Source organism: Carettochelys insculpta, chromosome 29, assembly GCF_033958435.1.
Source record: "Carettochelys insculpta isolate YL-2023 chromosome 29, ASM3395843v1, whole genome shotgun sequence".
Taxonomy (NCBI): Eukaryota; Metazoa; Chordata; order Testudines; family Carettochelyidae; genus Carettochelys; species Carettochelys insculpta.
In genome coordinates, this window is record NC_134165.1 from 5,902,547 (window position 1) to 5,972,234 (window position 69,688).

Genomic DNA, 69,688 nt, shown 5'->3' on the forward strand with positions numbered 1-69,688 from the left:
TTCCAGATCGCTTGGAAGAGAAGAAACTCCATAGCTACAGCCATTGTTAGAAGGGAGGACACACCCATACAGCAAGGAACAAGACTGGAACTTGATGGTGCAAAGAAAGGCCTCAGCCATTTAGCCCTAAAATGCCAGATTCTCAAGGATGTTGCACAAAGGTTGTGGTATACCAAAAAGTAATGTAAACATACAATTGCTATGGGTTTGTTCTTGTTACTCATGCTGACTGGTGTAATCAATGGGGTGCTTCTACCAAAAGCTGTAGAATTGTACCCTGTCCTGAATATTTGGAAAGAACCGTGTAACATGTAGACATTGATGTAGAAGCATGATTGTATGTTGAAGAAGTTTGTAATTCTGAAATGTCATTGTTGGGCCCTGTAGCTAGTCTTGCAACCTCTCACATGAGAAGTAACATTCCAAACCTACTGTGTGATATGGAAGGGGAAACTGAGGCACACAACCATTTTGGTTGTATGGCTAAATGCCAAGCGTGGAAAGCATTTGTACCTTCATTTACTGGACAGTGACTGAATTCCAAACATTTGCTGGAACAGCTATATGGACTGCTGGGCAAACAGGGCAGGGGCCTGGACCGGAGAGGAACTGTTTGATCTGTTAATGCTGGAGCAGCTGTCTGAGCTCCGCCTGCCCGACGACAATGTGCCTGATCGACAGGAGGCTGAAGCAGGGAGACCAACCAACCCGAGGGAACCAAAGAGACTTGCCTGGCTGCATCACATGAAAGTGGCCAATGCCAAGCACTTGGTGTGGAGACTTCCCCTGCGGGATTATGACATGGAGATAGTACACACCAAAGGGAGCACCGAGGGTATAGCCAATGCCCTGTCATGTGGAGTGGGCCCTAAACTTCCCCAGGTCACTGGCTAAGTGACCCCACTCAGTTTGGTCTGGAATGGTGTAGCCAGACAGAACCCCCCCTTTTGCTCTGCTCCATCTTGCCTTGCCTAGGTGCTTCAGAGCACGAAAGGGTTAAAAGGAACAGCCCAGCCCTGGAATGCCCGAGAGTGAGAGCGCAGATGTGCTTATTTTAGCCACAGTCTTTGATGCTCCAGAGCAAAGCTGATAAGAACAATGAGCTAAAAGACAGCCGGGCCTCGGACTGCCCTTGGCTAATTACCATCAGTGGATTTGCCTGCACACTTGGTCCCAGACGGAGGAAAATCTCTGGCCCATTAAGAAACAAATGACTTCAACTGTCTCTACTTTGCAGGTGTGAACTAAGCCCTTGAACTCCCTGTGAGAACCAGCATCAGACAGTTTAATTCAACTGGCACTTTTTAAAACAAGGAAGAAGCGTACGTGACCCAATCGGTATGACAGAGGGGTCCGGCAGACCCCCTATTTGAGCTCCAATTATCTTTCCTGCCGCACAGGAGGGTTATGGTCTTCCGAGGTCCCAGGGGACGCCCATTTCCTCGAGAAAAAAAGGAAAAAAGACTTCTTCCCGAGGAATTGAGAGAAGACTGGCCAAGCCACGTTGGTAACGCAGGGGTGAGAATAAGACCTGCTAGGTATTTCACCTTTTGCTAGCTATTTGTAATCAAAGTATAAACCTTGTAACATCGCAATCACAAGAGCTTAACTCGTTAGATAAACAAAGTAACATTGTAACCACAAGAGCTTAACTTGTTAGTTAAATAAACAAAGTAATTGATTAAGTGGTAACCTGACTCCTCCTGTTACTGTGCAAACCGAACACAAAACAAAGAACCCAGCTGCTTTTCAGCAGCTCTAAGCCTGGTCACCGGTGAAATGTATTGAGAGCCAGCATTGAGTCGTGCTGCCTCCACGGAGCAGGCTCTTGGGGCGCCCGTCAGCCAATCCTGGCTGCCCGCTGCAAAGGGATTATATCCTAGCAGTTGAAGTCTCGGGTGTAGGAGGCTGTCAGTGCAACCTTGGGGCACCCGTCAGTCAACTCTGGCTGCCCACTGTGAAGGAACTCTGTTCTAGCAGTAAAAGACTAGGGTGTTTAGGACGCTGGGGTATCCGTCAGCCTGCCCAAGCTGCCCGCTGCAAAGGGGTTCTGCCTTAGCAGTTGAAATCTCGGACGAAAACAAGGGCATAGTTGGTATCTCACCTGACCATCGGCTAACAAATGGGGAAGAGATGTGATATAGTGGGGGATATGGGTGTGTATGTGTGTGTGGCCCACAGAGGGTGTGGGGCTCCTGCTGACAGTAACCTGGTGACCAGGTGACACCTCTGTACCGCAGACAAAGGGGGAGGTGGAGCCTGAGGGGGTTGAATTGGAACTGGGAGTTGGAAAGCAGTTAGTCTGGGCTGGGAGAGAGAGAGAGAGAAAGAGAGAGAGAGGGTAGGGGGCAAGGCCCTGGCTCCAGGGGCCTCCAGGGGCCCGTTGGGGCCTCCTCTCCCCAACATGAATTGGAATGACTGTCTCTGCCTGGTGCACTGACTTCTCCATACAGCGCTGTGCCCTGGTGGCTAATAAACCTGCTGTAGTCCTGCTGAGTGGGAGTCATTCCCCAGCCTGCGGACAGGGTGCAGCGCTTGGGGACCCAGGAACCCCATCACACAGGGCCATGCTGGGCAGCCAGTCCTGCTGGTACATTTCAGCCCATCCTGCTGCTTCCCTCTGCCCCGTAGCCACAGGTGGAATGTCCAGTGTAGGGACCCACAGAGCCAATGAGCTAAGGCAAGTCCAGAGCCGCAGCAGCACAGGAGGTGAGCTGGGCTGGCCACATGGATACAATTCCATTGGGGACTCAGAGCACACACACGGGGCCCTCCCACCTCCTGTGCTACCCTGGCTGCTCTGCTGGTTTTACTGTGCTTGTGCCAGCAAATTCATTTCTCCTCCAGCTTCATCCCAGAACTCCCCATTACCTCCTTTATCTCCTAGCTGCAGGTAGCAGCTGCCTAACCCAGGCTGTCCTGCCTTCCAGCAGCCCTCTTACAAAACTGGGAAATTTCCACATGGGGGGAGCCCAGCGCTGTCCAGCCCATTGGAGACAAAGTCTGTGTGGGTCTAATACCACCAGGTAATGGACTTCGGCCAGGGGAGTGTTTGTCCCTGGCCATGAACAGCTGGGAAGGTGTTGGACAAACAAGAGAAGTTGCAAAAAGACATTCTTTGTTAGGAACAGCCCTGGAGTTGCCCCACACTTCCCGGACAAGGGAGGCAACTGTCAAGCAGCCAATGGGAGTGAAGATTTCACCACCTCAGCTCCAGGTGGCTCCTATTTAACAGCTGGGTTGTGAACGGGGAAGCAGTGACCTGTAGGATTGCGCCAGTCGGTGAGTTTGTGCCAGTGGTCGGGCGGGAGGCTCCAGAGCCTGGGGCAGGTTGGGGACACTGCTCCCGCATGAGCCCGGCTCCCAGGGCCTGGGCCGTAAGCAGGGTGCCTGTGGTGTAACTTCCAACGGCACCATCTGGTTCCAAGCCTGGTGGGGAGGCTCTGAATCCAGGGCAAAGCGACTTCCTCTCCTTATAGCAAGGGATCAGCTGGAGGTAAAGTTCTGAAGAGCAGCTAAGGGACTTAGGAGCCAGCGTTCCATTCTCAAAAGTGACTTAGGTGCCTATGTGCGTCTTGAGGCACTTAAATGCCTTTGGCTATTTGGTCCTGAGGAGCCTTGGCTCACCGAAAGTCGGTGGGAGCAGGGGAGGCAGCAGCCTATGTGGGCACCTGGGCAAGGTGTTGTGGTTCCGGGGTGGGAGGGAACTGGCTCTGCACTGCTGGAAGAGGCGGGACCTTGCGTGAAAGGTGCGTGGCCAGGGCAGCCAGCCCTCCTGGCTGTCCAAAACCTGACCCTCAGTGGAAGGCGACGTGGACGGCAGGTTAGCTGGAATCAATCCATTACCCAAGGGAGGCTCCTGGGTGAAGTGTCGGCCGTGCAATGGACACGGCTTTACCCTTCTGGTTGCCAGGCGCTGGGAGCGAAACAGTCACAGGGCGGAGCAGAGCAACGCGACTATTTGTGGGGCTTTCGTTTTGTTTTGGGGAGGGGCCGGGGGGTCAGCTCGCTAGGGGTGTAAACCTTTACTGGGAACCCCTCCTGGGTGTGCGTGTGAACATGCAGCCCCCAGGCACTCGGTCCCCACTGGCATTGTGGAGGCAGAGCTGCTCTGCTGTCCCCTAGGATGGAGGTGCCATTCCAGCCCTCCCCAAAGCGCCCCCTTACCAACCTGCCTGCCTCCCCACCCCCCACCCACGGGTTCCCACACCCAACCCTTCCTCCCTCTTCCCTGCCATTACATTCCCCCACCCCCGTGTCCCTTCCAGCCCCGGCCTTCTCCTCCCCACATCCCCTGCACCCTCGGGCCCACCTGTCCCCCTCCCCTGAGCCTCACCCCCTTCCCTGGCACTGCGGCTTTCCCTCATGGCTGGGCCCCACTCCATGGGCGGTGGGTGAAGGCCCAGGTGGGAAAGGCAGGTTCCAGCCCTGCCCCTCCCACCTGAGGCCCCGCCCCTTCTAAGACCTCCCTCTCCCCCCACCCTATGGGGCCCAGCCCAGCCCCTCCCCAGGTTACTGCCCCCCATACCCTGACCATCCCCTGACCCCTCCCTTAGTGTCCCCTGCCCCAGAGGGCATCATGGCCCCACCCTTCCCTGCTGGGAAAAGCTCCAGGTAGCCTGAGAGCTGCACTGCCAGGACATGGCCCCAGCCCTCCCTGGGCGGCCAGAGAGCGTAGGCAGTTTTGAGAAGGCAATTTCCACCCCTGCACCCACTCCTCACCTGTGCTACGCACTGCCCTGGCCCCAATCCACTGCCGTGTGTGCATCTCGGCTCCAGCTGCCAGTTCCAGAGGGCTCCCTCCTGGGCTCTCATGCGTTGGCCGGGTCTCTGCCCTGCAGGTGGCTCAGCATCCCGCATGATGAAGGCTGCCGTGTTCCTGCTGTTCGCCCTCCTGGTGCCAGCGTATCACACTGGGGCTCAGTGCATCATTGACAGTGTGGTTGATCTGAAGGTGCAGGCAGCCATCAGCAACATAGGTAACTGTCTGTGGGACCATGCCCCAGTGTATGGGGCTCAGGGATGGGGCTCACAGCTGGGGGGCATAGAGCAGGATTTCTCTGCTGAAGGTGAAACTCTGCCCTGAGCCCTGCGACGGGGTGAGGACCCTGATTTCACAGCTCCTCATGCTGGAAGCTGCCCAAGATGCAGTTTTCCTTCCAAACTGGCTGATTCTTGCTCTGTGTTGTAACTGTCACTGCACCCCTCCACCCCCCCCGTCCCCTCCCCCGCCAACACAGGGTGTAAGGAGCCGGCTTGGGAGCTCACCGCAGCTTGGGCAGATCCATCTTCTGAGAGTTAGACAAAGAGTCCTGGGACCAAATAGCCCCCCCGGGAGGTGGGTATGTCCTAAAAAGCCACATGGGGGGGTGGAACCAGCCACATATAAGAGCCACATGATCTGTGCCCCAGGCTGTGACACTACTGAGCTCTAGGGCAGTGTTTCTTAAGCTTTTTGAGACCTAAGAACCCAAACAGTAATGGTTTTTGTGCAGAACACCAAAGAAAATTAAAAAAATAAATAAATAAAAAACAGCAACACAAACAGCAAAACTAAACTGAAGTAATTTAATTCGGTACCAGAGCAATGAAGAAGTAACATGGTGTCTGCTTTCACATAAAATCTGGCATAGCACAAAATATCTACCTGTGCTGCAGGTCATTACTAGTTGCTTCACTGCCTGTCTCACCCCTCTTCTGTGGAATGTAGTTTAAGAAATGCTGATCTAAGCTTGTGACTTTGGCTTGAACAAAGATTCTGGGGTCCCAGGTTCAATATCCTGCCAACCTGACTGGGTCAGCTGCCACTTCCAGCCAGCCTCAATCAGTGTGTAAGGGGGCAGATGGACTATTCCTCAGCCCAACACAAACCTGATGTTTCTCTAGTTCTACTGTAGTAGCTGCACCCTGGACTGCCCTCGTGTCAGGAGCTGCACTGAATGGGCTGAGGCCTCCCCTGCCCCGAAGGGATGGACCATTATCTCCATTACACACAGGGGAACTGAAGCCAGGGAAACTAAGTGACTCACAAAAGGTCACACTTGGAGTTAGTGGCTGAGGCAGGAATTAAACCTACATCACCTGTGGCCAAGCCTAGTACCTTAGCCACAGACCTGCTGGATTTTTCGGTGACCCAATGGGAGCCTCTGGTCCATGAATTGCCATCTCCACAGCTTGTGCTGCCGTCCTCCCAGGGCTGGGTGGGTTTATTTGGGGGCGCTGTGTCCATCTCTCTCAGGTGGCGGCTGGTGCATTCAATGGGACTGTGGGGGGCAGAAGGGGGGCGAGAGCCACTGAGCCAAACTGGAAACTCTGTATGGAATGGAAATCTCTTCAAGCTGGAGGCTGGGGGTGCAGCAGGACCCCAGTTCCAGCCCCGAGGGGTGTACCGGCCAGGGGAAGCAGCCAGGAGCTATTCCTGCTGTCTCCATCCCTGCCCTTTGCTCACAGCCTGGGGGGAGGTTTCGTGCTGCCAGGCAACAGGCATCAAACCCTATGTGATGGGGTTCTGGGGTCCCCCAAGCTCTGCACCCCATCCGCAGGCAGGAGAGTCTCTCACTCAGCAGTAAAACAGCAGGTTTATTAGCCGACAGGACACAGCATCATACAGAGGAGTCAGTACAGCCGGCAGAGACAGCCAGTCCAATTCATGTTGGGGAGAGGAGGCCCCGAGGGGCCCCCAGAGCCGGGGCCTTGCCCCCTCCTTTGTCTCTCTCTCTCCCTCAGCCCAGACTAACTGCTTCCAACTCCCAGTTCCAATTCAAACCCCTCAGGCTCCACCTCCTCCTTTGTCTGCAGTACAAAGGTGTTACCTGGTCATCAAGGTTACCCTCAGCAGGAGCCCCACACCCTCTGTGAGCCACTCACACACACACAGGTATCCCCCACTCCATCACATCTCTCCCCCCTTTCAGACCGAACTGAGCAGGGTCACTCAACTGGTGACCTGGGGAAGTTCGGGGCTCTCCCCTCGTGACAGGGCATCGGCTGTACCCTCAGTGCTCCCCTCGATGTGCACCACCTCCACGTCATAGTCCTGCTGGGGGAGGCTCCAACTCAGGAGCTTGGTATTGGCCCTTTTCATGTGATGCAGCCGGGCAAGTCCCTTTAGTTCCCTTGGGTTGGTTGGTCTCGCTGCTTCAGCCCCGGTCCGTCAGCCACGTTCTCAAGTCGGGCGGGCAGAGCCCATACAGATGCTGCAGCACCAACAGATTAAACAGGTTTTTTGTGGTCTGGGTCCTGCCCCATCTGACCACCACTCCATACAGCTGCTCCAGCCAATGTTTGGAATTCAGTTACAGTCCAGTAACGGAAGGTACAAATGCTTCCATCCTTGGCATTTAGCCAGACCACCACAATGGCTGTGTGCCTCAGTTTCCCCTTTCATGCCACACAATAGGTTTGGAATGTTTCTTCTCATGTCAGAGGTTGCAAGACTGGAATGCTCTTTTCTGGTGGATCCTTCTCCAGCCACCCCAGGCTGGTGAATCTTCCTCAGACAATGGGCTAGTTTCATCATTGGCACCTTTTCCAAACGCAGGCTCTGCTCTCTCCCCAGGCTGCTGCTGTTGTTTAACACAGACAGACAATGGGAGACACTTTCTCCTTTGTCCCAGCCCCCCCGGCTGGTCTCCACACACACACAGAAGGTGAAGCAGCTTCTCTTACAGACAACTTGCCATTCCCAGTGGATCAGCTGCTTTCCTGCACAGACACACAGGCACCTTCCTCGGCCCAGGCCTGGAAAACTCTTCGCAGGTCTGTCTTGGCCACTAGTAGATGATGGGTTGGAATTGCTCCTTCCCTCCTTGAGCTGTGGTAGGCCACTTGGTTCAGAGCTCCAGGCAGTCCAGGGTTCCCTGCCCCGATCCGGGCTCACCTCTGCAGGATTTTCCTTAACCCTCACCTCTGCCACTGCACATCCACGCTGCCTTGTCCAGCTTCTTTAATCTAGATTCGGTTTCCAGGTGCTGCCACTTCACAGCGGAGTTGCTGAGCGTGGTTGCAGGCTCTCAGGCTGATGCCCTCTGCACCCCACGATTCCTGGAAGAATCCCTTCAGTGTGCCAGGCTCCTTGTGGGTCACAAGCTCCCCGGGGTTAGGCCGTAGGCCCCTCTGCCCTCTGGGACCGACTCCAACAGACTCTCAGAGGAACCCCTTCTTCAGTGTGACACCCGCTATCAAGGACCATGAGCACACTGTCTTGGGAAGAACTCATTCAGCGTCAGCCTCCTTGTAGGTCACTTGTTTTCTGGGGGTTGGGCCCTCAGCCCCTCCACCTTCTGGGACCGACTCCAACAGATTCCCAGGAGTAACCCCTGCTCGGGTGTGACACCCCCTCTCGAGAACCACGACCGCAGTTGCTTGGGTTCGGCCGCAGGCCCCTCCGCCTTGGGGACTGCACCTCACTGCCCTTCAGCACACCTGGGTCTCGCAGGCCCCACTTCTTCCGGGGCCCCAGTCACTTACTGCTGGATGCTCCATCCTCGGGGTGCAGAACATCCCACTGCTGACACCAGTGTGATGGGGTTCTGGGGTCCCCCAAGCTCTGCACCCCATCCGCAGGCAGGAGAGTCTCTCACTCAGCAGTAAAACAGCAGGTTTATTAGCCGACAGGACACAGCATCATACAGAGGAGTCAGTACAGCCGGCAGAGACAGCCAGTCCAATTCATGTTGGGGAGAGGAGGCCCCGAGGGGCCCCCAGAGCCGGGGCCTTGCCCCCTCCTTTGTCTCTCTCTCTCCCTCAGCCCAGACTAACTGCTTCCAACTCCCAGTTCCAATTCAAACCCCTCAGGCTCCACCTCCTCCTTTGTCTGCAGTACAAAGGTGTTACCTGGTCATCAAGGTTACCCTCAGCAGGAGCCCCACACCCTCTGTGAGCCACTCACACACACACAGGTATCCCCCACTCCATCACACCCTAGACCTGCAGATTTCAGGCGAGGGGTCTCTATAGCCTCAGCTCCAGCCGTACGTAGCCCAACTACAGCTCGGGGGGATGAACCAGAGTGGGTTACACCCGGCCAGGGAACAGCTGGGACACAGGCAGCCTCTCTGCACATAGGGGGATGGGGTGGGGAGGACGCAGTCTTTCCTTTCACACGGCGATGCCTCTTGCCTTGCAGTGTCCGCTAACCTGGCCAAGGCCAAGCTGCTCTGCCAGGATGTTTCTGCACGTGGGGATCTTGTCACCTGCCCAGCAGGTAAGAGCGCTCTCCTGAGTGCCCACAGGCCCAGGGAGGGAGGGACCCCTGGTGCACAGAGCCCACACTGTCTGCTATCCTCTCTGGGGCGCTGGGGCAGGGATGGGCCACCAGCCTGCCTGGGCCTCCCTGCACGTGGGCTGCCCAGTGCTGGCACAATGGCGTGTGCACCACTCCTCAGTCCCTGGGGCACTGGCTGCTGAGGAGCTGGGACAAGGTCTGTGGGGCCTCCCTTGTCTGGTCACTGGCTCATCTGCATGAGACACAGGGACAAGTCCCAGAGCTGGGGAGGAGCAGAGATCAGGGCACTTTGCAGCCCCCCTGGCTCCCAGCCTGCCACCAGCTCTCCCCTAACCCTGCCCCTCCACCGTCTCCCCACAGGGTACAAGCCCACGGGCTGTGCCTGCGGCATGGGCTGCGGCTCCTGGGACATCCGCTCCGACTCCATCTGCCACTGCCAGTGCAGTGGCATGGACTGGACGGCCGCGCGCTGCTGCAGGGTAGGGCTGGAGTGACTCGTGACATAGCCTGGGTACCAGAGAGCCCTGCCTGGCCTGCTGCCCCTGCTGCCTCATCGCTCTGGGCCCTGACACAGCCCCATGCTGTGCCCCTCACACCCTGCAATCAATAAACTCAGATCTGGTCTGATGAGACTTCTCTGGATTTGTTCTTCCCCTTCCCGCCAGCACCCCAGTACCTGGGACCATGGGGCAGAACTCCACCGTCCTCCCATTTCACCCATGGAGACCTCTGTCCCAGGTCAGGTCCGGCTGCCCCTGCCAGTGTTCTGACAGAGAACCCCCAGTGCTGTGAGCTTCCCTGGCTCTCAGCAGCCTGCAGCGACCGTGTCTCGCCTGGTGCACTTCTGGGCACTGACTCGGTTACCCCTTCACAGAAATGGAGCTCCCCAGTCCGTCACGGTTGTCCCCCAGGCTCAGCTCTGATCCCCAAAATGGTCAGTAGGTAAAAGACCCCCCGTCTCCCAGAACTCCCCTAGGCCGTGGGCCGGCTGGGTCCCTGGCTGGGCCGTGTGACCAAGGGAGCGTGGAGCGCACAGGTTCCAACGGAGCCACGAGAGCCCAGTGGTCACTGGGATCTGTGTGAATTTGGGCAGTGGGGATCCTGCAGCAGCCGGGGGGAGGGGTGATCAGGTGCCCTTCCTCATTCGCTGGTGAAACTGAATAAAGTCCTGAATGAGATTGGCCTGGCCCTTTATATCCTTCCAGCTCTGCCATCACCCGCCTCAGCCTCCCCGGGCCTCCAGACCATCAGCGGGGGCCTGGATGTCCAGGCCAGCCCCTCCCCCGACAAAGCCCTGGGATCCAGGCCACGGCTTGGAGGTCTTGGGGAGAACAGGGAAAGTCGGTGGCAAGGGGAGGGAGGAGCCCAGCAGAGAGGGCAGCTGGGCCCCCTTCCAAAGGACATTTGCAGCCTGGGGCTGTGTGATGTTGTGGGGGATGAGCATGTGAATGTGAGTGGCTCACAGAGGGTGGGAGGCTCCTGCTGAGGGTAACCTGAGGACCAGGAGACACCTCTGAGCTGTAGACAAAGGGGGAGGTGGAGCCTGAGGGGTTTGAATTGGAACCGGGAGTTGGAAAGCAGTTCGTCTGGGCTGGGAGAGAGAGAGAGAGAGACAAAGGAAGGGGCAAGGCCCTGGCTCCAGTGGCCCTGCCGGGCCTCCTCTCTCCAACATGGATTGGACTGACTGTCTCTGCTGGCTGTACTGACTCCTCCGTGCCCTGCTGGCTAATAAACCTGCTGTTGTCCTGCTGAGTGAGACTCACTCCTGCCTGTGGACGGGGTGCAGAGCCTGGGAACCCCTGAACCACATCACAGGATGGTACAGGTCATTCATCCCCTCACACAGATTTCGCAGCGGGCTGATCCCTGCAGCTCTCCCCACTGGCTGCTCCCCCAGTGTCCCAGCCTGCACCGTGGGTGAGCCCAGCCCCACAGCCAGAGGCGACGTGTGGGGGGAGGGCATGGAGGGTCAAGTACCCCCAGGATCCCCCAGCCGGGCCGGGGTGGGAAAGGGGCTTAGTCCTTCTGGCCCTGTTGAGGGTCCCCCGGCATGTCAGCAGCTCTCTGTGAGAGCCAGGCAGGGAACAGAGCTCGTAGAGAGCCTGGCTGGGAGACAGTGGCAGCCTGCTCCCTGCCTGGCCTCCACTGTCAGGGATGGTGGTCTGGCACCACTGACTCCCATAGACCTACAGCTGATTTACATGGGCTGGGAATCTGGCCCCCCTGAATCCCACAGTGCTACAGCTGACTTACACCAGCTGTGGGTCTGATCCCGCTGATTTTCATGGCATTACAGCTGGTTTACATCCACTGGGATTCTAGCCCCATTGACTCCCATGGCGCTACAGCTGTTTTACACTGGTTGGGGATCTGGCCCCATTGATTCCCATAGCACTGCAGCTAACTTACACCTGATGGGGATGTTCTCATTGTTTCCCCTGACACCACAGCTGATTTACTCTGTCTTGAGACCTGGCCCCACTGACTCCCATAGCAGTACAGCTGATTTACACCAGTCGGGGATCTGTTGACACCGACTCCCAAAACACTACAACTGACTTACAACAGCTGGTGAGTTAGCCCTGTGTTTCTGCTCCAGACCCTGCAATAAGGGTGTGATTCACCAGACTGTTCCCATGATCCAACTCCCATGGCTGGGCAGTGGGGTGGGACCCACAAGCCCCAGAGCCTGTGGGCAGCTCTGGCTTCAGGGTCACTAGCTGAACTCAGTGGGGGCTGGCAGCACAGATAGGGCTGCATGGACGAGTTGGGAGAGTGGGGGCCTGGTTGGTGGTGAAGGTATCGCTGTGGGATTTCACCTCTGCCAGAAGTGTGCCTGAGCTCCGGGACCGCATGTTGGAGCCACACACATGGTGTTTCACAGGGTTCGACTCTGCCCTCACTCAGCTTTCCTGCCAGGCGTGGTCTCCAGCTCTTACACTGGCCAGAGCAGTTCCCTTCCTGTTTGGGACAGAAAATTTTACAGCTCCTGGCAGAGCAGAGACCGGGCTCTGCCCATGTGAGCCGGGCACCTGCCTCTGCATCCAGTGGGACAGGGCCTCCCAGCTTTTCGTGCCTGTGGCTGATGGATGGACGGGCTCCCAGTCTCCTTGCAGCGCATCTCTTCCTGGATCATGTCCTGTGTGGGAACGTGCTGCGACCTGGCTACGGTCGCCCACTGGCACATCCTGTGTGAGTTCAGGCCTCTCCACGGCCCTCCTGCTCACGTGCCTCTGCAGGCAATCTGTCGAGCTGCAACGTGGCCCTCTGGACGCACTTTCCTGTCGTACTGTGCTGTTGTGCAGCTGTCCAGGCGGGACGCAGCCTTGGGGGCCACTGTCCTGGAGTCCGCCAGGCGTGGACTCTGACCCCCTCCTGGGTTTGGCTTGTGAATCACTGAACTCAAGTAGATCTGAGCAAGCACTGGAAGAAGAAAAACAGCTCGGTACTGCTGTAACTTTTTCTGCAAGACGTGTTGCCCATATTATTTGATTTCCGCCCTCCTGCCCGACTGTGGGAGTAGCTGGCAAGAAGGAACTGAGGGGTGGGAAGGTCGGGAGGGTCATATATAGGGCTCAACACCAGCGCCACTGCAGGGGGCTCCCCAGCCGACCCAGCAGGTAGCAGACAGGCGAAGATTTCTGACAGTTGAGCACGCAGCACACACACCAAATTCGAAGAGATCTGAGCCAGCCCTCAAGAGCAGGCCAGAGCCTCTCAAGGCCTTCACAGGAACAAGCACAAAAGAGGCAGTAAAGTGCTTGAAACCAGATCACAGGATTATTGTGCTGAGATATCCTCTGCCCCCTATCACCCTAAGCAGAGCAGGGCAGGGGCATGCGGCAGATTCATCTTGTTTTCTCCCTTGCCATATCACTCTGTTCATCCCCTAACACCCTATGTATCACTCAGTCCATCCCTGTCACCCCCGTATCACGCTATCCATCTCCATTCAATCAAATCACCTGAGCATGGACTGAGGGCAAGGTATCGACTGGGGGGTGTCACCCTCAGCGGGAGCCAGAGCTGTTCTGAGGGCCAGGGGAAGTGGAGCGGTACTCAGAGGTATTTCTTTTGCAGCAAGAATGGCAGTAACTAGACACCCTCTGTCAGCCTGGTGGTGTCTTCCTGATTTGCAGTGTGACCTCTGAATGACCCCCGCCTCATCTTTCATTTCCCTGTCTTTGGGGACAGCGTGATCTAGTGGTTGGGATGCTGTGGATTTAGGGTATCTGCTGGGTGACCTTGTGCCAGTCACTTCCTAGCTCTCTGCCTCAGTTTCCCCTCCAGCCTTTTATCTCTTTAGAATGTGAACTCTCTGGGGCAGGGTCCGTCTGTCCGCACCAGGCTAGTGCAGGGCATTGCAGCAGCAGAGCTGAGGCTAGCTGCTACCTTGGCTTTGGCTATGACTCATGTAGTGAGGCCTGGTGAGCTAGGCAACGTGGAGTTGGGAGGATGGAGCTCAGGTCCATGGCTAGTGGCTCTGGCTCCCATCCTCAGCATCAGACTGACCCCAGATTGGGATTAGGAAGAAAGGTCCTTCCCGGTCAGATTGACGGGGAAGTGGGAGGTCCCTGTGAACGTACCCTGGGTCCCTGACAGAATTGTATCCTTATATCCAGCCAGCTCATCTCCTGTGCTGCTGTTGTTCCTGAGCTGCCTTAGCCCATTAGGGCCTATTTGCTTCTTCTCCAGATGTAGATGTGCAGGTAAAGGAGCCCCTGGTGGTATGGTTGATGTTAGGTCCTGTGATGATGTCCCTGATGAGACCGAGGCACAAATGGTGGTGGAGCTTTGTGACTTTGTCTTCACCCACAACTATTTCAGATTTGGGGACAAATTATACCTTCAAATCAGTGGCAATGCTATGGGCACCTGCGTGGCCCCACAGTCTGCCAACGCTTTTATGGCTGACCTGGAACAACGCTTTCTCACTTCTCGTCCCCTAGTGCCCCTCCTCTACCTGCCTATATTGATGACATCTTCATAAATTAAGGAGATTGTCCATAAATTAAGGAAATATGGATTGGATCCTTGGACTATAAGATGGATAGATAGCTGTCTTGATGGTCGGGCCCAACGGGTAGTGGTCAATGGCTCAATATCTGGATGGTGGTCTGTTTCAAGCGGAGTGCCGTAGGGTTCGGTTCTGGGGCCGGTGTTATTCAACATCTTTATTACTGACCTGGATGAGGGACAGGATTGCACCCTCAGCAAGTTTGCGGATGACACAAAACTAGTGGGAGAGGTAGATATGTTGGAGGGTAGAGAGAGAATCCAGAGCGACCTGGATAAATTGGAGGACTGGGCCAAAAGAAATCTGATGCGGTTCAATAAGGAGAAGTGTAGAGTCCTGAACCTGGGGCGGAAGAATCCCAAGCATTGTTACAGGCTGGGGACCGACTGGCTCAGCAGCAATATGATGGAAAGGGACCTAGGGGTAATGGTGGATGAAAGGCTGGAAATGATTCAACAGTGTGCCCTTGTAGCCAAGAAGGCTAACAGCATATTAGCGTGCATTAGGAGGAGCATTTCGAGCAGCTCTAGAGAAGTAGTTATTCCTCTTTCTTCGGCACTGGTGAGGCCACATCTGGAATATCGTGTCCAGTTTTGGGCCCCCCAGTATAAAAAGGATGTGGAGTTGCTGGAACAGGTTCAGCGAAGGGCAACAAAAATGATTAAGGGGCTGGAGCACAAGACCTATGAGGATAGGCTGAGGGATTTGGGCTTGTTTAGTTTACAGAAGAGAAGACTTAGAGGTGATTTAATAGCCACCTTCAACTTCCTGAAGGGGAGCTCTAAAAAGGAGGGTGAGAAACTGTTCTCAGTGGTGTCAGAAGGCAGAACAAGGAGTAATGGTCTGAAGTTGAAGAGGGAGAGGTGAAGGTTAGATATTAGGGAAAACTACTTCACCAGGCGCGTGGTGAAGCATTGGAATGCGTTGCCTGGAGAGGTGGTGGATTCTCCATCCCTCAAGGTTTTTAAGTTGCGGCTGGACAAGGTCCTGGCTGGGATGACTTAGTGGGGGTTGATGCTGCTTGAAGCAGGGGGCTGGACTAGATGACCTCCTGAGGTCCCTTCCAGCCCTGTTATTCTCTGATTCTGTGACCCATGGGAAGGAGGCTCTTTCGTGAACAGGGATTGCTGGAAAGAGATGGGATCCACCTAACAAAGAGAGGAAAGAACATCTTTGTGAGCAAGCTTGCAAATCTAGTGAGGAGAGCTTTAAACTAGTTGTGATGGGGTTCAGGGGTTCCCCAGGCTCTGCATCCCGTCCGCAGGCAGGAATGACTCTCACTCAGCAGGAGAACAGCAGCTTTATTAGTGACAGGGCACGGCATCTTACAGAGGAGTCAGTACAGCAATTATAAACAGCCAGTCCAATCCACAATGGGGAGAGGAGGCCCCAAGGGGCCTCTGGAGCCGGGGCCTTGCCCCTCCTTTGTCTCTCTCTCTCCCAGCCCAGACTCACTGCTTTCCAACTCCCAGCTCCAATTCAAACCCCTCAGGCTCCACCTCCCCCTTTGTCTGCAGCTCAGAGGTGTCTCCTGGTCCTCAGGTTACCCTCAGCAGGAGCCCCCCACCCTCTGTGAGCCACTCATGTATCCCCCACTCTATCACATCTCGCCTCCCTTCCAGACCAAACTGAGTGGGGTCACTCAGCCAGTGCCCTGGGGAAGTTCAGGGCCCTTCCCGCATGATTGGGCATCTTTTATACCCTGGTGCTCCCCTTGATGTGCACCACCTCCATTTCATAATCCTGCAGGGGGAGGCACCACGTCCGAAGCTTGGTACTGGTCCCTTTCATGTGATGTAGCCAAGCAAGTCCCTTTAGTTCCCTCAGGTTGGTTGATCTCCCTGCTTCAGCCCCCGGTCCATCAGCCACATTGTCAAGTCGGGCAGGCAGAGCCCGTACAGCTTCTGTAGCACCAGCAGATCAAACAGTTCTTCTCCGGTCTGGACCCTGCCCCATCTGCCCACCAGTCCATACAGCTGCTCCAGAAAATGTTTGGAATTCAGTTACAGTCCAATAAATGAAGGTACAAATGCTTTCCACCCTTAGCATTTAGCCATACCACCCAAATAGTTGTGTGCCTCAGTTTCTCCTTCCATACCACACAACCTGTGAGCTACACACATACACACACTTATGTCCCACTATATCGCATGAGGTTCATCGGGGGATGGTGACACAAGCTCTGAGGTAAGTGGGGAAGGAGTAAGGAACAATTAAGTAGGTTTCCTGGGTGAAGAGAAGAAAGTGGGCCAAAGAGTCACTTCTGTAAGGTGCTTGTATACAAATGCAGGAAGCTTGGGGAACAAAGGGAGAATTAGAGGCCCTGGCACAGTCAAAAGAGTATGAGGTGGTTGGAATAACGGAGATTTGGTGGGACAATTTGCATAACTGGAGCACGGTCATGGAAGGTTATAAACTGTTTAGGAAGGACAGACAGAGGTGCGCTGTATGTGAGGGAGCAGTATGATTGCTCAGAGTTCCAGTATAAGCAGGGAGAAAATCCAGTTGAGTGTCTTTGGGTTGAGCTTAGAAACAGAAACAACAGAGGTGATGTTGTAGTTGGTGTCTGCTACAGACTGCCAGATCAGGAAGATCAGGTAGATGAGGATTTCTTCAGACACCTAAGTGAAGCTTCCAAATCACAAGCCCTGGTTTTCATGTGAGACTTTAGTCATCCGGATATTTGTTGGGAGATCAATACAGCAGCACAATCCAGGAAGTTTTTGGAGAATGTTGGGGATAACTTCTTGGTACAAGTGTTGAAGAAACCAACCAAGGGCCGTGCACAGCTTGACCTGCTGCTCACAAACAGGGAAGAACTAGTAGAAGAAATAGATGTGGCTGGAAACCTGGGCTGCAGTGGCCATGAGATAGATTTCAGGATTCTGACAAAAGGAAGAAGGGTGAGCAGTAACATACAGACCCTTGATTTCAAAGGAGCAGACTTCGACTCCCTGAGACAATGGATGAGCAGGATCCCTTAGGAAATGAAGATGAAGGGGAAAAGAGTTCAAGAGAACTGGCAGTATTTTAAAGAAGCCTAACTGAAGCCAGAGAAATAAACCATCTCGCTGCATAGTAAGCAATGCAAACATGGTAGGCAACCAGCTTGGTTTAACAGGGAAATCCTTAGTCAGCTTAAACTCAAAAAGGATGCGTACAAGAAATGGAAACACGGACAGTTAACTAAAGAGGAGTATAAACATATGGCTGGAGAATGCCGGGGAGTAATCAGGAAAGCGAAAGCACAGTTAGAACTGCATCTGGCAAGGGATGTGAAGGGTAACAAGAAGGGTTTCTACAGGCATGTTAACAATAAACGGGTTACCAATGAAGGTGTGGGGCCATTACTGGCTGAGAGAGGTTACCTAGTGACGGATGATATAAGAAAAACCGAAGTACTCAATGCTGTTTTTGCCTCACTCTTTATGGACAAAGACAGGTCTCACACTATGGTGCTAGACAATGCAGTATGGAAAGGTGGAGGCAGCCATCTGTGGGGAAGGAATGAGTTAAGAGCTATCTAGAAAAACAAGATGTGCACAAGTCCATGGGTCTGGATTTAATGCACCCAAGGGTACCAAGGGAATGGGCAGACATCATTACCGAGCCTTTGACCATTATCTTTGAAGACTCTTGGAGATCAGGAGAGATCCCAGATAACTGGAAAAAGGCAAACAAAGTGCCCATCTTTAAAAAAGGAAAGAAGGACAATCCAGGGAACTATAGACCGGTCAGCCTTACCTCAATCCCTGGGAAAATAATGGAGGGAATCCTCAAGGAATCCATTGTGGAGCACTTGGAAGAGGGGAAAGTGATCAAAGTAAACAAAACGGATTCACCAAGGGCAAGTACTGCCTGACCAATCTCATCAGCTTCTTATGACAAGGTAACAGACTCTGTGGACATGGGAAAGTCAGTGAATGTGGTATACTTGACTTCAGCAAAGCTTTTGATATGGTCTCCTACAACATTCTTGCCCATAAGTTAAAGAATGATGGATTGGATCTATGGACTATAAGATGGATAGAAAGCTGTCTTGATGGTCGAGCCCAATGGGTAGTGGTCAATGGCTCGATATCTGGATGGCGGTCAGTTTTAAGCAGAGTGCATCAAGGCTCGGTTCTGGGGCTGGTGTTGTTCAACATCTTTATTACTGACCTGGATGAGGGACAGGGATTGCACCCTCAGCAAGTTTGTGGATGACACAAAACTAGTGGGAGAGGTAGATATGTTGGAGGGTAGAGGGAGGATCCAGAGTGACCTGGATAAATTGGAGGACTGGGCCAAAAGAAATTTAATGCAGCTCAACAAGGAGAAGTGAAGAGTCCCGCACTTGGGACAGAAGAATCCCAAGCATTGTTGTAGCCTAGGGACTGACTGGCTAAGCAGCAGTACAGCGGAAAGGTATCTAGGGATTACGGTGGATGAAAGGCTGGAAATGAGTCAACAGTGTGCCCTTGTAGCCAAGAAGGCTAACGGCATATTAGCATGCATTAGGAGGAGCATTTTGAGCAGATCCAGAGAAGTGGTTGTTCCCCTATATTTGGCGCTGGTGAGGCCACATATGGAATATTGTGTCCAGTTTTGGGCCCCCCAGTATAAAAAGGATGTGGATGTGCTGGAGCAGGTTTAGAGGAGGGCAACAATATGATTAAGGGGCTGGAGCACATGACCTGTGAGGAGAGGCTGAGGGATTTGGGCTTGTTTAGTTTGCAGAAGAGAAGAGTGAGGGGTGATTTAATATCAGCCTTCAACTTCCTGAAGGGGAGCTCTAAGGAGGATGATGAGAAACTGTTCTCAGTGGTGTTGGATGGCAGAACAAGGAGCCATGGTCTGAAGTTAAAGAGGGAGAGGTGTAGGTTGGATACTAGGAAAATCTGCTTCACCAGGAGGGTGGTGAAGCACTGGAATGCATTGCCTAGAGAGATGGTGGATTTTCCATCCCTAGTGGTTTTTAAGTCCTGCTGGGATGACTTAGTGGGGGTTGATCCTGCTTGAAGAGGAGGGCTGGACTAGATGACCTCCTGAGGTCCATTCCAGCCCTATGATTCTGTGAGTCAATGATTATATGCCTGCTATATTGACTCCTCTGTAAGATGCTGTGCCCTGTTAGCCAAAAAAGTCGCTGTTCTCCTGCTGAGTGAGAGTCACTCCTCCCTGCGGATGGGGTGCAGAGCTTGGGGACCCTGGAACCCCATTACACAGGGCCATGCTGGGCTGCCAGTCCTGCCAGTGCGTTTCAACCAATCTCCGCTGCTTCCCTCTGCCTCGTAGCCACAGGTATAATGTCCAGTGCAGGGACCCACAGAGCTAATGGGCAAAGGCAAGTCTGGAGCCGCAGCAGCATAGGAGATGAGCTGGGCTGGCCACACGGCTGCAATTCTGTTGTGAACCCAGGGTACAAGAACGGGACCCTCCCATCTCCTGTGCTACCATGGCTGCTCTGCTGGTTTTACTGTGCTTGTGCCAGCAAATTCATTTCTCCTCCAGCTTCAGCACAGAACTCCCCTTTACCTCCTTTATCTCCTAGCCGCAGGCGCCCGGTGCAAACCCAGGCTGTCCTGCCTTCCAGCAGTCCTCTTACAAAACCAGGAAATTCCCACATAGGGGGAGCACAGCTCTGTTTAGTCCATTGGAGACAAAGTCTGTGTGGGTCTAATGCCACCAGGTAATGGACTTCGGCCAGAGGAGTGTTTGTCCCTGGCCATGAACAGCTGGGAGGGGGTTGGACAAACAGAGAAGTTGCAAAAAGACATTCTTTGTTAGGAACAGCCCTGGAGTCGCCCCACACTTCCTGGACAAGGGAGGCAACTGTCAAGCAGCCAATGGGAGTGAAGATTTCACCACCTCAGCTCCAGGTGGCTCCTATTTAACAGATGGGTTGTGAACGGGGAAGCAGTGACCTGTATGATTGCGCCAGTCGGTGAGTTTGTGCCAGTGGTCGGGCAGGAGGCTCCAGAGCCTGGGGCAGGTTGGGGACACAGCTCCCGCATGAGCCCGGCTCCCAGGGCCTGGGCTGTAAGCAGGGTGCCTGTGGTGTAACTTCCAACGGCATCATCTGGTTCCAAGCCTGGTGGGGAGGCTCTGAATCCAGGGCAAAGCGACTTCCTCTCCATATAGCAAGGGATCAGCTGGAGGTAAAGTTCTGAAGAGCAGCTAAGGGACTTAGGAGCCAGTGCTCCACTCTCAAAAGTGACTTAGGTGCCTATGTGCGTCTTGAGGCACCTAAATGCTTTTGGCCATCAGACTGTGAGAAACCACGGCTCATTGAAAATCAGTGGGAGCAGGGGAGCCCGGAGCCTCTGTGTGCCCCTGGGCAAGGTGTCGGTGGGGCAGAGGGAGCTGGCTCTGCACTGCTGGAAGGTGCGGGGCCTTGGGTAGAAGGGGCATGGCCAGGGTAGCCAGCCCTCCTGGCTGTCCAAAGCAGGGCCCCCGCCCGCCAGCACTCAGAGCTGTAAGGAGCGTGCACAACGCTCCGGCAGTGATTAAAGGGCCTGGAGCTCTGGCCACAGTCACAGCAGCAGTGGTGGTGGCTGGAGGCCCCAGACCCCTATGAATATGGACCCCTGGGAACTGCGCCCTGAGGCCCCTACACCTGTCAGCACCTGACCTGGAGTCAGACTCCTGGATCACTTGACAGTGTGACCTGTCAAATGAATCAATGCAGAGGGGGTTTGAAACCCACTGGGGACTGGGCTAAGCCCAGTTTGCACCAGTTTAACATATGGATTCCTAAAAGCTGTTTTTCTGTAAGTGCTTTTATACCCTGAGAGCTGCATCCCCCCAGCGGGCGGGGGTCAGTGAGCTCAGCCTTCCTGGTTAACTCAGTGGAAGGCGACGTGGACGGCAGGTTAGCTGGAATCGATCCCTTACCCAAGGGAGGCTCCTGGGTGAAGTGTCGGCCGTGCAATGGACACGGCTTTACCCCGCTGGTTGCCAGGCGCTGGGAGCGAAAGAGCCGCAGGGCGGAGCAGAGCGACGCGACTATTTGTGGGGCTTTCATTTTGTTTTGGGGAGGGGCCGGGGGGTCAGCTTGCTAGGGGTGTAAACCTTTACTGGGAACCCCTCCTGGGTGTGCGTGTGAACATGCAGCCCCCAGGCACTCGGTCCCCACTGGCATTGTGGAGGCAGAGCTGCTCTGCTGTCCCCTAGGATGGAGGTGCCATTCCAGCCCTCCCCAAAGCGCCCCCTTACCAACCTGCCTGCCTCCCCACCCCCCACCCACGGGTCCCCACACCCAACCCTTCCTCCCTCTTCCCTGCCATTACATTCCCCCACCCCCGTGTCCCTTCCAGCCCCGGCCTTCTCCTCCCCACGTCCCCTGAACCCTCGGGCCCACCTGTCCCCCTCCCCTGAGCCTCACCCTCTTCCCTGGCACTGGGGCTTTCCCTCATGGCTGGGCCCCACTCCATGGGCAGTGGGTGAAGGCCCAGGTGGGGAAGGCAGGTCACAGCCCTGCCCCTCCCACTTGAGGCCCCGCCCCTTCCAAGACTTCCCCCTCCCCCCACCCTATGGAGCCCAGCCCAGCCCCTCCCCAGGTTACTGCCCCCATCCCCTGACCATCCTCTGACCCCTCCCTTAGTGTCCCCTGCCCCAGAGGGCAGCATGGCCCCGCCCTTCCCTGCTGGGAAAAGCTCCAGGTAGCCTGAGAGCTGCACTGCCAGGACATGGCCCCAGCCCTCCCTGGGCGGCCAGAGAGCGTAGGCAGTTTTGAGAAGGCAATTTCCACCCCTGCACCCACTCCTCACCTGTGCTACTCACTGCCCTGGCCCCAATCCACTGCCGTGTGTGCATCTCGGCTCCAGCTGCCAGTTCCAGAGGGCTCCCTCCTGGGCTCTCATGCGTTGGCCGGGTCTCTGCCCTGCAGGTGGCTCAGCATCCCACATGATGAAGGCTGCCGTGTTCCTGCTGTTCGCCCTCCTGGTGCCAGCGTATCACACTGGGGATCAGTGCATTGACAATTCGATTGATGCGAAGGTGCAGGCAGCCATTAGCAACATAGGTACCGTCTGTGGGACCTTGGGTGGCTGCCCCAGGGACGGGGCTCACAGCTGGGGGGCAGGGGCAGGATTTCACTGTGGAAGGCAAAGCTCTGACCTGAGCCCCGCGATGGGGCAAGGATGCTGCTTTCACAGCTCCTCATGCTGGGAGCTGCCCAAGCTGCAGTTTTCTTTCCAAACTGTCTGTGTCGTAACTGTCACTGCGTCCCCCACCCCCAATACAGGGTGTAAGGAGTTGGCTTGGGAGCAAACCACAGCTTGGGCAGATCCATCTTCTGCATTTTGGACAAGGACTCCTGGGGTGGAATAGTCCAACCAGGGGAATTTCCTGAAAAGTCACATGGGGGGTGAAACCAGCCACGTACAAGAGCAGCATGATCTGTACCCCAGGCTGTGACACTACCGAGCCCTAGGACAACGTTGCTTAAGCTTTTTTGAGACCAAAGAACCCAAACAGTAATATTTTTTGTGCAGAACACTGATGAAAATTTAAAAAAGAAAAATAAAACCCAGCAACACGTACAGCAAAACTAAACTGAAGTAATTTAATCCGGTGCCAGAGCAATGAAGAAGTAACATTGTATCTGGTTTAGCATGAAATCTGGAACAGCTCAAAATATATACCTGTGCTGCAGGGAGTTGCTACATGGCCATGGCATACCTGTGAGTGGTTCATGGCACCCCTGTGTTCTGTGGAAGGCAGTCTAAGAAATGCTGATCTAGGACTGGGGCTTTGACTTGAACAGCAGATTCTCGGGTCCCAGGTTCAATCCCCTGCCTACCAACCCGCCTGCATCAGCTGCCCCTTGCAGCTAGCTCCACTCTGTATATAAATGGGGTAAGAGGGGCAGCAAGACCCCTTGAGATTTTCTGCTGTTCTTCAGCCTGGCTTTGGGCCTAAGCCCACACAAACCTGATGTTTGTTTAGTCCTACTCTAGTAGCTGTGCCCTGGACCCCATCATGCCAGGAGCCGCACTGGATGGGCTGAGCCCCCCCCGAAAGAGACAGACTGTTATCCCCATTACACAGAGGGGAAGCGAAGCCCAGGGGGAATAAGTGACTCACAAAATGTCACACTGGGAGTTAGTGGCAGAGGCAGGAATTAAACTGACACCTCCTGTGAACCTGCCTGTAACTTAGCCACAGACCTGCTGGATTGTTCAGTGACCCCATGGGAGCCTCTGGTCCATGAATTGCCATCTCTGCAGCTTGTGTCACCGTTCAGTGGGGGGTTCTGTCCATCTCTCTCAGGTGGCGGCTGGTGCATTGAATGGGACTGTGGGGGCAGGGGGGCAAGAGCCACTGAGCCTAACTGGAAACTCTGTATAGAATGGAAATCTCTTCAAGCTGGAGGCTGGGGGTGCAGCAGGACCCCAGTTCCAGCCCCAAGGGGTGTACTGGCCAGGGGAAGCAGCCAGGAGCTATTTCTGCTGCCTCCATCCCTGCCCTTTGCTCACAGCCTGTGGGGAGGGTTGGTGCTGCCAGGCAACAGGCAACAAACCCAAGACTGCAGATTTCAAGCCAGGGGTCTCTATAGCCCCTGCTCCAGCCATATATAGCCCAGCCACCACTCAGGGGAGCTGAGCTAGGATGGGTTACACCTGGCCAGAAACAGCTGGGGCAGGGGCATCTTCCCTGCACCTAGGGGGTGGGGGTAGGGAGGAGGCAGCCTTTCCACTCCCACGGCCCTGCCTCTTGCCTTGCAGTGATCACTAACCTGGCCAAGGCCAAGCTGCTCTGCCAGGATGTTTCAGCAAGTGGGGATCTTGTCTCCTGCCCAGCAGGTAAGAGCGCTCTCCTGAGTGCCCACAGGCCCAGGGAGGGAGGGACCCCTGGGGCACAGAGCCCACCCCGTCTCCTATCCTTCCTGGGCCCGGGCCGCTTTTTATATAGGCTGCCCAGTGCTGGCACAATGGCGTGTGCACCACTCCCAAGTCCCTGGGGCACTGGCCGCTGCAGAGCTGGGACAAGGTCTGTGGGGCCTCCCTTGTCTGGTCACTGGCTCATCTGCATGAGACACAGGGACAAGTCCCAGAGCTGGGGAGGAGCAGAGATCAGGGCACTTTGCAGCCCCCCTGGCTCCCAGCCTGCCACCAGCTCTCCCCTAACCCTGCCCCTCCACCATCTCTCCACAGGGTACAAGCCCACGGGCTGTGCCTGTGGCATGGGCTGCGGCTCCTGGGACATCCGCTCCGACTCCATCTGCCACTGCCAGTGCGGTGGCATGGACTGGACAGCCGCGCGCTGCTGCAGGGTAGGGCTGGAGTGACTCGTGACATAGCCTGGGTACCAGAGAGCCCTGCCTGGCCTGCTGCCCCTGCTGCCTCATCGCTCTGAGCCCTGACACAGCCCCATGCTGTGCCCCTCACACCCTGCAATCAATAAACTCAGATCTGGTCTGATGAGACTTCTCTGGATCTGTTCTTCCCCTTCCTGCCAGCACTCTGGTACCTGGGGCACAGCTCCATCGGCCTTCTGTTTCACTCATGGAGACCTCTGTCCCAGGTCAGGTGGGGCTGCCCCTGCTGGCATCCTAACAGGGAACCCCCAGTGCTGTGAGCTTCCCTGGCTCTCAGCAGGCTGCAGCACCAATGTCTCACCTGGCACATTTTCGGGTACTGCCTCTATTACCCCTTCACAGAAATAACAAGAAGTCCTGTGGCACATTATAGACTAACACATAGTTTGGAGAGAAAGGACTTATTCATGATGACAACTGCACCCCTTTGTCAGCTGGTATTTTGGAGCGTATTTTGGAGCATAAGCTGTCATGGGCAAAGACCCGCATCATCAGATGCATGAGATGGGGAAGGGGTTCAGAGGAGGGTTTAAAGTGGAAGTCTCAGTCAAGGGGCAGGCCAGAGTTGACATGATCTGCTCAGTCACAGAGGATGTGGCCCATTATCAGTAGCTAATGTGGAGGTGTGAACATCAAGAGCGGAGAAACTGCTTTTGTAGTGGGCCAAACACTCCCAGTCTCTGTTCAGTCCTTGGTTGATGGAGTCAAATTTGCAAATGAATTGCAGCTCAAAGATTTCTCTCTCCATTTTATTTTTGAAATTTTTTGTTGTAGGGCTGCTACTTTTAAATCTGCTACTGAGTGTCCCAGGAGACTGAAGTGCTCTCCTACAGGTTTCTGTATGTCACTGTTCCTGATGTCTGATTTATGTCCATTTATTCTTTTACATAGCGACTGTCCAGTTTGGCTAATGTAAATTGCAGTGGGGCATTGCTGGCACATGACAGCATATATTATATTAGTAGATGTGCCGGTGAAAGAGCCCTGATGGTGCGGGTGATGTTAGGTCCTGTGACGATATCGCTGGTGTATATGTGAGCAGAGTTGGCAGTGAGGTTTGTTGGAGGGGCTGGTTCCAGGTTTAGAATTACTGTGATGTGGTCTAAAGTTGCTGGTGAGGATTTGTTTCAGGTTGGCAGACTGTCTGTAGGCGAGGATGGGTCTGCCTCCCAAGGTCTGTGAGAGTGAAGGCTCATTACCCAGGATGGGTTGTAGATCACGGATGATGCGCTGGAGAGGCTTTGGCTGGGGGCCATATGTGATGGCCAGTGATGTTCTCTTGTTTTCCGTGTTGGGTCTGTCTTGTAGAGGTGGCTTCTGGGTACAAGTCTGGCTCTGTCAATCTGTTTCTTCACTTACTTAGGTGGGTATTGTAGTTTCAGTAAAGAAATGGAGCTCCCGAGTCCCTCACGGTGGTCCCCCAGGCCCAGCTCTGATCCCCAAAATGGTCAGTAGATAAAAGACCTCATCTCCCACAACTCCCCTAGGCCGTGGGCCGGCTGGGTCCCTGGCTGGGGCCGTGTGACCAGGGGAGCGTGGAGCTCACAGGTTCCAACAGAGCCACGAGAGCCCAGCGGTCACTGGGATCTGTGTGAATTTGGGCAGTGGGGATCCTGCAGCAGCCGGGGGGAGGGGCGATTGGGGGGCCTTCCTCATTAGCTGGTGAAACTGAATAAAGTCCTGAATGAGATTGGCCTGGCCCTTTATATCCTTCCAGCTCTGCCGTCACCCGCCTCAGCCTCCCCGGGGCCCCAGACCACCAGCGGGGGCCTGGGTTGCCAGGCCAGCCCCTCCCCTGACAAAGCCCTGGGATCCAGGCCACGGCTTGGGGGCCTGGGGGAGAACAGGGAAAGTTGGTGGCAAGGGGAAGGAGGAGCCCAGCAGAGACGGCAGCTGGGCTCACTTCCAAAGGCCCTTTGCAGCCTGGGGATGGTACAGGCCATTCATCCCCTCACACAGATTTCACAGCGGGCCAATCCCTGCAGCTCTCTCAACTGGCTGCTCCCCCACTGCCCCAGCCCACACTGCGGGTGAGCCCAGCCCCACAGGCAGAGACGTGTCAGGGGAGGGCATGGAGGGTCAAGTACTGCCCAGAATCCCCCAGCCGGGCTGGGGTGGCAAAGGGGCTTAGTCCTTCTGGCCCTGCTGAGGGTCCCCCTGGCACGCCAGCAGCTCTCTGTGGGGGCCAGGCAGGGGGCCTGGCCTCCACTGTCAGGGACAGGGGTCTGGCCCCACTGACTCCCATAGACCTACAGACGATTGACACCTGCTGAGAATCTGTTCCCATTGACTCCCATGGCAACACAGCTGATTGACAGGTACTGGGAATCTGGCCCCTCTGAATCCCACAGTGCTACAGCTGACTTACGCCAGCTAAGGATCTGGTCCCACCGATTTTTATGGCATTACAGCTGGTTCACACCCACTGGGATTCTAGCCCCACTGGCTCCCGTGGCGCTACAGCTGATTTACTCTGTCTTGAGACCTGGCCCCACTGACTCCCATAGCAGTACAGCTGATTTACACCAGCCAGGGATCTGTTGTCACTGACTCCCAAAACGCTACAACTGACTTACAACAGCTGGTGAGTTAGCCCTGTGTTTCTGCTCCAGACCCTGCAATAAGGGTGTGATTCACCAGGCTGGTCCCCTGATCCAACTCCCATGGCTGGGCAGTGGGGTGGGACCCACAAGCCCCAGAGCCTGTGGGCAGCTCTGGCTTCAGGGTCACTAGCTGAACTCAGTGGGGGCTGGCAGCACAGATAGGGCTGCATGGACGAGTTGGGAGGGTGGGGGCCTGGTTGGTGGTGAAGGTATCGCTGTGGGATTTCACCTCTGCCAGAAGTGTGCCTGAGCTCCGGGACCGTATGTTGGAGCCACACACATGGTGTTTCACAGGGTTCGACTCTGCCCTCACTCAGCTTTCCTGCCAGACGTGGTCTCCAGCTCTTACACTGGCCAGAGCAGTTCCCTTCCTGTTTGGGACAGAAAATTTTACAGCTCCCGGCAGAGCAGAGACCGGGCTCTGCCCATGTGAGCCGGGCACCTGCCTCTGCATCCAGTGGGACAGGGCCTCCCAGCTCTTCGTGCCTGTGGCTGATGGATGGACGGGCTCCCAGTCTCCTTGCAGCGCATCTCTTCCTGGATCACGTCCTGTGTGGGAACGTGCTGCGACCTGGCTACGGTCGCCCACTGGCACATCCTGTGTGAGTTCAGGCCTCCTCCACGGCCCTCCTGCTCACGTGCCTCTGCAGGCAATCTGTCGAGCTGCAACGTGGCCATCTGGACGCACTTTCGTGTCGCACTGTGCTGTTGTGCAGCTGTCCAGGCGGGACGCAGCCTTGGGGGCCACTGTCCTGGAGTCCGCCAGGCGTGGACTCTGACCCCCTCCTGGGTTTGGCTTGTGAATCACTGAACTCGAGTAGATCTGAGCAAGCACTCAAAGATGAAAAAACAGCTCGGCACCGTTGTAACTGTTGCTCTGTGAGGTGTGTTGCCCATCTTATTCGATTCCCGCCTCCTGCCCGACTGTGGGAGTAGCTGGCAAGAAGGAACTGAGGGGAGGGAAGGTCGGGAGGGTCATATATAAGGCTCAGCACCAGAGCCACTGCAGGGGGCTCCCCAGCCCACCCAGGAACCAGGTTTGACAGTCGAGCACGCAGTGCACACCGAACTCAAGGAGATCTGAGCCAGCCCTCGGGAACAGGCCAGAGCCTCTCAAGGGCTTCACAGGAACAAGCACAAAATGCTTGCAAGCAGCTCACAGGACTGAGCAGGGCAGGGCGGGGGCATGTGGTGGATTCGTCTTTTTTTCTCTGAGTCTTAACTAACCACAAAGCCCATCGTCCATGTTATCCATCCCCAGCCAGCCAACATATCGCTCTAGCGCCCCTGACACCCCCTGTATCACTCGAGCCATCCCAATTCATGCCCCATATCACTCTCCATACCCCTTCACCCCCGTTACTCTAGCCATCCTCCCACCCCCCGATATTGTTCTTTCTATCCCCTTACATCCCCGTGTCTCTCTATCCATCCCCCACTTCCTCACATTGCTTTATCCAAACCCCATTCACCCCCAAATCTGTTTCAGTCTCCCAAAGCCGCTGTATCGCTCTATCCACACTTATTGATCTCCAGTATAGCTCTATTCCCCATTACCTCCATATTGTTCTATCCACTCCTCCACTGCCATATCACTCTGTACATCCCCTTACACCCTACGTATCACTCCATCCATCCCTGTTCACCCCCGTATCACGCAATCCATCCCCCTATGCTCCTCGTATCACACTACCTATCCCTGTTCAATCAAATCACTGGGCATGGAATGGGGGGCTCGGTACCGACTGGGGGTGTCACCCCAGCAGCACCAGGGCTGCTCCGGGAGCCCTGGGCAGTGGAGTGGCTGTGGCTGAAAGCCGAGGGCTGGTGGAGGGTAGGGAGGCAGAGGTGCCATGTAAGTGACTCTCCCACTGAGACAGGAAGTTACTGTGTGTTCCGCCTCCTGCCGGGTGCCAGGTTTTGGTCCCATCAGTGCCAGGCAGCGGGTGGGGGGTGATTGTTGCTGGGAGACGAAGGGACGAAAAGAGACCGGTGGGTTTTAATCCGGCAGCGCCCAGCCAGGCAGCAGGGCCTCTGCAATGCCAAGCTCCAGCACTGGGCTGGGGCAGCTGGAGGTCCCCACACAGCTGGCTAGCGGGAAGTACACACAGGTGCTGGAGCTAGAGGTGTGGGGGAGGGGAGGTGCTGCAGCAGTTCCCATTCTATCCCCCTTGGTTCCCTGGCTCTCAGCAGACTGCACATTGTCCTTCCAGCATCGCTGGCCAGAGGTGAGAGATGGGCCAGGTTTGGTGCAGCTGAGCACTAGAATAGGATCCATCCATCAGCCCTGCAGGCTGGCTGGCTGCAGCCTGGTGCCCAGAGACAGGAGACAGGGGGCAGGGAAGGGGTTGTCCCCTTTGGGCTGCTGGGGCAAGTCACTTTCCCTCTCGGAGCTGAGGCTGAAGCCCTGGGGTCCAGTACTCCCTAATGAAACAGGATTCTTAGTGATGAGCTGTTGAGAGCCCTAACAGGTGCCAAGGGCTCTGGAAGGACTTGTTGCTGTCTCTAATCAGTCCCACAGACGTGCTGGCTGGAGGATGGCTCCTTGGTAATGCCGGGCTCTTCAGTCAAGCAGATAAAGGTTTAACATGATTCAAGGGCTGGGAGCTGAAGCCTGACAAATCCAGCTGGGGAGTCAGGTGCATATCTGTGGAAGGGACAGGAATTAACTGATGGTGACTCCCCAGGGAGCTGGGGTGGACCCCGGACTGGCTAGTTTCCAGCAGAGCTGCCCCAGTTCAGGTCTCTGTTCCAGTTCTGAGGAAGTGGGTCTTACCCACAAGAGCTCATTACCTAATAAATTCATTTGTTAGTCTGTAAGGTGCTTGGGGCAGCTGGATATGAGTTCAAACAGGAGGGGATCTGGGGCATTCACCAGGGCAGCCTGAGGCAGCAGCACAGGTTGGGTCACCAGGACATGTTCTAGCCTCAGACCCTAGGGGTGTGTCTACACAGAAAACATTTCAAAATAAGGCATCTGACATTCTTGCGAACAGGGGTTGTGTTGTGTAGACGCTTGCAAAGTTATTTCAAAATGGCTGCTATTGCAAAATAGCTTTGTGAATGTCGACACGACCGCTGTTTCAAAGTAATGTCAAAATAGCGGATGCTTCATTTCGAACTTGATTAACTTCATTCCAGGAGAACTAGTGCCTCTTCTGAAACAGATATATTTTGGAATGGGACTGTGTCGACAAGGGATAGGGGCTATTTCAAAAAAGAGTTACTGCTGCATACCCTAGAATTTTGGAATAAGTTTTGATTATTTTGGGGCTTCCCTGCATCGTAGATGCCTTATTCCGGAATTGCTTATTTTGGAATAATAACTCCAGAATGAACTATTCTGGAATAGCTCTGTAGTGTAGACAGACCTTTGGAAGCCACATGGTCATTGCAGGGACTGAATGACTAGTGAGGTCTGCATTTGCCACTCCAGGGGGACTCACTCTGTGGCACAGGTGCTGCCTCTCTATGGGCGCTCCTGGGCTGCAGGTGAGGCTGGACAGCTTCTGGGCGGTGCTCTGCTGGCAGCAGCAGGATTGGGCCCAAAGTGAGAGGAAGGCAATTTTCCTGCATTTTCATTCTCCGTTATCCCCTCATTACTGTGATTTTCTCCCGTAATTGGCTCTGCAGCTCAAGACCAGGAGGAGACAGAATCACCTCCCAGGGCCAGACACTGGTAGTGGTAGTGCAGGTTCCTGGGGAATAGGGGCTGGTAGGTGTGGAATGGAACGAGTGTCCCTCTTGCGGGACCAAGGAGCCCCAGGCCAGACCCCTGCTGCCCCCACGGTGGGCAGCTTGGTGGGTCCGGCTAGACACAGAAGTTGACTTTGTGTAGCTGTTGTGAGACTGGATTTGGTTTAGCACCTATGTCCCCTGCTTTATGCTTGGCTTCCAGGGATCAGTTACCGTCAGTGAGTCCTGGGCTCAGACCCACCTGCTCAGGCAGCACATGGCCTGCAAGTGGACTAATAGAGCCCCTCTAGCTCTGCAAAGTTGGTAACACCCATTGGGGGTGGGAGCTAGTCCCAGGCCTGGGAGGACAGTGGTACATGAGCACACACCCCAATTCATACTAAAAGAGATGCACACCCATGACCACACAGGCAGGCACAGCCCCCACTTCATATTTACTCACTACCATGCACATATATACATAGACACACCTGCTCACACCTACATACACCCACTTGCACGCGCGCGCACACACGCACACACACACACAAATACACTACGCCCGTGGTTCCCAACAGGTCTCTGAAAAAAATCAAAGTTAAATAGAAATGATCATAGAAAACTTTTAAATAAATTGCAAAATTATAATCAATCATTATTTTTCAATTAAATACCTTCAACCACATTACAAATCGCTGTCCAAATCACTGTGGTTTCCTTTTTCATTGAATGAAGCTAGAATTGGCTTTGATGGGGGTCTGCGAACAGTTTGGGAGGGGGTGGGGAATGGAGGTTCACAAGTGGTTTGGAGGGGCTGATTGGGGGTCTGCCCTAGTGGAAAGCTTGGGAACCACTGCACTAGGCTGTTCCACATTAGTCCAACGCTGCTGAGCCGGCGCTGCTTCACCTCTCCAGTCACACCCTGCCCTGTGGTTTGCCAGGCTCCACAAGCCAAGCCAGGCTGGACCTGGTCAGAGCAGGGCTGGAGACCTGCCAGCAGACCATGGTGCTGGGTGCTGTCTACTGGCAATCAGAGCTGTGCCGGGAGGTGTTGTGCTGCAGGGGGAGGCTCAGTAGGGGGCGCTCTCCCTGAGCAATGAATGCTGCCTGAATTCCTGTCCCTGAGGGTGCTGTGCTGCAGGGAATGGGGCTGGGGGCTCAGAAGGGAGGGAGCACCTCATACCCCTCCCACGCTGCCCCCCAGAACACCCCTGTCCTCACTCCCTGCTGGAGCTGGTGCAGTACAATGCCTGGCTCTCCTCGCCCTCATTTGCTCTGCCGAAAGACCCCAGTCCATCCCCACAGCCCAATCTAGGGGTCAGTGACCAGGCACACCCTTCAATCCCAGCTACCAGGTCACTTGGCTGCTGCTGGGAGAGGAGGTATGTGTGTGTGTGTGGGGCCTATTCTCTCCCTTCTGCCCCCATGCCATGGCCCACAAGCTCTGCAGAGGCCTGGGTAGCAAATCACCCTTTCATAAGAGCCTTTATCTGCCAGCTCAGGGCTTGGCCTTTGTTTTCTCAGGAGTAGCTGGCTGCTGAGATGTGATTAGCCCCTCACAGCAGGAACAAAGCCTCCCAGACATGGGGAGGGGGGGCCCATTATCTCCTTCCCCTCGGCCCATTCAATAGCTGACGCAGCAGGGCCACATCAGCCTCCTTGGCCCATAATAGCCAGGGTAATTGAGTCTCTGCCCAGGCTGCGTCACTGCTCTCCAGCCCGCCCCAGGCCAGGCCGACTGCAGCTCTCGCTGGTGGCTCTGCTGGTTGGAGACCCTCCTGCCCAACTGTATGTCAGAGCTCCCCCCCCGCAACCCCCCCGAAGCCTCCCACAGGGCCTGACTGGCTCAGAGTGTCCCTTCTGCTGACTTTGGTCCAGGCCTGAGGCCTGTGTTAGGCTCATGCATTAGGCTTTCTCCTTCCACCACAGGGGGGTTGTCTCGCTTTGTCTCCTGAGAAACAGGATTAGCCTCCAATACCGGGAGCACCCACTGCAGCCAATCACAGCGCACGGCCTCTCTGGTCCCCAAGGAGTGGGGGTCTCATCATCTCCACCAGCGGTTCTCAGACCCCTTTAGGAAATAACTGTCTGTGGACACAGCTGAATTCCGGTCAATCAGTAAATGTGGCTACGGCCCTAATGTGAGCACTCCTTAGATACAGCAGACAACCCTTGAGAGCTACCGACATAAGAGGCTGTCAGAGAGGATTTTAAGTGAGCGGCCCTGGCACAGCAGATCAGAGGTGGTTACAGAATAGACTACAAGGAAGCCTGCGTGTGAAACCCTAACCATTATCAGGCTAAGCAGGGTTTGAATTAAGTCCGTTTTCTCACCCTACTGGACACTGTCGGCAGAATTCGGTTCCTGGTCCATCTAGCCAGGACCAGTCCTTCTTCTCTTGTGAAGGAGGCTTCCAAATGACCTTCCTTCTGGGCGTGGAGTGGGGGAAGAGAGTGAAGTGGTGATGTCCTCGGTCTTCGTTTCATACTTTCTTCCAGGTGCTGTAAAGCTCCTTGCTGTGTCCTGGTGATTGCAGCTCTCACCGAATACCTGCCCTAACCAGCTAGGTTGACATCACGGACCTTATGCTGTAGTCACCTTATGCTGACAGGAAAGAGTCCTCTGCTGGCATAATTAAACCATGCCCAACAAGCAGCAGCAGCTGTATCAGCAGGACACTGTCTCCGACTAACCTAGTGCTGCCCACACCATCTGTCAGTGAAACTTACGTTACACTCACATCTTGTAGAACTGAAGGGACCTCAGGAGGTCATTGAGTCCAGTCCCCTGCTCTCTTGGCAGGACCAAGCACCATCCCTTTTTTAAATTTTAAATCTATTTTGCCCCAGATCCCTAAATGGCCCCCTCAAGGACTGAGGCCAAAACCCTGGGTTTAGCAGGCCAATGCTACACTGGTCTGGGTGTGTTTTTTCACTCCTCTGGCTGATGAAAGTTTTACTCACCAAACTGTGAATGGAGGCAAAGCCTCTGGAGTTTTCCGTAGGCCACTGTGAGAGCAGATTTTCCTTAATGGGCCATCACCACATGGCTGCCTAGTCCTGATGGAAAGCTGGCTTACGGGTGTGGGTTTGCACCACTTGAAGGCTTGTGGTGGGTCAGTGTTTCCCCAGGGCTTGAATTAGGGGAGGAGTTTTAATTTACAGGGGAGGGGTGTCAGAGCCAATGACGGGTGAGACTGTGAGGGTGCAAGTGAGCTGCATGGTCAGTGAAAAGCAGTGCACAGTGCAACGCACACACAAAACATTAGGGTTTAAATGAGCTGTTACCGCTGAAGAGAGAGATGCCGGAGCAGGCATGGATGATTCTCTACTAATCTCCACTAAACGCACGGCAGCAGTCAAAATGCTAATGGGATGTTAAGAACCTTTAGAGAAGGGATGGGTTAGACATAAAATATCACAGAGCCCCTGTATAAATCCATGGTGCACCCACCTCTTAGATACTAGATATTAGAGGAGGTTTTGGAATTAATTGATAAGCTAAATAGTAACAAGTCTCCAGGACCAGACGGCATTCACCCAAGGGTTCTGAAAGAACTCAAATGTGAAATTGCGGAGTTATTAACAGTGGTTTGTAACCTATCCTTTAAATCCACTTTGGTACCAAATGACTGGAAGACGGCCAATATAACACCAATAGTTAAAAAAGGCTCTAGAGGAGATCCTGGCAATTATAGACCGATAAGTTTAACATCAGTACCAGGCAAATTAGTAGAAACACTAGTAAAGAGTAAAATTGCAAGGCACGTAGAAGAGCACGAATTGTTGGGCAAAAGTCAGCATGGTTTCTGCAGAGGGAAGTCGTGTCTGTCTAATCTATTAGAATTCTTTGAAGGGGTTAATAAACATGCGGACAAGGGGCACCCAGTGGACATAATATACCTAGATTTCCAGAAAGCCTTTGACACGGTCCCACACCAAAGGCTTTTATGTAAATTAGGTGGTCATGGGATAGGAGGAAAGGTCCTTTCATGGATCGGGAATTGGTTAAAAGACAGAAAACAAAGGGTTGGAATAAATGGTAAATTTTCACAATGGAGGGGGGTAACTAGTGGTGTTCCCCAGGGCTCAGTCCTGGGACCAATCCTGTTCAACTTGTTCATCAATGATCTAGAAAATGAGGTAAGCAGTGAGGTGGCAAAGTTTGCAGATGACACCAAGTTGTTCAGGACAGTCAAAAGCAAAAGGGATTGTGAAGAACTACAGAAAGATCTCAGCAAACTGAGTGATTGGGCAGCAAAATGGCAAATGAAATTTAATGTGGGTAAGTGTAAGGTAATGCATGTTGGAAAAAATAACCCAAATTACACGTACTACATGATGGGGTCAAATTTAGCTACGACAGATCAGGAAAGGGATCTTGGAGTTATAGTGGATAGTTCTCTGAAGACATCCACGCAGTGTGCAGCGGCAGTTAGTAAGGCAAATAGGATGTTAGGAATTATTAAAAAAGGGATCAATAATAAGACAAAAGATATCATACTTCCCCTATATAAAACTATGGTACGCCCACATCTCGAGTACTGCGTGCAGATGTGGTCTCCTCACCTCAAAAAAGATATATTGGCATTAGAAAAGGTTCAGAAAAGGGCGACTAAGATGATTAGGGGATTGGAAAGGGTCCCATATGGGGAGAGGCTAGAGAGACTGGGACTTTTCAGTTTGGAAAAAAGGCGATTGAGGGGCGATATGATAGAGGTATATAAAATCATGAATGGTGTGGAGAAAGTGAATATAGAAAAATTATTTACCTTTTCCCATAATACAAGAACTAGGGGACACCAAATGAAATTGATGGGTAGTAGGTTCAAAACTAATAAAAGGAAATTTTTCTTCACACAGCGCACAGTCAACCTGTGGAACTCCTTGCCCGAGGAGGCTGTGAAGGCCAGGACTCTATTAGGGTTTAAAAAAGAGCTTGATAAATTTTTGCAGGTCAGGTCCATAAATGGCTATTAGCCAGGGATAAAGTATGGTGCCCTAGCCTTCATAACAAGGGCAGGAGATGGATGGCAGGAGATAAATCACTTGTCTTCTGTTCTCCTTCTCTGGGGCACCTGGCATTGGCCACCGTCGGCAGATGGGATGCTGGGCTTGATGGACCTTTGGTCTGACCCAGTATGGCCATTCTTATGTTCTTATGTTCTTATGTTATGTTCTTATACTGTGTGCAGTTTGTTCACCCCATCCCCCCGATATACTGGAATTGGAAAAGGTGAAGAGAAAGGCTATCAAAATAATTAGGAGTGTGAAATCTGAGGAAAGAGTAAAGTGACTGAGACTTTTCAGATTGGAAAAGAGACAATCAGGTGGTGTCTATAAAATCTCAGCTGGTGTGAAGGGAGTGAATAAGGAAATGTTATTTAATCCTTCCTGCAACACAGGAACTAGGGGCCACCCAATGAAATGAATAGGCAGAACCCCTCATTGGCTCTTTCTTCAGCAGTAACAGCTCATTGAACCCCTAAGGTTTTGTGTGTGTAGCTGAGGCTGTGCATTGCACTGTGTACTGATTTGCACTGACCATGCAGCTCACTTGCACCCTCGCAGTCTCACCCCTCATTGGCTCTGGCACCCCTCCCCTGTAAATTCAAACTCCTCCCCTAATTTCAAGCCCTGGGGAAACACTGACCCACCACAAGCCTTCCAGTGGTGCAAGGAAGCATTGTGTCACACGAGGTACAGTCAACCTTTGGGGCTCTTTTCTAGGGATGCTGTGAGAGTCAAAACTGTAACAGGGTTTTAAAAGGAACTAGATCAGTTCCTGGAGGATGGCTCCATCAGTGACGATCAGCTAGGCTGGGTGGGGATGTTTGGAGCATCTCTAGTCTCTGTTTGTCAGAAGCTGGGGGTGGATGACAGGAGATGGAGATACAGATATCTTAGACCTGGAAGGGACTTGACACATCATCTAGTCCAGTCCCCTGCACTCCCAGCAGGACCTACCACCACCCTGACAGACTCTCAGATTTGTTTTTCAATCTAACCTGCCCCAGACCCTTGAAAGGCCCCCTCAGGAACTGAATTTACAACCCTGGGTTTACAAGGCCAATGGTTTAATCAACAAGCTTGTTCCACTGGTTTCTTCTGAAGCACCAGGCATTGGCCACTGTTGGAAGACAGGACAGTGGTCTAGATGGACCATTGGGCTGACCCAGTGTGGCTGTTCTTATGTAAAAATTAATAATAAAAGTGCCAAATACAGAAGCTCTTGTCTCAGGGTAGTACTGATGCGAGATAATGACCTTGGCAAATATCATTGCTGTGGGTATCATTCGTTACCTGTACTGCTGTAGGCCTACATGCTTGGAGACCTAGGGATGAGAAGCTCTAGAAGCGTCAGGTATTTATTGCCATGGTGAGTGAACAGCAAGGAAAAAGATAACATTCTTATAATCTTCAGGGGGCATAGATGGGGAGAGGACACTGTCACAAGCTGCATGGGACGTGGAGGGAGAAGTTCAGGCTGCTGGAAGAAGGAGTCTGGAGGAGGCACTTGGTAGTTAGTCTGTGTGCACGTGGCTGGCATGTCAAGGCAAATAGATCTCTTAACCCAAAGCCAGCTTAGTTTTTCAAGCCTCTTGGGAAACAATCCCTAGACACAATGAGCCTGCTGTGCTTGACTTCTATGGTGTAACACCTGGTTGCTCTGCATGTGCAAGGAAAGTCAGTTCTCTGTCCCTCTGGGACCCCAGCTGGGAACCCCCCATCCAGCTAGAAGCAGACTGTTCTTGGCCCTGTTCAAGGGAAATCACTCCAAGTAATTGCCCTTGGAGCACAGCCCAGGCAGAAGGGGAGGAAAATGTGTTTATTAGTAAAATGTTCTCTTTGGTGTGGTGCCTGGGCTGCTACAGCTCAGGCATCCCCAGCTAGCTGTCCCCATTCCCTTGAGTCCCATTGTACCAAGCACTCGCCTTCAGAGAGCAGTCACACAGGCTGGAGGCCAGTGGCAATCTGTCTCTGTGGGTGATTTTATGTTGCTTCTGCAAGGACAGACGGGTTAGCACTTGGACGGGGAAAGCCCAGGCTACTGCGAAGACTGGGGCAGCAGCTCAGTAGACAGCAGGGGTGGCAGAAGCTGCCTAAAATGTGCCAAACCATGGCCCTGCCCCCTCACGCTGCCCTTCCCCTCGAAACCATGATCCAGCATCACCACTTCCCCCACATCCCCTTAGCTCCACTCCTTCCAGTGCCCCGGGAAAGGGCACGTCCCTTGCAGTCCGTTCTGACCAAATCTGTCCTAGGAGGCGCTGTGCTGCAGGGGAGAGGGTCAGGGCTCGAGAGGGAGCACTGGCCCCTTGCACAGCACTGGCTAGAAACCTTCCTAAAAGAGTCACTGCAGCTCAGGCAGTGACCTAATCAGTGCAGGCATCCAGGCCAAGGAGCATGCGGCAGGTCAGACTGGCTCAGCCACTCTTCCACCAGAGCAAGCAAGTCCTGTCCACAAGTGGTTTGCACCAGTTTGAAACCGATTTAAATCAAACCTGAGCAACTTGCCAAAGCTGGCACCTGATGCCTATGGAAATTCCCACTCTCCTTGGCTGCTTTGCTAATCCCGGCACGAAGGACCAACCTCCCGGGTCTGAGAACACTGACCCGTCTGCTACATCTGGCCTCCCTGCTGCCGGGGCAGAGGAGAAAACCAGTTCAGCCTGTTCACGAAGCGGCTCTGCTGGCATGCTGCATCTGGGGCAGACTTGCAGCATGCCCCTGTTCAGTTGCCCCACCTGCCCCCACAGAAGATGTGCTGCTTTAGCTGTAGCATGGTCCAACAACCCCTGGTGGGGTGCAGTTAGACTGGTAGAGAAGTGCGCATTGTTATGGTTTATTGGTGCATCATGGTAGGATATAGGCACCCCAGTGGTGGAGTGTGATCCCATTGTGCAAGGCTCTGAACGTTATTTATTAGGTGTATTACAGTAGCGTTAGGAGCCCCAGTCAGATGCAACATCTGACAAAGGGGGGCTTTGCCCACAAAACTTACATTCCAATGAAGCTGTTAGTCCATAAGATGCCCCAGGACTTCTTGTTGTTTTAGCAAGGGGACTGACCCCCTTCATGCTAGGTGCTGTACATTATCTATTAGGGATATTAAAGGAGTGCTTGGAGCACCGGTCAGGGATCAGCCCCCCCATAGTGCCCAGGCCGTGCACCTCCCTGCCAGTCTGTGGCCAGGCCCCCCACTGTGCTGGGCACTGCACAAAGGGAACAAAAATATTGTCTTTTTCCCTAAGACCTCCCAGAGCACAGACCCAGACAGACAGATGCCTGGGGAAAGTATAAAAGAACAGTGCTATGCTACTGGCCAGCAGGGAGGGCAGCGGGCTTAGCACTGCAGCTGCCTAACCATTGCACGTTTCTCACAGGCAGCCTGGCAAAGGAGAGTCAGAGGGCAAGCAGGAATGAGGGCAAGGGGTCCATTTTAGGGAAGTTCCCAGGGTGAGAGCAGAGATCAAAAGCCCTAAGAAGCAGGAGTGGACTCGGGCTGGCTGTGGATGAGAGGCAATAGGTGGGGAGGGGAGGGGATATGAAGGGCCCTGATGGTGAAGACAAACAGCCTATACATGATGTAACAGTACCAGAGAGTGAGCCACGTTAGTCTATATACTAGAAAAAGCAGTCTAGTAGCCCTTTAAAGACTAACAAAATAATTGATTAGGCAGTGAGCTTTCATGGGACAGACCCACCCCTTCAGACCACAGGTTCTGGTACGGCTGTGGTCTGAGGAAGTGGGTCTGTCCCACACAAAAGCTCATCACCTAATAAATTATTTTGTGAGTTTTTAAAGTGCTACTGGACTGCTTTTTTGTTTTGATCCTATGCATGAGGCGCGAGAGAAGGGGCAGCCTGTGGGGGGCGGTGTGGTCCAGGAGGTGCTGTGGTGAAGGCCACAGGCCAACCAAAGGGTCCATGCAGCAGCCTTCTGAGCAGCTGCGAGTGAGGTGAGGTGGCGTTTGTCCAGGCCACAGTGAGAGGAGCTGGCGTAACGGAGATGGGCGATGAAGAGAGCCTGGAGGAGCACTTTCACCAGATGTTGGGCCAGCAGGGAAGGAATATGAGTGACGCTGCTATCAGGCACCTTTACACTGGAATTGCTGGCTCCACACTGGCAACTAGACTGGTGTAACTGCCTCAGGAACAGATCACACCCAGTTCCAACCTGGCGACCTTCATCAGTTCCCAGGAACGGCCTCTGCTGTAGTTCTTAGTCACATGCACCCCCAGCGTTGCCCTCCCCCACTCATTGTCGGTGCCATGCCACTTCTGGCAAAGGTAGGAGCAGTTCTGCCTCTCCTCCAGAGCAGCCAGGGCCAAAAGCCAGGGCCATCCCAAGGAGGGGTAGGTCACCTCCCTTCCCCCCAAGTGCCCCAGGCAGAAGCCCCTGGGTAACTCACCCCTGTGCCACAGGCCCCAGACTGCCCCCCATGCTCACCTGAAGGGCCAGCAAGCAGAGGGTGGGAGCAGAGCAGGGGGAGAGGGTGGTCATGGGAGGAGCAGAGGCTGGAGTGGGAGGGGCATGGACAAAGAGGGGCAGGACAGGAGGGGTTGGGGCAGGGGCACATGGTTGGTGCCACCCTCCTCCCAGAATCCCTGAACCAGTCATCTCTGGATGGACAGTCCACTGATGACGGACACATGGGCCAAACAGGACCAATCTCAGAGTGTGAGATGGATGGGGGCTCCCAGGGGAGTGTCTGGGAGGGAACCAGCTGCACCTGAGGCCTGGCTGGAATCCCCAGATAAAGCCAGGACAATCTCAGAAACAGGGAGGTGAGTGGCAGCCTCTTAACCTTTCAAAGCATTGCTGAGCCCTGTCTTAGCATCTGCCCCACCCTGTCCCCGGTGCTGTCCAGCAGCTCTCAGAACCCTGCCTGAAATGGGCACGAAGGCCATGGCAGGGGCTGGCAGGGAGACAGATTCACGCTAGCTCAGCCAGGGTAGTGTCCCCACTGATTTACAGCATCTGCGCATGTTTCCAATGCAGTGCAGGATGAAATACTGCCCTGGTGGTGCCAGCAGAGCTGGGAATGAAAATTGGATTTGGATTGGTTGTGATTTGTATGATTACTTTTATGGCTGGAAATAAGTTGTCAGAGGAGAGTCTGTGTCTGTCCATCTGTCCAGCTCTCCCGATGTGTGCCTGTCTCACACATACTTCCTGCACACCCTTCTCACTGAGTACCGCTCTTGGATTAGCACCTGTCACTACAGCAGCTGAGCCAAGAGGCAGAAGAAAGGCTTTTCATAGGTAGAAGCTGGGACAAGAGCCCTAGAGAGCATGCAGTGCCCATTAATTACTGAGGCAGGAGACAGAGTCAATAAGGGCTCTATGAGAGCAGAGCTTCTTGACACATGCTGCAAATTGGCTAGTGATAAAAGGCTGATGAAATCCACAGGCCCAGTCGCAGCAGCTCTGCAGCCGGGCATGTGCATCCACTAACAACCCTCCAGACTTCAGCCCTTTGTTGTGACAGAGCAAGGGAGAGGAATAGGAAATGGGAAGCCAAGAGACCCTGTCGCTTCCCAAGGCGAGGATGACGGCTGTCCCCAGTAAAAAAGAAGATGTGTTACGGGGACTCACGAGGGAATGCATTTCGCTAGGATCCAGACTGCCCTCTGTGTCTCACTTTGGCCCTTGGGCAGTGCTTTTCAAGCTGTGTGCCATGAGAACTGTCAAAGTGTGACCTGAAATTTCATCAGTTTCCCTTTGTCCCTGCTCTTTGAAGAGCCACCCCAGGGGGACATTGACAATCCCATGCCGCTCAAGCAGCAAGGCTGCCTGAGTGCCAGCTGCCATGGGGCTTGTCAGTTTGTCCCGGTGGTGGCTCTTTGCAGAGCGGCTGCAAGGGTAAATGCCGACCCCGCAGGAGCCCTTTCACACCAGGCAGCAGCTGAAATGCTGCTTCCCGGCTGAAAGGGCAGGTGGGGAGCACTCCCCTGTCTTTCCTGTGGCAAGTGGGGGAGGGCAGGAATCTGTTGAAGCTGGGAGGCAGTTTAAATACTGGGTCCCAGCTCCAATGGGCTGGTGGGGAAGGGAGCCTGCTCTCTGGATCTGCCCACCCCCCATGAGTAATGGAGTAACCCACTGAAATTTTCCCCAGCAGGGCGTTGAGCAGATTTTTAAAACAGCCTGTGCTCGCTGTCGAAGACTGTGCCTTCTGCGGTGGATATGAAACATTACTGCCTTTGGATCCTTGTTTAGCTTGTCATACGCACCACTATGCTGCAAAGCTCTCCAGTCAGACCGTAACCGTAGTAAATGTGGCGGTTAGGAACAATCGGTTCAGCTGGGAAAAGTGGGTGTGCGGGGGAATTGTGTCCCGTTGAAGTGTGCTGTGCTGCTGAAAAAGCTGGGAACCACTGCCCTCAGGGGTGCTGTGCTGCAGGGACTAGGGGTCAGTGGGGGGGTGCTCTCTTCTCCTAGTCTGTGCTGGTTCTGCGTACTGAAGAAGCAGGGCAGGTAATTCAATAGGGGGCACTCTCCCCCTCTGACGCCAGTGCCCTAGTGCAGTGCCAGAGGGATGGGTGGGTCCCCCGGTGGGATCCTCTGGAGCCAGACATATCTCCCCTTGTTTGATTTGCTGCTACAACTAATGGCAGGGCCTTGGTGCTGGGAGCCCCTTGGCAACGTTCCCAGTTTGTCCATTCTTGTGCTAAATAAATTTTGTTATATGCACTGAGCCATGTGTGGATGTGCATTGCCAGTAGAAACAAAAAATCCGGCTGGGTGGCATTTGAATCTCTCCTGGGTGGCTGCCCAAGCGCTCAGCATACAGGAAACACTGCCTCCTGGGGTTTCCTGGTCCCTGCCTTTGGCTCACAATCAGTTAGGTCTGAGGCCTGGCCCGTGTTGATCTAACACTAAAGTCACTGGACTCAGTGCAGGGGGTTCTGGGTGAACTGTATGGGCCTGAGCTAGACAGTGGGGTAAGGCAGCTGATGGAACAGTCCCTCCTGTCCGTACATGCTGTGATACTCTTCCCAAAAGACGATTGTCAATTAGCTCTGGTTAATTAACAAGGAATGGGCATAGCTGGTTCCCAGTCCAGACGGGAACCCACCATCGCCAAAGGGGTGCCTAGGGGGGGTCTGTGCCTGGGGACTGGGAAAGGATCCCAGGAGCATGGAGGTTGCATGGGTAGAGCCCTGCATGGATACAAAATTTGTATCAGCAGAAATGAGCCGCATGTATTTGCATCCATACCCACAGCTGTGGATCTGGTTATCTGTGGATTTGCAGTGCCCTGTGAATGGGGTGTGTGTGTCTGGGGAAGAACCCAGCAGCTCAGGGTGGATCCACATGGTGGGTCCATTTCGGGGGAAGGATCCCAATGGCACAGGGGCTGCAAGGGACATCTGTGTCCCTGGGGCAGATCCCAGCAGTCCTGAGGTCAGGGGAGTGTGTAAACTACTGTGAGGGGGGAGCATGTTCCAGGGATCTGGCAGGGTTTCCTCACTGACCCACAAGGGCTCTCAGACCTCTGGTGGTTTTGGAAAAGAACATGGTGGGGTCCTGCTACAAACACACAGGGGCCACCCCGGGAATGGTCCAGGCTAGAATGTTATCAGCTGGCTGGTGAGGATTTGCCTTCATTAGAGCTGGCAAGTGCAGATCATTTGATTGTCCTGTTGCCTTGGATGGTGCCATAACCCACCTTTCCCAGACTGTGCAGCCTGACAGTGCTGTAGGTTGGGGTGAGGGGAGCCTGGGAGGTTGAAAGCAACCTCCCTACCCTCCTCGCCCCCCATGCATGCAAAGAGCTGGGGTCGGGGGGTAGGGGAGGTGTTGCTAGGCTGTTGCCAGGAGTGTTCCGCTCTGTCTGTCCTGCTGCTTTGATGGGCCTGTGTCCTGTGGCCTCAGCTTCTCCACCCAGCTGGGTGGAGGAAATAGGAGAGGGCCTCAGCAGCCGGTGGGGACGCTGGTGGGGAGCAGATTCCAGGGGTGTGGCAGAGAAGGGGAAGCTGAGGTCAGTGCAGAACTAGGGGGTGCTGTGCTGCAGCGAGTGGGGGCTCGGCAGGGGGCGCTGTTTGGCAGTGGGGGGGTTGCTCGGCAGGGGGCGCTGTTTTTCAAGGAGGGGAGGGAGTTAGGCGGGGACGCTGTGTTGCAGGGAGGGAGTTCGGCAGGGGGCGCTGGGGGGCTCGGCAGGGGGCACTGTGCTACAGGGAGGGGAGGGCGTCCCGGCAGGGGGCGCTGGGGGGCTCGGCAGGGGGCGCTGTGTTGCAGGGAGGGAGTTCGGCAGGGGGCGCTGGGGGGCTCGGCAGGGGGCGCTGTGCTACAGGGAGGGGAGGGAGTTCGGCAGGGGGCGCTGTGTTGCAGGGAGGGAGTTCGGCAGGGGGCGCTGGGGGGCTCGGCAGGGGGCGCTGTGTTGCAGGGAGGGAGTTCGGCAGGGGGCGCTGTGTTGCAGGGAGGGGGTCCCGGCAGGGGGCGCGGAGCTGCAGGGAGTTGGCGGGGGGCTCGGCGTTGCAGCGAGGCCAGGGGATTCTCCCCGATACTCTAGTGCAGGTACGTGCATTGCTCTACTAGTTCTGAAGCCTGGCGGCTTCTCCCGGCTAACGGAGCTCCGAGGGGCGGTGAATTTACGAACCTTTTTCCTGGAACCATTTTCCCAGCCCCCCCTTCCCGCTCGGGTCGCCCCTCTATCTCACGGAGCTCTTGGTGCAGTCGGACACCGCCGCCGATCGCCTTCCCTCGCGGCTCTGCCCTGTGCGGGGCCAGGCACGTGGGGCTCGTGCACCAGGACACACCGGACAAGGGCGGGGCGGGGGGGGCGGTCCTGCCAGCTGAGCCCACACGAGCAGCGTTCAGACATTCACCCACGCCCCGATTCCAGCCCCCCGAGCGCGTCCGAGCCGTGACTTAACCAAGGTCACTCACCACCGGCAGCAGCGGCGCTGGCTGGGCAGAGAACTCAGGAGTCCCACCCCCCGCCCCCGGCTCTAACCACTAGTCCCCGCTCCACTCCCCACTTTAGTGCCCCTACGCTATCACTTCTGCCGGCAGCAAAACCGCTTCGAGCCCGCTCCAGCGGACCCCGCCTGGCCCGGGGGGCTCGTCCATTCCCTCCCCGCGGTGCCTGTGCGCCCCCACCGGGAGCAGCCGCACCCTCTCCCTGGGCAGGCAGCCGCCGCCCCCAGCAGCCAATCGGAGCTTGCTGTCTGCCCCCCTCCGCCCCCCGTTAAGTTCAGGGGGCTCCGGGCTCCTCTCTCTGCCAGGCTGCAGAGCCGCGCGGGGATGGGAGCGCGCAGCCCGCCGGCCGGCCGCTAGCCCCGTAGGGCTGCAGGTGAGAGACACCCCCACCCCACCCCACCTCTAGCAGCTAAACCCCCGCCCCAAACCGGGGGTAGACCCAGTGTCCGGCGCCTCCTACTCTAACCACTAGACCCTTCTCTCCCCGGAGCTGGTACTAGAATCTGGGCGGACTGACCCCCAGCCCCTCATTCGCGGAAGTCGGGGGAGGCACTCGGCACTGCACCACTGGCATAGCCTGAGCGAGCTGATACCCAGCAATGCCTGGCTGGGCTGGGAGGGGTGCCTGGAGCTGGTCACAGCTCCGTGAGTGAACCGAGTCGGGATGGTTGCGGGACAATCCCAAGCACCGGGAGCAGCCTGTTTTGGGGCAGGGGGAGTGTGACGTTGCTGACTCTGGCTCCTCTACCCAGTCTCGGCTGGATCAACTGCCACCCCTTGCCTCAGTTTCCCCTCTGTTTGATGTTCCCCCCCATAGTGCAGGAGCGGGGCAGCACTGGCACACTGGAAACCGGGCTTGGTCCTGGCTCTTGCACCTGCCTGCCCCTGGGCTCGGAGCCTGGCAGGGTGGCTGAGGATGGATTCAGAGCCCTCCTCGTCGGGCAGCTGGCTGGACAACATCTCCTGGGCACCGGTGCCCACTTCTGCCTCCCACCCAGACCTGAGCGCCCAGGGAGGGCCTGGCAGACGGGGGCTGTGGATCTTTAACAACAGCGGGGAGGACACGTCACCCCCCTTTCTGACAGACGCTTGGCTGGTGCCGCTCTTCTACGCCCTCATCATGCTGCTGGGGCTGGTGGGCAACTCGCTCGTCATCTACGTGGTGTCCAAGCACCGGCAGATGCGCACAGCCACCAACTTCTACATTGGTGAGTGCCCCCCCACCCCAGCTGTGCCCCAACACCTGGGTCTTCTCATCCCAAGCACACACCCCCACCTCCGTAACCACCCACAGGCGGCTCCAACCTGGCACCTCCGGAGCCTCTGCAGGTTGAGCTAAAAGCTGACTTGCTCCCAGCTAAGGCTGCAGAGGAGACTGTTCCTTCTCTGTGCCTAGGTGCCGCCCCATTAGACAGCGATCCACACCTGCTTCCCTATCACCTGACACCCCTCTCCCAGCTGGGAGCCCTAGTGCCAACCCCCTACCCCAGCTGGTGCCCCAAAACCTGCCCCTTCTCATCCCACACACCACCCCTTCCCTGGCTGGGAGCCTCAGTCCCAGCCCCCTACCTCTGAGCACCATCCCTCCCCTGGCTGGGTGCCCAGTACTGCCTCCTGTGTCACAGGCACCATCCTTCCCCCAGCTGGGTGCCACAATGCCAGCACCCAGTTCAGCCTCTGCACACTAACCCTCTCCATCCCAGTGGGTCCCCCTGCCTCAGCTCCAGCACAGTCCAGCCCCTCAGCTCCTGGGTGCCTCCCCATACACTGGTGAGTGCTCCAGCTCTAACCCCACCTGCCCCAGAGCCTGGGTGCCTTCCCCCCACCGGCACGCTGCTCCCCCGTACCAGCCCCTACGCACCACTGCTGGCCTGAAAGACCCCTGTCCACGAGTGGTCATCGCAGCTCAGCAACGCACACTGCCCATTAGTCAGAGTGTGGTGCCGGGTTCTCCCTGGCTGGTGTCCCTCAGTCCTGACCCACAACCTACTGCTATCCCAGCCCAGGCCTCCCTGAGCACCCCCAGCTCTGCAAACCCCGCCCCCCCGCCATCATAACAGAGAAGGGCCAGGCCTTTTTAAAGAGAGACTATCCAGAGGCCTCGGAAATCCAGCGCTGGCTCTGGGGACCCCACGGGGACTTGGACCAGTGTTAGTGACTTAGATATGGGGGTTCTGTGGGCAAGGGGTTCCCAAGACACCACTCCCTGAAAATCCCAGCTCTTCAGAACCCAGCCTGCTCTCAGGTCTTGCCAACAGCTGGGACTCAAACCAGTACTGGGATGCAGCTGTTCCCTGTCACCCAGTGCATGGCACTCAAGGGTGCCCACTCGCAGCAGACCTCAGGGTGGGACCTGCTGCCCCAAAGACACTGACCTGGGCATGTGGGCTCTGAGCCTGCCCATGAAGGGGTGGCTAGGCTGGGCTGTGGGTTTTGAGCCCAAACAGCACCTGTGTGTAGGAATTTGAGCCCTGCCTGGGTCAGCTTTCAGCGGCTGTGCCAGGCACATGCCTTGCTCCTGTTCTCTAGAAGTTAAAATGTCTGGTGGAAAAGGGACATTGCAGGTGCTCGAAAATCCCCCAGCAGCTCAGATCTTGGGTGGGCAAGGAGCATGGGTTTCATTAAACAGGGCAGAGCTGACAGGGCACAGCAGGCAGGTGTCTGAGAAAGGCCAATGCATGTGATCCGAGGGAAGAAAGGTACTGGGTCCTATACCACAGACAGCTCAGATTCGTATCAGCTCTGTGAGGCCGAGGGAGGGGATATGGGGGTTTGGAACAGTGAGGAGGTTCATGGGAGCAGTGCTGGGAGCTGGTAGGATGTTGGGAGAACAGAAAAAGGGCAGTTTGAGGATGCAGTGAGGGGGTCACTAGGGACCCCTATATATGGTAGGACAGGGGCTCTGGTCACGGGAAGAGCAGGAGGCTGGCATCTTCAAACCGCAGTGGAGAATGTGGGGCTGACAGGTGCCCTGTCCAATAAGCCAGCTCCTCCCCATATCTTTTCGCCAGTCCCCACCTTAGCTCCACCCCTTGATCCCAGTGCCATGTCTGTTCCAGCTAACCTAGCAACCACAGATATCATCTTCCTGGTGTGCTGTGTCCCCTTCACCGCCACGCTCTACCCCCTGCCCAGCTGGATCTTTGGCGACTTCATGTGCAAACTTGTCAACTACCTGCAACAGGTGGGGCTGATGGGCTGGAAGGCCTGGCTGGGGTTGGGGGGTGTGTCTGGGGCTAGCTGGGGGGCCGGCATGGGACTGGCTGGCTGGGTGCTTTTGTGGGGCTGGGGGGTTTGTGTGGGGCTGGCTGGCTGGTGGGATTGTGTGGGGTTAGGGGGCTTGTGTGGGGCTGGCTGGCTGGGGACCCTGGGTGGGGCTAGCTGGGGGGTTTGAATGAGGCTGGCTGGGGTGCCTGCCTGGGTGAATGTGTGCATGGGAGCCCTGGGGAGGGATGTGTAATAGCTGCTGATACTGGGAGCGTTGTACAGACCTGGGGCCCTGCTCTGCAGTGGGGTGGTGCCTGGCAAAGGGCCCTGGGCCCCCACCTGTCCCTTTTGCCATGAGGGAGGGGGAGACTGGGTGGGGTTGGTGTCACTGGGTCGCCCTTGCTCTCTGCAGGTGACGGCGCAGGCCACCTGCATCACCTTGACAGCGATGAGCATGGACCGCTGCTACGCCACCCTCTACCCACTGCAGTCACTGCGCTATCGCACCCCACGCGTAGCCATGGGTGTCAGCGCAGCCATCTGGGTCGGTGAGCGGCCAAGTTGGAGGACAGCAAAGGGCTGGGGACGGGGCCTCCCGTGGCTTGTGGAAGGAAGGGAGGGGGACCCATGTCCCTGAACATGCATCCAGGAAAACAGTTCTTCATGGCTCTTGTAAACGGCTTCCCAGGGATTACTGGCCTGTCCCTGGCCAGGCCTGAGTCACAGCCCCATGCCCAGTGCCAGGGCTCCTCTGTGAGCTCTGAACAAGGCAGAGGAACTTCATATTTGTGCCTGGTGTCTCATGAGCTGTTGATTCTTCCACTGTCTGTTCTGGTTCTAACCCCCCAGCACCCACAATCTGTTAATTTACCTCAGTCCCAATGGACTTCTGTGCCCAGTGGGAGCTGCCCTCCCCTAGCTCCGCCAATGACCCTCAGTCTCATGTACAGCCCTCACTAGTCCAGCCCTGGGATCCCCCACAGCGCCGCTGGCACCTCTCAGTCTCAGCCCGTACCCCTCACTAGTCCAGCCCTGGGATCCCCCACAGCGCCGCTGGCACCCCTCAGTCTCAGCCCGTACCCCTCACTAGTCCAGGTCCGGGATCCCCCACAGTGCCGTTGGCACCCCTCAATCTCAGCCTGTACCCGTCACTAGTCCAGCACTGGGATCCCCCACAGTGCCCCTAGCACCCCTCAATCTCAGCCCGTACCCCTCACTAGTCCAGCCCTGGGATCCCTGGCTCAGTGCTGCTTTTGCCCCCAATTCCGACCCAACCCCCACCCCACCCCCAGCAGTCCTACATGCCTGAGTTCTGGCTAAACCGAGATGGATGCTAATGCTCCGGTAAGCAAATGGGGCGGGACATGGCCAGCCCAGCTCTCCTAGTGCTCAGAGCACTGGCCTGGCCCTGCCTGTCACTCCTTTGTCCTCCTGTCCCCAGGCTCCTTCCTCCTCTCACTGCCCATAGCCATGTACCACCGCACTGAGGTGGGCTACTGGTACGGGCTGCGCACCTACTGCATCGAGGCTTTCACCAGCAAGAGCCAAGAGCGTGGCATCATCCTCTACACCTTCCTGGCGGTCTACCTACTGCCCCTGCTCACCATCTGCCTCTGCTACTCCATCATGCTCAAGCGCATGGGGCGCCCTGTCGTGGAGCCCATCGACCGCAGCTACCAGGTGAACTGGGGCAGCCATCTGGGGTGTCTCTGTATTGAGGTCCCTCTCTGCCCCACCACCAGCCCCAGGATTTTTCTCCACCTGGCATGGAGTCCTCACCCCCCACCTCCCCTGCTCTAACCACGAGAACTGGGTGGCCAACAGGTGGTCCATGGGCCAGAATCCAGCCCGCCAACAATTTTTATCCAGCCCACGAAGCCACCTCCCCATGGCAGCATTTTCCCCAGGGCAGCTTGCAGCTCCGTTCCTGCAGCCCAGCCTGAGGGGCAGAGACCAGCTGCAGAGCTGACCATTCAGAATCCATCCTACCTGCCCTACTCGCGAAGCCCTCAGCACGCACCCCTCCCACACGGAAACGGTCCCCCAGAAGCCTCAGCCCAGCCGCCTGCCAACACATTCTCTCAGGGCAGTAGAGGAATGGCAGACTCTGGGGCACAGGGAGGGAGTGACAAGATCTGGACCAGGACCAAGGCAGCTCTGTGGGGAGTGGCTCCCTGGGGCAGGATAGCTATGGGGGGTGTGCGGGAGGAGGAGCCAAAGTGGGGTGTGGTGGAGTGGTAGTGAGGGGCACAGTGTGGGAGAGCGGGGTGAGGTGCATGGAGGTGGAATGGGGGGTTGTGGTGAGGGCATCGCGAGGCAAAGTGGGGGAGTCTGAGTTCCTGTAAGAGGTGGGGCAGGGATACTGAACCCAATCTCAGCAAGTGCCCCTGGGGGGTCACTTCCCTGCCCCCACCTTGCACTCTGTTTCCCTTTGTTACAAGGCAGTATCAAGGCAGGACTGAGGGGATGCAGGAAGAACTGGAAGTGCTAATAAATAAATACAACTATGACATTGTTGGCATCACAGAAACGTGGTGGGATAATACCAGTGATTGGAATGTTGGTATGGAAGGGTATAACTTGCTCAGGAAGGATAGATGGGGGGAATAAGGGAGGAAGTGTTGGCTTGTATATTAAAAATGTACACACTTCGACTGAGGTGGAGATGGACATAGGAAACGGATGTGTTGAGAGCCTCCGGATTAAGCTAAAGGGAGTAAAAAACAAGGGTAATGTCCTGCTAGGAGTCTACTACAGGCCACCTACCCACATGGAAGAGGTGGATGAGGCTTTTTTTAAACAATTAACAAAATCATCCAGGGCCCAGGATTTGGTGGTGATGGGGGACTTCAAATATCCAGATATATGTTGGGAAACTAACACAGTGACACACAGACTATCCAATAAGTTCTTGAACTGCATTGGAGACAACTTTTTATTTCAGAAGGTTGAAAAACCTACTGGGGGGAAGCTGTGCTAGATTTGATTTTAACAAATAGGGAGGAACTCGTTGAGAATTTGAAAGTGGAAGGCAGCTTGGGTGAAAGTGATCATGAAATCATAGAGTTCACAATTTTCAGGAAGGGTAGAAGGGAGAACAGCAAAATAGAGTCAATGGATTTCAGGCAGGTGGATTTTGGTAAACTCAGAGAGCTGGTAGGTAGGGTCCTGTGGGAAGCAAGACTGAGGGGGAAAAACAACAGAGGAGAGTTGGCAGTTTTTCAAAGGGACGTTGCTATTCCTCCGTGTATGAAAGATAGAAAATATGGCAAAATACTACCATGGCTTAACCAGGAGATCTTGCATGATCTCAAAAGAAAAAAGGAATCATATAAAAAATGGAAACTAGAACAAATTACGAGGGATGAATATAGGCAAACAACACGGGAATGCAGGGGCAAAATGAGAAGGGCAAAGGCACAAAATGAGCTCAGATTAGTTACAGGCATAAAGGGAAACAAGAGGGCTTTTTATAAATACATTAAAATCAAGAGGAAGACTAAGGATAGGGTAGGCCCATTGCTCAGTGAGGAGGGAGAAACAGTAACAGGAAGCTTGGAAATGGCAGAGATGATTAATGACTTCGTTTCGGTCTTCACTGAGAAGTCTGAGGAAGGAATGCCTGACATGCTGAATGCTGGTGGGAAAGGAGTAGGTTTAGAAGATAAAATAAAAAAAGAACAAGTTAAAAATCACTTAGGAAAGTCAGATGTCTGCAAGTCAGCAGGGCCTGATGAAATGCATTCTAGAATACTCAAGGAGCTGATAGAGAAGGTATCTGAGCCATTAGCTATCACCTTTGGAAAATCCTGGGAGACAGGAGAGATTCCAGAAGACTGGAAAAAGGCAAATATAGTGCCCATCTATAAAAAGGGGAATAAGAACAACACAGGAAATTACAGACCAGTCAGTTTAACTTCTGTGCCAGGAGAGATGATGGAGCAGGTAATTAAGGAAATCATCTGTAAACACTTGGAAAGTGATAAGCTGATAAGGAACAGCCAGAATGGATTTGCAAAGAACAAATCACGTCAAACCAATCTGATAGCTTTCTTTGATAGGATAACGAGCCTTGTGGATAAGGGAGAAGTGGTGGATGTGGTATTCCTAGATTTTAGTACAGCATTTGATACCATCTTCGCATGATATTCTTATCAATAAACTAGGCAAATACAACTTAGATGGGGCTATTATAAGGTGGATGCAAAACTGGCGGATAACCGTACTCAGAGGGTAGTTATTAATGGTTCTCAGTCCTGCTGGAAAGGTATAGCAAGTGGGGTTCTGCAGGGGTCTGTATTGGGACCAGTTCTGTTCAATATCTTCATCAACGATTTAGATACTGGCATAGACAGTAAACTTGTTAAGTTTGCAGATGATACCAAGCTAGGAGGCATTGCAACTGCTTTGAAGGATAGGGTCAAAATTCAAAATGATCTGGACAAATTGGAGAAATGGTCTGAATAAACAGGATGAAGTTTAATAAAGAAATGCAAAGTGCTCCACTTAGGAAGGAACAATCAGTTTCACACATACAGAATGGGAAGCGACTGTCTAGGAAGGAGTATGGCAGAAAGGGATCTAGGGGTTATAGTGGACCACAAGTTAAATACGAGTCAACGGTGTGATGCTGTTGCAAAAAAAGCAAACATGATTCTGGGCTGCATTAACAGGTGTGTTGTGAACAAGATACGAGAAGTCATTCTTCCGCTCTACTCTGCGCTGTTTAGGCCTCAGTTGGAATATTGTGTCCAGTTCTGGACGCCGCATTTCAAGAAAGATGTGGAGAAGTTGGAAAGGGTCCAAAAAAGAGCAACAAGAATGATCAAAGGTCTGGAGAACATGACTTTTGAAGAAAGGCTGAAAGAATTGGGCTTGTTTAGTCTGGAAAAAAGAAGATTAAGGAGGGGACATGACAGCGGTTTTCAGGTATCTAAAAGGGTGTCATAAGGAGGAGGGAGAAAACTTGTTCTTCTTTGCCTCTGAGGATAGAACAAGAAGCAACGGGCTTAAACTGCAGCAAGGGAGGCTTAGGCTGGACATTAGGAAAAAGTTCCAAACTGGCAGGGTGGTCAAGCACTGGAATAAATTGCCTGGGGAGTTTGTGCAATCTCCATCTCTGGAGATATTTAAGAACAGGTTAGACAGGTGTCTATCAGGGATGGTCTAGACACTACTGCAGGGGGCTGGACACGGTGACCTCTCAAGGTCCCTTCCAGTCCCAGCATTTTGTGATTCTGTGATGGTCCAACATGCTGGGTTTTGGTAGGGTGCCTTCGCATGCCGCTCTTCCTCCCCACACAGAGCTGACAGGTCAGTAGCGGTCTCACAACATCCCAGCTCAAGAGTCTGCTCAAGTAGATACAATGTGGTTATTGTTCAGCTGCTGTTATGTGATGGACATTGTGGGAGACAAAGTCGGGAAACCATCAAAAAGTAGGGGCCTCAGCCTGCTCTCTCTGAAAATAGAGGACTCTGTCCCATGTACCCTGCCTGGCTCTGAACTCACTGCAGCGCTAGTTTCCTGCCTATCTAATGATATGTTTCCTCAGCGACTTATCCAAATCCATCCCAACATGCTCGTAGGTTTATTTCATTTTTTGGCAGCACCCACTGCTGCAAACAACAGGTTTCAAGACTGAAAAGTGTTAAAACAAAATAGAACATTAATTGGGCTACTTTGCGTTGCTACAGCTACTGCTGGAGCAGATTTGGACTATTTGTGCAAGCCAAAACCATGCCAGATATCTCCCTGAGCCAGATTTCTGCACTGCTGAGGATGCTGAATGATCTTAGATCAATAAAATATCAATATATGCTACATTTTTCTGTTTTGAATGATTATGCTGTCTTGTGTTCGGCCCCCAAAACATGTAAAAAATTGCCTTGTGGCCCCCGATGCCAAAAGGTTGACCACCCCTGCACTAGGCTCTCCACTCCTCCCAGAGCCAGGGCTAGAACCCAGGTGTCCTGGCTCTTAGCCCCCCTGCCCTAACCCAGACCTTTCTGTTCCTGCTCCCTTCTCTTAGCAGGTGCAGCACTTGTCTGAGCACTCAGTTGCCATGAGGGCCAAGGTGTCCAAGATGGTGGTGGTGATTGTAGTCCTCTTCACCGTGTGCTGGGGTCCCATCCAGCTCTACCTCCTCTTCCAGGGCTTCTATGGTCGCTTCCAGGCCAACTATGAAACCTACAAGATCAAGACATGGGCCAACTGCATGTCCTACGCCAACTCCTCCATCAACCCCATTGTCTATGCCTTCATGGGTGACAGCTTCAGGAAGTCCTTCAAAAAGGCTTTCCCCTTTCTCTTCCGGCGCCGGGTGCAAGATGGTGCCGTCCTTGCTGGCTCCCACAATGCTGAAATGAAGTTTGTCACTGAGGAGACCTAGATGCAGCCACACCAGGATCCTTACGGACTCCCATTCATGCCAGCCCTGTCTGGCTTGCTCCTTCTAGGTGTGGACACCGAAGTGGTAAATCCAATGTGACTGCCTGGCCACAGTGACGCGGCTCAGGGCAAGAAGCACTGGTTAGCAGAAACTGTGGTGACTGGTTCTTCAGAATCCCTCCCTGGAGAGGAGCCAGGGCTCGTCGAGGTAGGAGTTCTTCCCAAAGCGCCGTCTTATCTGAGGTTCCTCTGTGCTCGGGCTGAGGCATCCTCACAGTCCAAATACTGAGGAAACCAGACATGAGCAAGATACTTTGGGAAATGTGGGTCCTGGGGTGCTTAAGCCAGATGACCTTCCATCCCCTCTGGCACGTTATCGTAGCCATGAACATCCCTTCGTGGCACCATGGGGACCTGCCTGAACACCTGAAAATAAAGCTGTTTGGTTTTGTAAGACGAAACTGACCTGATGTAGGGGGGAGGCATCTAGCATGTGGGGGGCTCCTATGCCAGATTGGAAGAGTGAGATCAGAGCCTAGACTCTAAACTTGGGGGCACACGGCTTAATAACTCATCCAGGGTACCTGGGCCGAGACCTGCTCCCAGGCTTCTCTGCCTCAGCCCCTGAATAGCCCTGGAAGAGCAGCTGCCTGTTGTCTCTAGACCACAAGGCTTCGCCAGATCTGGCCACCTTGCAGGTCCTTTTATAGATCTTTGTTACTCCCATCAGCTTCCCAGCTAGGCCTTCGCCCCAGCTCCCTGCAGCCAATGGTGTTTAAAAACACAGCAACTAGCCAGTGACAACCTGTAGGCCTGCTGGCTAAACCAAAGCAATTGCACAGCCAGCTGGGGCGTGGGTTCTGTGCAAGGAGGGGTGGGACCGAGACGGACAATATCTACCCCATCCTTGCAGTCACTGGGGCCGTCGTACTGTGGGGCATAGGGTGGGTCAGATGTAGGGTGCCTGTGCTGGGCCTGGATCCTGCTCCAGAACCTTTTCCAGGGGACCTCCTCAAGCAGCAGATGTGATAGGCCCCATCTTGGCAACCTTCAAAGCTAAAAGCAAGAGCTGCTGGAGATAGCAAGAGCTGCAAAGTCCAGGGTGGAGCTGCCACAGCCACATGTGCTGTGTGGGTCAGACACAGAGATGACAGTCATGTTGTTGCCACAGTCACTGTTCCAGAGGTGAAACGCACACACACCACATTCTCCCACCGATGTCCCTCCCATGGCTCTTTCCTCTATGGTAAACCCACAATAATCACAAAATAAAATCTCGCCAAATGACTCCCTTCATCCAGCAATTTCAGTGTCTGACAAAATCTGCTGAGGTTGTGCTGAGTTGATGAGCAGGATGGGCCGAGGAGCATGTTTGTAGTGATTAACTGGACCATTTCTGTCGGCAGTCCCCTGGAGTGTGTTGGTTTCACATTGCTCCACAGCAGTCGAAGGCTGCCAGCAGAGAAACAGCAGTATTGTCCACACTTGCATTCAAAAAGCGTCTTGTGTCCCAAAGCACTAGGATCCCCCAGATGCACTTGGGAATAGGCAAGGCCAGCCCTGGTGCCAGAGAAAAGGGGTCACAACTGGGGAACAAGGCTGGTTGGAAAAATTAAGCTGGCTGGAAAAATTAAGCTGAAACAATGATCCATCAGAAAATGCCATTTTTGGTAAAACTGAACTTTTTGACAAAAATCATACAGACTTTTATGAAATTTTGCTTAGACCATTTGAAAATGTCGACATTGAATCAAAAGTTTTGAAAATGTCAAAATTGCAACAGTTCCAGGACACAAACTTTTTTTTAAAGAACTTTTCATTTAGAATTTTACTTTTTTGTATGTTAAAAATCAAGGGTCAAAATCGAAATATTTGTACTTGTCAAGATTGAAACAGCTGGAATGCTCTTAGACTAACGTCCTCTTCTCCCAAGGAATACCGCTCTGATTTGCAACAGGGGTTTTAAAATTTTTTTTGCGGGTAGGAAAGGCCAATGTGACCGTCTCTGCGCCAATATACAGATCTGCCCCATGGAAACCCATGCAGTTCATTACTCCTTAGGGCACTTGCTTCCCTTATGGCTTGGAGGCTGGTGCAAGGAGCTGGTGCCTGCACTAGAGAGAGGTTTATTTTTAACTCCACCACACACTGCGTGCTAGCATTACAGCTTGCCTGGGCCAAACTGGATTTGGAGATATACCTATCTCATGGAACTGAAAAGGACTTTCAGAGGTCATTGAGTCTGGTCCTCTGCACTCACAGCAGGACCTATTACCATCCCAACCTCTTGAACGAAGGAGGTAGGGTCCTACAGACAACAGCTTCCTTCACTGTACAACCTTAGAGCATGTCCAACCCCTACACTGAAAAGAACAGGCTCTGTGACAAAAATAGCATGCAGTCATGTGACTAAAGAGTGTGCCATAATGCATATACGCAAAGGGCAGAGTTAAGGTGACACAGTCAATCTTTATTCTGGCATTTCCTAACTTCTGAGTGCTTGACTGTGCATTCTTAATGATGCTCTTTTAACATAATTTTGTGTGTGATTTCCTATGATTTTTTAAAAGCAACTGACCTCTTTTTCTTATCCCTCCTAGTCCCCTCCATTCTCCTCATATAACTAGTCAATCTCCATAGGGTTCCCACCAGCTCCTTGCTTGTTTCACTGATTCCCAGCCTCTGCCCCAGCTCCTCTTCTGATCTCAGTGCCTTACCCCCATCCCTCTCCCTCTCAGTACCATCTCCTTTGTCCACTTGGTGCATGACCCAGTTTTCTTACCTAGCTGGTCCCAGTTTCTCTCCACCCCAAATCCCAGTCCCATTTTCCTTCTTCCTCCTCCCTACTGGCCATCTGTCCTAGCCTGCCACCTGATTCTGTGTCCCAGCCTCCTTGCCGCCTCTCTCCCATGATTAGCCTGCTTAGCCTGGAGCATGCTCAGTGTAGCCAAAGTCTTGGGCAGTTAGCAGCAAGGCTCTAGCAAGCCTCAAGCCATGATTATTCAAAGGCTTAGAATTTGTTCCAATTTGTGTGGGATTTCACCCAAAAACCCCAAGGTCTGTTCCTCACAGGAAAGCCCCTCCCCAGCCAAATTTCAAATCCCTGCTCCAATGCCTGGAGGTGCTAGAGCTTCTGAAGAACAGGTCATGAGATTTTGTTAAGTGCACAAAAGAATGTACCTTGCCTAACCTTGGTCTCAGAAAGGGGTAAAGTCTGGCAAAGTTATAGCACCTGAAAACAGGGTTTTATAATAGGATGTGTATCATTGGATCACCTGGTAATGTTCTTTCTCATCTTTGCCATCCATTTGCAGATTTTTTTCCCCTCCATATGCAGAATAAACGTTTATGTGCATAAAGGCATGTGTGAATGAGCACCACCAGAAGAAACAAAAATACCCACTGGTGGGTGCTGCACTTATCAGCTGGACGGCATTTGACTCTCTCCTGAGTGGCTGCCCATGCGTACAGCTTAGATCAGAATTTCTCAAACTAATTTGGCCATGGAACATTTTCGGGCTTGGCATATATCAACAGAACACATACATGACATTCGGCGTGTGGGGGAGGGTTTCGGACCAAAAAATTGCCAAATGTAATGCGCACAAGTTGATTTAAAAGAGTTAGGGTTTATAGGTATCTTTTATTTTACAAAGAACAAAAAATAACAAGAGAAAATCATCTGAATGAACAAGTAATGTCCTGTAAGCAAGACGGTTAGCAACCCGATGATTAAGTGTAAAAATTAAGTAAAAACCCAAAACAAAACATCAATAGCTGAAAGAAAGTTGGTTAGTTTGATTCTTCTGTACAAGGGGCAATGTTGTTCCACTGTCCTTTAAATCTTAAAAACACTTTTATGCAAAAGAAATGCCAAAAAAATTAAGTATGGAAAAATACTTTTAAATTTTGTGTTTTCATAAATTTGTTATTTTTACAGAAAACAACTGGAAAGTAAAAATAAGTAACACTTCCTGGTTTATTTTAATGGGAAGAGTGTTTTTGCATCTTTTGATCACAAATCCTCTCAATGTTAGGAACGATGCTGGAGTCTTGGATTCTCATATCAGGTGCAGCCTCTCATGATTTCTCTGAATGTGACTCGTGCCAAAACAATCCAAATCAACACCAGTTGTTTCAGGATGAGTCACAGAATAACTATGCTACTAAACATTACTGTATCTACAATCCGAATACTGGTCAAATGCCTTAGAATTTTGATACACACATAATTTAATATTTTAGAAGGGGAAAGATCACTAGCATCAAAATCTCACCGAACTCCTGGTCACATCACGTGGCACAGCAGTGTTCCACAGCGCTTGGTTTGGCGAACACTGGCCCCTTGATCCTGCTACCTCCATGGGCTCCCCATCCATCCCCCTACCCCTAGTTGTCTCCCCAGCTCTCCATTCATTCCCATGGACTCCTCTGACTTCCTGAGGTCCCCACCTATCACTCAGGCTCTCCACCCATGTCCAGGGCCCCCACTGCCTCCCTGGACTCCCCATGACTCTTGCATCACCCTTGGGCCCCTCTGCTGCCCACACTGCCCCAAGCTCCCTCCCAGGCAGCCCCCTGACCACCGTACCCTGGGCAGTTGCCCGCAACACCCTTCATAAAGTCAGACCTGGATTCACAGAGGCAGGAATACCACACAGATCATTTGCCTCTCACAGCTGGGTTCTGTTGCCTGGATCCTGCCTCTCCTCTTTGCTGCTCGGTCCCTTCTACATTCCTGTCATGTCTTCCTTAAGCCCCAGGATTGTGTGCCAAGACCATCCCCAGAGGGTTTTATTTCATTCTGAGAGAGGCAACCCCAGTCAGGCTGCCAGAGGCAATCTAATCTCTGTTAGGCCCTGCGGAGGTAGAGGATCTGAACGGGGTTTAAATAGCCCCTCAAACAACACACCAGCCTTCCTCTGCAGTGCAGAAACACGTCAGATCAGGCTGCATACATCCCGCATCCTGTACCCTGGTGATTTATCCCTGATTTATGGAGAGAGCTCTTACATCCAGGGCTTCACAGGCGGCGCAGGGCTGTACAGCCAGGACATGCTGAACTGCATGACAAGGACAACAAGCAAATCTAGCAACTGCTTCAGAGCCCAGCCCCAGGCGCTTGAGGTAAAGGAGACTTTCAGGACAGAGCCGGTGAAACACAGCTCATCATACAGGGACTCTGAGCTCTAATCTTCACTTTGAGCTGCTAGAGCACCTGGGGCAGGCCCAGCTCTGCTGTGTGCTGCTGTTTCCCCTTCCACCCTTTAATAATAATGGGTGGCCACTGGGGTTGGAACTGTTTTTTGCTATGGACAGCATATGGCACAGTGGGGGCTTGGATCTCAGCTGAGTTTATGACAGTTGTAAGTGGAGGGGCCACTTTACTCTGGGACCCTGTTTAAACAGCGCCCCCCCACCCCCGCCATCTCACCTCAGAGAGGTTGCAGTTCGGTGCCTGGTCCCTAAATACCAGTCCCCTGCACCCCACACCAGAAGCAGCCACATTTCTGATCTGGACAAGGGTTCAATGTCTCAGCACTGGGCGAGAGATCGCCACACAAGCAGCCCACCCCCCCACCCCAGAGCCTGCCGCATCTCCATCGCTGCACTGAGACATTTTGGTGCTTTTTTACCCATGTGTTTTTAATTCTTATCCGATACAATTTAGCTATTTATTAGTTGTAAATATTTGCTCAGTAAACTCCTTAATTATATATATATATAAATTGTTTATGCAGAGCTCACCTGTCCATTGTCATTCATTTTTCCCACACCGAAGTGTCCTAAGCAGGCAGGCCATGAGGCCCAATCAGCTCCAACTCTTGCAATGAAGTCACCCAAGACGTACAGATGTTCACGAGCAGGTATCTGTGCTACAGCAGCACTAAGCACGTCATAGAACTTGTCTTTTACTTCTGGTGTGGCGTACAGGGTTGGAGCATAAGCGCTGATCAGGTGGATGGGACCGGCGCAAGTTTGAAGCGTGATCCGAAGAAATCTTTCTGATCCGCCCATGACTAATTCCACCATTTGTAGAAGGTTGTTTCTGACAGCAAAGCCAACACCATGCTCTCTGGGTTCTTCTTGGGCTTTACCCTGCCAGAAAAAGGTGTAGTCCTTTTCCTTTAGAGATCCCGAATCTGCGAGTTGCGTCTCTTGCAGTGCAGCGATATCAGCTCGGACCTTCTTCAGTTCCTCGTTGATGACAGCGGTCTTTTGGGTGTCACTGATGGCCTGAAGATCTTCAGTCAAGCCGGTCAGCATGGTCCGCACATTCCAGCAAGCAAGCTTAAATTGTTGATGTTTCTCATTTCTTGTTGATTTTCTTATTGGTTTGCCTGGTGCCCAAATTTCAGTCACTTGTCAGGTTCAGGAACCTTAAGCCTGACGCACCCGGCGAGGCAGGTGAACTGTGGCGGGACAGTACCCTATTGGCTGGGGGCTGCCCAGCTTGAGGCGGGCGGTGACTGTCCAGTGAGACGCGATGTGAGATGTGAGATGCGTCTCCTTGAACTGTGCACGTACCACAATCTGTGCATCACAAACACATTCTTCCAAACGAAGCCATAGCACAGAGTGTCGTGGAGACACCCACGCTCGAAGCACTGGCATCAACTAGATGTGGTCATCACTAAGAGTAATAACCTCAAAAACGTCCTTCTGACACGCAGCTATCATAGTGCTGACTGTGATACAGATCACTCGCTAGTTTGCTCCAAGCTCAAGCTGAGACCCAAGAAGCTGTACTGCTCTCAACCTGCTGGAAGGCCCTGCATTGACGCAAGAAAGACGGCAAACTCGAAGAAAGCTGAAAAGTTGAGAGAGACCCTCCAGGAAAATCTGCGCAGCGGCCCTGGGGGCGCCGATGCGACATCCAAATGGCAACATCTGAGGGATACAGTTTACAACACGGCCTTGTCGGTGTTTGGAAGAAGAGCTAGAAACACGAACGACTGGTTCAAAGCTAACTCCGATGAGATGATTCCAGCCATCGAAAAGAAGCGCGCTGCACTCCTGGGGTACAAACGCTCACTGAGCCAGAGTACCCAGCAAGCACTTAGAGAGGCCAGAAGAACAGTACAGCAGACAGCCAGGCACTGTGCCAACAACCACTGGCTCCAGCTATGCAGCAACATCCAGACCTGTGCCGACTTTGATAATCTCAGAGGAATGTACAAGGGTATGAGGAAGGCATTAGGACCCACCCAGAACAAGATGGCACCTCTGAAATCCACATCTGGTGAAGTCATTGCTGACAAAGCCAAACAGATGGAGCGCTGGGTTGAGCACTACTCCGAGCTGTACTCACGCAAGAACGTTGTGGTTGATGCAGCCCTCGATGCTGTCGAGCTCCTACCAGTAATGGACGAACTGGATCAGGAATCAACTGTGGATGAACTGAAGAGAGCCATCGACAGCATTGCAGTAGGAAAGGCCCCTGGCCAGGATGGTACCACCAGAGGTAATCAAGTGTGCCGCGGACACACTCCTGGAACCCCTACATGAGCTACTGTGCCTGTGCTGGAAAGAGGGTGAGGTTCCACAGGATATGCGCGATGCTAACATTGTAACATTGTATAAGAACAAAGGAGACAGAGGCGACTGCAACAACTACCGTGGAATCTCCCTCCTAAGCGTCACTGGTAAACTGTTCGCTCGTATCATCCTTGGCAGACTCCAGAAGATTGCTGAGAGGGTGTCCCCCGAATCACAGTGTGGATTCCACACAGAGAGGTCTACCGTTGACAAGGTCTTCTCTCTGAGGCAGCTGCAGGAGAAATGCAGGGAGCAGAGGAAGCCACTCTACATAGCCTTCATCGACCTGACCAAGGCCTTTGACTTGGTCAGCAGGGATGGTCTGTTCAAACTGCTCCACAAGATAGGTTGTCCTCCGCGGTTACTCAAGATGATCCAGTCATTCCATGAAGACATGAGAAGAACCATCCAATATGACGGCACTTTATCGGATGGTTACAGAATCAGGAGCGGCGTCAAACAAGGATGCGTGCTTGCTCCGACATTGTTCGGGATCTTCTTCGCACTCCTCCTGAAGCATGCCTTTGGATCTTCAACAGAGGGCATCTTGCTGCACACAAGATCTGATGGGCAACTGTTTAATCTTGCAAGGCTGAAAGCTAAGTCTAAGGTGCGGGAAGTCCTCATCAGAGACATGCTGTTCGCAGACGATGCTGCTGTAGTGTCTCACACAGAAGACCAGCTTCGTGCAAGGACTTTGGGCTTACCATCAGCCTAAAGAAGACAAATGTACTCAGTCAGGATGTTGCTGAATCCCCATCAATCAGCATTGACAACTATACGTTAGAGGTCGTCCACGAGTTCGTTTACCTCGGGTCCACCATCACTGACACCCTGTCGTTGGACACTGAACTAAATAGGAGGATTGGAAAAGCAGCCACAACTCTGTCCAGACTCAGCAAGAGAGTGTGGAATAACAATAAGCTGTACACTCACACCAAAATGCAAGTCTACAGAGCCTGCATCCTCAGCACCCTCCTTTATGGCAGTGAGACTTGGAGCCTGTATGCCCGCCAGGAAAAGAGGCTGAACGTCTTCCACTTGCGCTGCCTCAGGCGCATGTTTGGAATATCATGGAAGGACAGAGTGACCAACACCGCCATCCTCAAGCAAGCTGGAATCCCAACCGTGCGCACCCTCCTCAGGCAGCGTCAGCTCCGCTGGCTTGGCCATGTCCACAGGATGAATGATGGAAGGATTCCAAAAGACATCCCGTATGGTGAGCTAGCCTCTGGCAAAAGACCTCCCGGACTCCCCCAGTTGTGCTACAAAGATGTCTGCAAGAGAGTCCTCAGAGAGGTAGACATTGAGCTGGACAACTGGGAAGAACTAGCAGACGACTGCAGCAGATGGAGGCAGGGGTTACACAAGGGCCTTCAGAAGGGCGAGATGAAGATCAGACAGCTAGCAGAGGAGAAGCAAGTGCACAGAAAGCACAATAAGGACTTGCCAGACACCCATTACATCTGCAAGAGATGCAGCAAGGACTGTCACTCTCGTGTGGGTCTTCATAGTCACAGTAGACGCTGTAAATGAGGTCCTCCATTGAAACTATAACGGGCGTGATCCATAGTCTATGCAGACCGAAGGATGCCTACTACTACTAGATCTCACCTATAATAAACATTGTATTGTTTATTTTCCCTTTCTCCAAGCAATAAATACTATGAAAATATGAGGGGTGCAATTTTATGTTCTTGCCGCAGGTGCCAAGTTAGCTAGTTACAGCTTTGCTCCTGATGTTCACAGAGACCAGGTACTGGTTTGAAGGGCATTGTGCGCTGCTTTCCTGGGGTAAACAGAGTTCCACCTGCAGGAGACCCACCCTCAGTCTACTATCCCTTTCTCCCCTGTCCTCCTCTGTCTGCGCCAGCCTGGGGCTTCAATGCTGAGGATCTCCTGAAGCAATTTCAGACCCTTCTTACCAAGGAACACAAGCTGAGCCAGGAGCAGGTGAACTGGGGCCTCAGAGGCTGTGGAACAAGTATGCGGTGACAGCTTCCTGAGCCCTTCCTGATGCTTCAGTGTGCCCCATCTCAGGGCTGCGCTCACATGGAAACAGAGCACCTCCCATCCGCCCTGGGTCCGGCAGCAGGCTGAGTTCTGCCCCGTGGAAGTCCTTCCCGCAACGCTGTTGCTGTGTCTTTGCAGGGGCATTGGTTGGTGGCGGCTGCAGAGTGTAACGCTGGTGCCTGGCCTGTACTGGACAACAGGCCACTTTGAGGCTCTGCCTCCAGTAGCTGTCCTAACTCTCTCTCTGCAGACCCTGAAGGTGGGCGCCCTGCCACAAGTACCTCAGGGGCAGCCTCTGTTGTGAGGGTCACTTCATAAGAACATAAGAACATAAGAACGGCCATACTGGGTCAGACCAAAGGTCCATCCAGCCCAGTGTCCCGTCTGCCGACAGTGGCCAGTGCCAGGTGCCCCAGAGAAGGAGAACAGAAGACAATGATCAAGTGATTTATCTCCTGCCATCCATCTCCTGCCCTTGTACTGAAGGCTAGGGGCACCATACTTTACCCCTGGCTAATAGCCATTTATGGACCTAACCTGCAAAAATTTATCGAGCTCTTTTTTAAACCCTAATGGAGTCCTGGCTTTCACAGCCTCCTCCGGCAAGGAGTTCCACAGGTTGACTGTGCGCTGTGTGAAGAAAAATTTCCTTTTATTAGTTTTGAACCTACTACCCATCAATTTCATTTGGTGTCCCCTAGTTCTTGTATTATGGGGAAAGGTAAATAATTTTTCTATGTTCACTTTCTCCACACCATTCATGATTTTATATACCTCTATCATATCGCCCCTCAATCTCCTCTTTTCCAGACTGAAAAGTCCCAGTCTCTCTAGCCTGTCCCCATATGGGACCCGTTCCAAACCCCTAATCATCTTAGCCGCCCTTTTCTGTACCTTTTCTAATGCCAATATATCTTTTTTGAGGTGAGGAGACCACATCTGCACACAGTACTCAAGATGTAGGCATACCATAGTTTTATATAGGGAAAGTATGATATCTTTTGTCTTATTATCTATCCCTTTTTTAATAATTCCTAACATCCTATTTGCTTTACTCACTGCCGCTGCACACTGCGTGGATGTCTTCAGAGAACTATCCACTATAACTCCAAGATCCCTTTCCTGATCTGTCATAGCTAAATTTGACCCCATCATGTTGTACATGGTATTTGGGTTATTTTTTCCAATGTGCATTACCTTACACTTACCCACATTAAATTTCATTTGCCATTTTGCTGCCCAATCACTCAGTTTGCTGAGATCTTTTTGTAGTTCTTCACAATCCCTTTTGGTTTTGACTGTCCTGAACAACTTGGTGTCATCTGCAAACTTTGCCACCTCACTGCTTACCTCATTTTCTAGATCATTGATGAACAAGTTGAACAGGATCGGTCCCAGGACTGACCCCTGGGGAACACCACTAGTTACCCTCCTCCATTGTGAAAATTTACCATTTATTCCAACCCTTTGTTTTCTGTCTTTTAACCAATTCCCGATCCATGAAAGGATCTTTCCTCCTATCCCGTGACTGCCTAATTTACATAAAAGCCTTTGGTGTGGGACCGTGTCAAAGGCTTTCTGGAAATCTAGGTATATTATGTCCACTGGGTGCCCCTTGTCCGCATGTTTATTAACCCCTTCAAAGAATTCTAATAGATTAGTTAGACACGACTTCCCTCTGCAGAAACCATGCTGACTTTTGCCCAACAATTCGTGCTCTTCTACGTGCCTTGCAATTTTATTCTTTACTATTGTTTCTACTAATTTGCCTGGTACTGATGTTAAACTTATCAGTCTATAACAGCCAGGGTCTCCTCTGGAGCCTTTTTGAAATATTGGCGTTATATTAGCCGTCTTCCAGTCATTGGGTACCGAAGCGGATTTAAAGGATAGGTTACAAACCACTGTTAATAACTCCGCAATTTCACATTTGAGTTCTTTCAGAACCCTTGGGTGAATACCGTCTGGTCCTGGAGACTTGTTACTATTCAGCTTATCAATTGACTCCAAAACCTCCTCTAATGTCACTTCCATCTGGGAGAGTTCCTCAGATTTGTCACCTAAAAAGGCTGGCTCAGATTTAGGAACCTCTGTAACATCCTCAGCCGTGAAGACTGAAGCAAAGAAATCATTTAATAGCTCCGCAATGGCACTGTCTTCCTTGATCGCTCCTTTTATATCTTTATCGTCCAAGGGCCCCACTGCTTCTTTAGCGGGCTTCCTGCTTCTGATGTATTTAAAAAACATTTTACTATCATTTTTTGAATTTTTGGCTAGCTGTTCCTCAAAATCTTTTTTGGCTTTTCTTACTACGTTATGACACTTAATTTGGGAGTGTTTATGTTCCTTCCTCTTTTCCTCACTAGGATTTGACTTCCACTCTTTAAAAGCTGCCCTTTTCTCTCCCACTGCCTTTTTAACATGGCCGTTAAGCCATGGTGGTTCTTTGTTAGGTCTCTTACTGTGTTTTTTTTATTTGGGGTATACATTTAAGTTGGGACTCTAGTATGGTGTCTTTAAACAGTTTCCATGCAGCTTCCAGGGATTTTAGTTTAGTTACTCTACCTTTTAGGTTCTGTTTAACTAGCTTCCTCATTTTAGTGTAATTCCCCTTTTTGAAATTAAATGCCAGAGTGTTTGACCGCTGCGGTGTTCTTCCCAACACAGGAATATTAAAAGTTATTATATTGTGGTCACTATTTCCAAGCGGTCCAGTAACAGTCACCTCTTGGACCAGATCCTGCGTTCCAGTCAGGACTAGATCGAGAATTGACTCTCCCCTTGTGGGTTCCTGTACTAGCTGCTCCAAGAAGCAGTCATTTAAGGCATCAAGAAATTTAATCTCTGAATCCCGTCCTGAGATGACATGTACCCTTCAGTCTCCTTTGGGTTTTCACTGACACTTGGACCACTTCCCCTTTGTTCCTCCTCTGCGGGCTGCTGACTCGAACCCTTCTGAGTCCCTCCCAGTGGTTCAGAGTCTGTTGCCTTCTGCCAGTGATCCCCTGCTGGGTGTGCTGGGACTGCTGTGGGTGGTCTCACGAGTCAACCCTTCACCTCCATCCCTGGAGCCCTGAGGGGTGCCACTGGCTCCTGTATATGAGCGCCTTGGGTCCTCCTCCAAACCCACACTGCATTGGATGCTGCTATCACACCTTCTGCCTGCTCCTCCCTCACCCAGCTGGGAACCAGCACTGAGGGGTGGCAGGTAGGGGTGGATCTCGGCGTAGATACTGTATCAGGGAAGCAAGAGGTTGGGATGGAGGCGTGGCTCAAGACGTACTTCTCATCTAAGAAGCAGAAGCTGTTGGCACCTCGAGGCTGAGCTCCTGGTGGCCTGTCCTGGAGAATGGAAGGGTGGTTTTACCCTCCATCTCCAAATGCTGTGAGAACGAGCCCATCTCACTCATTCTGGACTCAGCTGCCCTTCACATTGCTAGCAAATGGGGACCAAAGCTCTGGTTGTGCCCCATCACTCGGAGGTTTCTTTATGGGCAGCCCTGAACATGCGTCTTCCAGGATGCTGCCTGGGACATCTTGGTGTGGTTCCGCTTCCACCTCCTCCTTCTTGCCCATCTCATGGATCTGTCCAAAATTAAGTGAATCTATATACACTGGCTCTTGCTGTGGCTGGCTGCCTTCCCCCTCCTGGCATGTTGCTCTTTCCTCATGGAGCTTGCAGGTTTCCTGCAGCTCAGCCTCCCCTGTCCTACCACAGCCATCTCCACCCAGGCACCACTAATATTCAGCAACATACTCCTCTTTTCTCTCCCTTGTCACTGCTAGACTGTTACTCTGATGGGATTCTCCATCTGTACTAAGTGGGCTTGTCTTCCTCGTGTCCCTTCTGCCATCAAAGGTGTCTTTGCCAGGTGGCATTTTCTTGAACATGTCCTCAGCATCATCATCATCACCATCAATAACCGTGGGCTCAGCACCCATCGGTGTCTGATGCCTCTCTCACTATTTCCTTCCTTCTTTCCCTATCCAGTGCAGAGTGGCTTAGTTTCTGTAGACTAGCTCCGCACCAATCTACTACGTCATCTATCCATTCTCTGTGGGATCTGCCTCTCCTATTTGAACCGTCCATTATGCTGAATACCAAGGTCTTGATTTTTCGTTTGTCGTTCATTCTGCAAACATGTCCAAATAGTTGTAGCTTCCGTTTCATAACCTCCTGCAGCAGGTTCTCTTTCGGCTGTACCTTCTCATTGGTGACCTTCTGCATCCATCCTATTCTCAGAATCTTTCTATAACAGCCCCTTTCGAACACCAGTATTCTTCTTTTCAAATCTTTCGTTATCACCCATGTCTCACATCTGTACAACATGCTGCTGAATACACACGTTTTCAAGACGCCCAGCTTCATTCTTAAGCTAATCGCTTTGCTTTTCCAGATCTTATCCATCGCCTTCAAACTCGCTCTTGCTTTCGCTATTCTAGTCGCTATTTCCTTCTTACAGTCTATAGTAGGCATCCTTCAGTCTATGTAGACTATGGATCACGCCCTTCGTAGTTCCATTTGGAATCATCATTTGACTGTGACTGTGAAGGCCCACACGAGAGTGACAGTCCTTGCTGCATCTGTTGCATGTGTAATGGGTGTCTGGCAGGTCCTTATTGTGCTTTCTGTGGGCTCTCTTCTCCTCTGCTAGCTGTCTGATCCTCGTCTCACCCTTCTGAACGTCCTTGTGTAGTTCCTGCCTCCATCTGCTGCGATCATCTGCCAGCTCCTCCCAGCTGTCCAGCTCAATGTCTACCTCCCTGAGGTCCCTTTTGCAAACATCTTTGTAACACAATTGGGGGCATCTGGGAGGTCTTTTGCCAGAGGCTAGCTCACCATACAGGATGTCTTTTGGGATCCTTCCATCATTCATCCTGTGGATGTGGCCAAGCCAGCGGAGCCCCCGCTGCCTGAAGAGGGTGTGCATGGTTGGGATTCCAGCTTGCTCAAGGACGGCTGTGTTGGACACTTTGTCCTTCCACAATATTCCAAGGATGTGCCTGAGGCAGTGCAAGTGGAAGACGTTCCTGGCGAGCGTACAGGGTACAAGATTCGCTGCCATAAAGGAGGGTGCTGAGGATGCAGGCTCTGTAGACTTGCATTTTGGTGTGGGTGTACAATTTGATGTTATTCCACACTCTGTCGCTGAGTCTGGACAGAGTTGTGGCTGCTTTTCCGATCCTCCTATTTAGCTAAGTCTCCAATGACAGAGTGTCAGTGATGGTGGACCCAAGGTAAATGAACTCGTGGACAACCTTTAACGTCTAGTTGTCAGTGCTGATTGATGGAGATTCAGCAATGTCCTGATCAAGTAGGTTTATCTTCTTTAGACTGATGGAAAGCCCAAAGTCCTTGCACGCTTTGGAGAACTGATCCAGCAGTTTCTGAAGCTGGACTTCTGTGTGTGACACTGCAGCAGTGTCATCTGCGAACAGCATGTCTCTGATGAGAACTTCCCGCACCTTGGATTTAGCTTTCAGCCTTGCAAGATTAAACAGTTTCCCATCAGATCCTGTGTGCAAAAAGATGCTCTCTGTTGAAGATCCAAAGGTGTGCTTCAGGAGGAGTGCGAAGAAGATCCCGAAAAATGTCGGAGCAAGCACGCATCCTTGTTTGACGCCACTCCTGATGCTGAAAACATCCGATAATGTGCCATCATATTGGATGGTCTTTGTTTTACAGGCGATCAGCTCTGAACAAACTGAAAATTCTTGGCTTCTAGTATAGATTGTGTCATTAGTTATTAATTATGCTGATGTGCCTGGGGCTAGGACACCATCTTG

At 53.2% G+C, this 69,688-nt stretch overlaps 3 protein-coding genes across 3 annotated transcripts; all 3 read left to right on the forward strand.

The window, feature by feature from the left end:
• Window positions 1-4,836: 4,836 nt before the first annotated feature.
• Window positions 4,837-9,853, forward strand: LOC142003317 (resistin-like). The gene is made up of 3 exons (XM_074980162.1): window positions 4,837-4,979; window positions 9,128-9,205; window positions 9,587-9,853. The coding sequence occupies exons 1-3, from the start codon at window positions 4,859-4,861 to the stop codon at window positions 9,718-9,720; spliced, it is 333 nt and encodes a 110-aa protein (XP_074836263.1). The 5' UTR covers window positions 4,837-4,858; the 3' UTR covers window positions 9,721-9,853.
• Window positions 9,854-20,153: 10,300 nt separating this feature from the next.
• On the forward strand, window positions 20,154-24,649 carry LOC142003440 (resistin-like). The gene is made up of 4 exons (XM_074980399.1): window positions 20,154-20,169; window positions 22,114-22,248; window positions 23,954-24,031; window positions 24,383-24,649. The coding sequence occupies exons 1-4, from the start codon at window positions 20,154-20,156 to the stop codon at window positions 24,514-24,516; spliced, it is 363 nt and encodes a 120-aa protein (XP_074836500.1). The 3' UTR covers window positions 24,517-24,649.
• A 15,106-nt stretch (window positions 24,650-39,755) lies between these two features.
• LOC142003441 (G-protein coupled receptor 54-like) lies at window positions 39,756-54,773 on the forward strand. The gene is made up of 8 exons (XM_074980400.1): window positions 39,756-39,787; window positions 44,457-44,566; window positions 45,060-45,127; window positions 45,572-45,962; window positions 47,814-47,938; window positions 48,374-48,509; window positions 49,403-49,641; window positions 53,991-54,773. The coding sequence occupies exons 1-8, from the start codon at window positions 39,756-39,758 to the stop codon at window positions 54,348-54,350; spliced, it is 1,461 nt and encodes a 486-aa protein (XP_074836501.1). The 3' UTR covers window positions 54,351-54,773.
• Window positions 54,774-69,688: the final 14,915 nt, after the last annotated feature.

Bases quoted from the DNA above. Each gene is read 5' to 3' on its own strand.
- LOC142003440 (XM_074980399.1), top strand. The intron at 22,249-23,953 runs GTACCGTCTGTG...CTTGCCTTGCAG, and splicing joins GGCAGCCATTAGCAACATAG to TGATCACTAACCTGGCCAAG. The intron at 24,032-24,382 runs GTAAGAGCGCTC...ATCTCTCCACAG, and splicing joins TCTTGTCTCCTGCCCAGCAG to GGTACAAGCCCACGGGCTGT.
- LOC142003441 (XM_074980400.1), top strand. From the start codon at position 39,756: ATGCAGCAGCCTTCTGAGCAGCTGCGAGTGAG. The intron at 39,788-44,456 runs GTGAGGTGGCGT...CCATTTTCCCAG, and splicing joins TCTGAGCAGCTGCGAGTGAG to CCCCCCCTTCCCGCTCGGGT. The intron at 49,642-53,990 runs GTGAACTGGGGC...CCCTTCTCTTAG, and splicing joins CCATCGACCGCAGCTACCAG to CAGGTGCAGCACTTGTCTGA.
- LOC142003317 (XM_074980162.1), top strand. From the start codon at position 4,859: ATGATGAAGGCTGCCGTGTTCCTGCTGTTCGCCCTCCTGGTGCCAGCG. The intron at 4,980-9,127 runs GTAACTGTCTGT...CTTGCCTTGCAG, and splicing joins GGCAGCCATCAGCAACATAG to TGTCCGCTAACCTGGCCAAG. The intron at 9,206-9,586 runs GTAAGAGCGCTC...GTCTCCCCACAG, and splicing joins TCTTGTCACCTGCCCAGCAG to GGTACAAGCCCACGGGCTGT.